The following is a 72,089-nucleotide window of genomic DNA, read 5'->3' as shown; positions in this document are numbered from 1 at the left end:
GTCTAACGCTGGCACTGCCGCCTTTGGGATGCCTGTTTGGCCATCTGCGGAGAGTGTCGAATGCCCTGACCCTGCCGACAGCAGCTTGCAGTATTCTTCTGAGACCTCTTTTATAGATTTTTGTTCGTGAAGGGAGAGTGCAGCGAAGGGGTGGAGTTGTTGAAGTGGCGTGCGCATACCTCTAACTATTCGCCAAATGATGAAAAAGACTGAAATTCATACCGACGAAAGCAGTGTAGGCCTAGGCGCCGTCCACCTTCAGAAAAGCGACGGACTGGAGAAAGTAATCGCGTACGCTAGTCATTACTTGTCTAAGGCCTTGGCTACAACTAGTCGAAGAGCAAGGAAAAGTGCTTGCCATCATCTGGGCTACGTCGAAATTCCGCCCCTACCTGCACAGAGGACCATTCAAGGTTGTCAGCAGTCACCACGACCTGCGCTGGCTTGCCAGTTTGAAGGACCCCTCCAGCCGCTTCGCTCGGTGAAGCCTCTGTCTCCAGGAGTTCGACATCACTGTCGCCTACAAATCTGGGTGCAAGTGCAGCGATGAGGTACTGCTTGTCTCGAGCCCCTGCCGATAAGCCATCAGTAGAGGACAATGAGGATACGTTTTTGGGAGCGGGATGCACCAGTGACTTCATGGAACACCAACGCTCGGACCTGACCTACAACATCTCGTCCAGTATCTGGAAGGGAAGGCTTCTTCACCCCCAGCAGCGTTCAAGCGGGATTTGTCCCCTCTTTTTGCAAAATGGCGCCCTCGTGAAGAAGTTCGCCCCCCAGAAGACCGCGTACCTGCTCGTCGTTTGGAACAACTTACGAGAAGAAATTCTGCAGGCTTTGCAAGACAAAACAACACCTGGGCACCTCGGTTTCATCTGCAACTTACAACGTACTCAAGACGAATACTACTGGCGACGGCTGCTTGCCGTTGTCGCAAAATACGCCAAAACATGCCCTGGGTGTCAATAACGAAAGACGCCACCAATCAGTCCAGTTGTACTACTGAAGGCCATACCACCACCAGGAAAGCTCTTTCAAGAGATTCGAATTGATCTCCTGGGCCCCTTTGCAGCGTCAGCATGGGGCGAGAATTAGATTATCGTGGCGACGTACTACTTGATCCACTCCTCTGAAGCAAAAGCCCTGCCGAGTGGCATCGCGGTTGAAGTCGCAAAGTTTTTTGTAGAGCAGATCCTTTTGCGTCACGGCGCCCCAGAAGTTCTCATTACGAATATAGGAACGACATTTACAGCCGAGCTTACCCAAGCCTTTATAAAACAAAGCCACGCAAGCCACCGGCGAACTGGGGTACTGCATACCATCTGCAGAACAACGGACCCCCCTAAGAACCCTCTGAACAAAGCCATCTCTGACAAACTAGCCATGTATGTGGACAGTGAACACAAAACCTGAGATGCTATTATTTCTTACGTTATCTTTGCGTACAACACTGCAGGGCAGGGGATTACCTAGACTATATCTTGTAAGCTCGTCCACAGCAGGGAGGCAACCACCACTCTCGACGCCATGGATGCTCCCCAACGCCATCGATAAATACAACATCGACGTCACCACCTGCCATCAGTGCGCAGAAGACACCCGATGGCTTGGTGGGCTACGGGTCAAGGACCAACAGCGCATCGACCGCCGGCGCTACAAACTATGCCGACGAAACGCGGGAAACAAACCCGGTAAGCGTGTGTGGAGGTGATCGCCCATTCGCCGCCGCAGACGGAGTAAAAACTATTGCGCCATTATTAGGCCGTACAGGCTCTTTTGACTAAGTAAACTGGACTATGAAGTCGTTCCTGATTGAATGACAGCATCCCAGCGACGCCGCGCACGACCAAAAGTTGTCAATGTCGTCCGTCTAATGCCGTATTATGAAAGGGAAAGGGCACTGCTTCAATTATCAGCGAGTATTTTGCAATTCTCATCTTTATTTTTTTCCTGATCACCTTAGTTGTTGTTTTAAAGCATCGGGTTGGTGTTTCTTTTACTGTTTTACAACAAACCGCTACCTATAGGGCCAGTCGTACTGCGTTTTGAAGAGATGTGCCGAAATCTTGGCGTACTTGATATATTACATAGAACTGCTCAAAGACGAGGTACACTGCCTCCATGGTTCAATTTTCCTGCAATCTGTGACCTCACTCAAACATTTCCGCGTAAAAAAAGAACACCACAATAACATGTAATACAAAAATTCCTTGCATTTGAAGAAAAATACAGTAATTCTACAGAACTTTAAACGGATGGATCAAAACATAGAGCTACGTAGGAAGCGCAGTGATGCGAGGGAATTCGGAGGAAATAGTACGACTACCACAGTGTTCATCCATCTTCACTGCTGAATGCTACGCAGTATGTGTGGCCATGGAAAAAATACTAAGCGAGAACCTCAAAAACGCCATTATTTACACTGAGTCATTAGGTGTAGGGACAGCTCTCCATTATAAAATTGCAAGCATCTCTCTGCTGGGTACGTCCCACAACATAGTAACTGCCACAGCTCAAGGACAAATTATAAAACTCTGCTGGGTCCCGAGTCATGTGGGAATAGAAGGCACTGAGAGAGCAGATTTTTGCGCTGCCCAAGCTCATGGCAAGGAAATAAAAAAATTAAATATGCCCTTTATGGATTGCATGAATTTAGTACAAAAGATGTTAGGGAAAAAATGGCAGACAGCTCGGAACAATGAAGTAAACAACAAACTGCACCTGCTAAAACGAGTCCTAGGTTACCGGAAGTCAAGTTTGCCGCAAGAGCATATCATTGAAGTTATGTCGACTCCGTATAAGCCGCACGCACATCACACACAATTTTTGAGGGCAAATGAAGACGAACCGGTTTGTGAAAAATGTGGAGGTGACATAACAATTAATCACATTTTATATTCATGCCCAAAACTTGATGGACTTCGGAAAGTATATTTTACTCAGTTTTATATTGAACACATCCCTTTACACCCAGTGTTGCTTTTGAGTGAATATGAAATTATCGACACAACTTGTGTTTTTTGATTTTGATAGAAGCAGGTTTTCTCAGCAAACTCTAAATCTTTACCTACTAATTCACTTCACTTTTTACATACCTCTGCCACCTTCTCATTCATGAGAGGAAGGCTGAGGTTTTCGTTTACTGTTTGGGAAGCTCAAAATCCTTGCCCAGCCAAGGATGCCTGCTGAGACTACCCGACCTTCTCTAAAGCTCTTATATTAACCATTCATACATTTTTTAATTCTTTATCATCAGGTAATGCCAAACAATTTTTTACGTGGCCTACACTATCCCTTACCTTGACTTTGGCGCATGATGGCCTGAGTTGCCTATGTGCCATAAAACCCAACATAACACAAGACCGAAGACAACTGTCTTAAGTGTCCAAAAATTGAATATCACTCGTAAATTGCAACGAGCAGCAAATGTCATCAATGACGGGAAGCATCATTGCTATTGACACTTCTACTGGTCACATCAGGCGTCGTACCAATATGAGTGATGTAAAGTAACAGCTAAACACAAGCTGGTTGGAAAAAATATAAAACGGGTAGCAGCCAGCCGTGAACCACATTAGAAACAATGTTCGTATTGCTGCCTGTTTAATAGTAGTTGAACACGCAACACCAAGAAATAAACTTAACAAGTGTGCGTAAATCTCAGTCAGGCTCAAGAGACTTAATCACTGGTTTTACTAACAGAATGGAAGCACATCAAGGTGAAAACACGTAACACTACACTTCCGCCTCAAGCATTTCTCATCTGTCTGAGCGCTAGTCATTCTGAATCATGATCTAATTACCTGTTATATCAGGGAATTGTTAAAGATACAAACTTATACACACGTTTCGCGCATACTAGCGCCTTTATGGCTGTATATGTGAAATGCCTATGTTCCACAAACAAAACATGGAAAAATGCAATGAATAATATGAAATGTGGCTACATTTTTTTCGCGGTGATTTTAAGAAGCAAATTGTAATAGACAATATGAATTTTTGCCCTGGAAACTGCTTCATAGTGCGACTTTTGAAAGGTTATGAAGGACAAGATTAGCATCTTGTTGATGAATACCGGGCAATCAGTGAGCGCACTTAAGTATCATTACGCAGAACTTAAAAAATAACGATCTAATTTTTCGTAGGCAGTACGGCTTTGAGCTAGACAAATACTATTTATCACGGCTTTTCCATCTCATCAGTGACATTCATGGTTCAGTTAACGCAGTTCTCACAAACTTCTCTAAAGTTCTTGCTCACATTTCTGATTGCAGCATCCTAACAAAAACTTCACCATTTATGGTTCATGGAAGAAAATTAATTTGGACCCAGAAATTTTTTATTTGATAGGTCGCGGTCCGTTCTAAAAGAGAAAATAATTTCATTGCCATTTGTTGTTCAGCCTCGAGTTGCGCAGGGGTATCTGCACTGCAGTGTGACCACTATTTCTTTGGTTCTTTGTGAATGATCTCCCCGACAACATGCGTTCACAGGTCCTTCTGTACGACAATGACTCCATACTTAATATCGAATGATGAGTCTTGTCATTATCTTGTGCAGGAGAACATTACTGCTTTAGTACCAGGGTAAATGAGCGTGATATGTTTGTACTTGGGGCCGAATTTTGCTTACGGCGCTTCTAAAACTTATGCTTTTGAAGTAACCTTTGAACCTGCAGGACGCTAGGCATGTATGGACTCGCAAGAATAATACTAGGTATGCTGAGACGACGCAGTCAGCCATGTAAAAGGAAATATTTAAAGAACAAAAACGAACAAAGATAGCCGAGCAAAATTTATTGATCCGGCCCACTGATTTCTGAGAAATTAAGGCAATTTTTATAAATAAGCATAGAATTTTTCAAGCATACCTTCTGGAACTCAACTAACGCTCATTGCTTAACATATTATCTTTATAATTTTTTCTAGCAATAAAAGCTCATAGGACAATGAAAACACAGATTATAAATCCAGGCGAAGCGGATAAAATTTTTTTCATGAACAATATTCAACCGTTTCAACGAGAAACCGTTCCAAAAGGTACAGCGGTTATTAGAGAACAAGTTGAACCTAAAAATCTCCTCGCAGAAATTAACCCGAAGAAGCATACACTGATGGAGTATTACGGAAACCAGAGAAGCGGTCATTTATCTATCATGACATAGTGAACTCTTTGGGAAGAAGAACATATGCGCAGGCAGCGTTAAATAACATGCGTAGATTCGTTTAGAAATACTGCTAGGAGAAACCACCTAGGTCTGTCTCTGCATAAGGCTATTTGGAAAGCAATATAAAACGCCTTTATTCTGCAAAACATGTTACCTTAATGAAGAAGACGTTAATGATCACAATCACCCACCGCGCAATAAGGACAATGAACCTTTTTAAGACACGCCGGACAAAGAATTCGACAGTTCACGCCCTGATAATCTTAAACCGTGCGATGTATATTGAACTGTAAAGCTCTAGAAAAAGTACCTTGGAAGGGAAGTCGAGCTGGTGTGTTTTGGTCGGAAGAATAGATATTGCGCGTTGCTATACACGAACACTGGATTTGCGTACATATAGAAGAAAGAGTATGGCACCATCTCGATGTATTCCGGTTTGGCTCGTAGCTCCGCTTGTACCTGTTTTGGGTCGTTGCTTTTAATTTACCTGATGCGCAGTTGCAGGATAGTTGAATAAATTTTTTACTGAAGTGAAGTCCGCCCAGTTTGAGTAAATCTTGAAATTAAACTGCGAAGTAATAACATTTTCAGGGGCATGAATTTTTCCGCCGATATATTTTGTGAATCTGACAGAAGTACCGGCATACTGTTTTCTAATACCATTCTTACACGTACGTTCTAATGGCACCTCAGTCCCATGTTATTCGAAACTTTGAATGCCCTCGGACTCGACGGGCTCCTGCGGTGCTACACGATAGTCTGCAATCACATTCGAATGCTTTAGCATTCACTGGCCGCAATGCAATCGCGCCTCTGCCATCGTGCTTCATTTATGCCCTCTCGCTCGTTTTCAGTGGGTCCAACGACACGACGACGAGGTCGGTTTGAACAGCGGTCGCACTAATCCGTCAACACCTCAGGGAAAGCCAAAAGCCGCAACCCAATGCAGTGTGACGTGTTTTGTAGCGAGAGCTACACTACGCTGCTCAGAGCCGCGTTTTGCGTGGCCAGCCGGAGCCAGAACTGGGCATGCGCCGTTACTACGGCAAACAGCTGTGCCGTTCTACAGGTGTTCGCCGCTTCCCCGCACCGGTCTCCACCACTGCGCCGATGTGCGACGTCACGCCTCACTACCGCGCATGCTCCATTACCGTGGCAACCAGCTGCGCCGTTCCGCCGGTGTTGCAGTTTTTCCTGGCTATGGAGCTTGACGTATAAAAGCCCTGAGGAAATGCGCATTGCTAGTGAGGTGCTCCATGGGTGAAGAAGCTGAAATTGAGCGAGTGTACAGCGAGCGGCATCTTCATCGGCTACGAGAAGCTGCTTCGGACGACCTCGAAATCGTTGCTTGGCGTCAAGAGGCCCGTCAAAGTAAGAATGAAGCTAGAAGGGCTAAGCGTGCGTACGTAGCTCTCGCTACGCATATCTGGCCTACCTAACTGAGCTAAGCCACGGCCGGTTTTTCAGGTCAACAGCGCCAACTAATCAGGTTGGCGGAGGGTTGCCTTTCATATGACCCAGGTATATCAGCGGCTGAGTTAAAACTTCACGGTAATGCGGTGACAGCGTGAATATATTTTCATTTCTCTCTACCTTATCCGCATTAAAAATTAGCGAAACTGGCAGTAACGCTTCACATGCACGAACTTCATCCCTCACCAGCGATAACGCTTGCCGATTGCTTAAATTTTAATCTACGACGACAATTTTCCGCGAAGAGTACGCCTAGTAAGTCTGCGATGTTCATGCGTGCAGTTTCGGCGATTGTGGAGGGCGAAATGAGAAGCGAATGCAACTGCACAATGAGTGTAGTTACGGCATAAGTGACCTGAAATCGACTTTCGGCCGGACGCGCTAACATTGAACGGGGAGCACCGGTGTGACCCAATCTGTCGAGCAATTTTTTAGGCGGCCAGCAGCAGTCGTTGCCGTCCCTATATTGTGGATTAAAAAGCAGGCCGTTTCAATTAACGCGAACAGTCATCGAACATATTTCTACATAACATGATTTAAAATAAACCAATGCTCTTATAAGTTGTACCCCATATGTATTTGTTCAGATTCTACTAGTCATCTGATCTGGCGCAGCTGTTGAATGTTTTACAGAATGTATTTGATTAGGAGGTCCTATTAGAGTCTTTGTCTTCGGGACCTCCTTGTGTATGATATACTCTTCGTATGAAATGTATTAACAAATAAAGACTGATTCTTATTCTGAATTAGAGAGAAGAGCCAGTTATATGCGATGCCAACTAACCTGTTATCGAGTGTTTAGAAGGCGGGACAACGCGTCGGCGCTTCCTAAGTAGTTATCGCACGTTGAGCATGATCGGTTTGGTCCATATTGTGCTTCCGCAACGCCATATATGCATGAGTTATTCACAGAGAATTTTGACGGAGCAATCTTGGCTCAGGTGTCACAGGAAACCTTCCTAAATACTTTTGACTTTTTGATGAAATTGACCTGGTAAGGTAGGAAATGTTTCCGTGCCCAATTTAAGTCATGCACATTTAGAGCGGAATGATAACACATCATGTTTTAATATTTAAAATAAAATAATGTTGATTCATCTACGAAGGTGGGAACATTTCGTGTTAGGTAGCGAGGTTTTGAAAGTGATGAGACAGTAAGAGAAGTAGTGACCAGGCATTTGGCGCATGAGAAGGAGAGAGCAGAATAATTAGTATGGGGGAGGACTGAATTAGCCTAGACTTACATGCGAAGAGGTGCAGCGATGGCGTAGAGGTAGAACATCCGCCTCGCGTGCAAGAGGACCGGGGTTCAAATCCTGGTGCCGCGCAATTCTCCACCGGGTTAAAAAAAAAAATCCGCGTGTCGATGGAATTGCATAACCAGGCCTGGAGTGCGGCCTTATCTCGGTGACCAGAACCGACAACGCACTCTCTCACCAGAGCAGGATTTGGCCACCCTGGTGTAGTACTTGGCCACAACCTTCTATGATCAAACCAATTAACCCTCGGCCCTCAGTCCCCAGCGGCTGCAGAGCAACTGACCACGGCGGCGGTCAGACCTGTGACGCAGCGGAGGGTGCTAAGAATCTCTGGCTCCGGACAGGCCGCCATTGGAATCTGAACCTGGCAACGTTTAACGCTAGAACTTTAGCTAGTGAGGCTAGCCTAGCAGTGCTGTTCGAGGAACTAGCGGGAATTAAATGGGATGTGATAGGGCTTAGCGAAGTTAGGAGGACAGGTGAGGCGTATACAGTACTAAAGGACGGACACATACTGTGCTATCGCGGGTTAGAGGGTAGACGAGAACTAGGTGTGGGTTTCCTCATTAATAAGGATATAGCTGGCAACGTAGAGGAGTTCTACAGTATTAACGAGAGGGTAGCAGCTATAGTAATTAGGCTGAATAGGAGGTACAAGCTGAAAGTGGTGCAGGCCTACGCACCCACATCCAGCCATGATGACCAGACCGTTGAAAGCTTCTATGAGGACGTAGAATCAGCAATGAATAGAGTAAAATCGCAGTACACTGTACTGATGGGTGACTTCAATGCGAAGGTGGGCAAGAAGCAGGCTGACGACCACGCGGTAGGTGACTATGGGATAGGCTCTAGAAATAGCAGGGGAGAGTTATTAGTCGAATTCGCGGATAGAAATAATTTACGGATCATGAATACCTTCTTCCGCAAACGAGAAAACAGGAAGTGGACCTGGAAGAGCCCCAATGGTGAGATTAAAAATGAAATAGACTTCATACTATGCGCTAAACCTGGCATCATTCAGGATGTGGCCGTCCTCGGAAGGGTCTGTTGCAGCGACCATAGAATGGTAAGGTCTAGAATTAGCCTAGACTTGAAGAGGGAACGGAAGAAGCTAGCGAAGAAGAAGACCATTAACGAGTTAGCCGTAAGAGGGAAAGCACAGGAGTTTAGGATAGCGCTGCAAAACAGATACTCGGCTTTAACTGAGGAAGATGATCTTGATGTTCATTCAATGCACGATAACCTGACATCAATAATTACGGAGTGCGCAGTAGAAGTAGGCGGTAGGACAGTTCGAAAAGATACCGGGAAGCTATCTCAGGTGACGAAAGATCTGATTAAGAAGCGCCAAAACATGAAGGCATCTAATACTACCGATAGAATAGAACTAACGGAGCTATCAAAGTTAATAAATAAGCGCAAGGTAGCCGACATAAGGAAGTTTAATATGGAGAGAATCGAGCATGCTCTAAAAAACGGAGGTAGCCTAAAAACAGTGAAGAGGAAACTAGGCATAGGTAAAAACCAGATGTATGCATTAAGAGACAAGCAGGGCAATGTCATTAGCAATATGGATAAGATAGTTAACGTAGCCGAAGAGTTCTACACAGACCTGTACAGTAGCCAATGTAATCAGAACGCTAATGAGAAAGACAGCAGTGCACAGCAATGCGTCATCCCGCCAGTAACGAAAGATGAAGTAAAGAAAGCCTTAGAAGCAATGAAAAGGGGAAAAGCAGCTGGGGAGGATCAGGTAACAGCAGATCTGTTGAAGGATGGAGGGGACATCGTGCTAGAAAAACTAGCCACCCTGTATACGCAATGCCTTATGACCTCGACTGTACCAGAAGCTTGGAAGAATGCAAACATTATCTTAATTCATAAGAAGGGAGACGCCAAGGACTTGAAAAATTACAGGCCGATCAGCTTACTATCCGTTGCCTACAAAGTATTTACTAAGGTAATCGCTAATAGAGTCAGGGCAACGTTAGACTTTAATCAACCAAATGATCAGGCAGGCTTTCGTAAAGGATATTCTACAATAGATCATATTCACACCATCAATCAGGTGATAGAGAAATGCGCAGAATATAACCAACCTCTATATATAGCTTTCATTGATTACGAGAAAGCATTCGACTCAGTGGAAACCTCAGCAGTCATACAGGCATTGCGTAATCAGGGGGTAGAAGAGCCTTATGTCAAAATACTGGAAGATATATATAGCAACTGCACAGCTGCTATAGTCCTCCATAAAGTCAGCCATAAAATTCCAATAAGGAAGGGCGTCAGGCAAGGAGACACGATCTCGCCAATGCTGTTCACCGCATGGTTGCAGGAGGTATTTCGAGGCCTGAATTGGGAACAGTTGGGAATAAGAATAAATGGAGAATACCTAAATAATCTGAGATTTGCTGATGACATTGCCTTGCTGAGTCACTCAGGAGGTGAACTGCAAATCATGATCAACGAGTTAGACAGGCAGAGCAGATCGATGGGTCTAAAAATTAACATGCAGAAAACCAAGGTAATGTTCAACAGCCTAGCAAGGGAACAACAGTTCACAATTGGCAGCGAGAGCCTAGAAATTGTGCCGGAATACGTCTACTTAGGGCAGGTAGTGACACCTGATCCGGATCATGAGAGGGAGATAACTAGAAGGATAAGAATGGGGTGGAGCGCATATGGCAAATTCTCGCAGATCATGAGTGGCAGTTTACCAATTTCCCTCAAGAGGAAAGTGTACAACAGCATAATCTTACCGGTACTCACCTATGGGGCAGAAACGTGGAGGCTAACGAAGAGAGTTCAGCTTAAGTTAAGGACAACGCAGCGAGCCATGGAAAGAAAAATGATAGGTGTAACGTTAAGAGATCGGAAGCGGGCAGAGTGGGTGAGGGAACAAACACGGGTTAATGACATCCTAGTCGAAATCAAGAGAAAGAAATGGGCTTGGGCAGGGCATGTAATGCGAAGGCAAGATAACCGCTGGTTCTTAATGGTAACGGAGTGGGTTCCAAGAGAAAGTAAGCGTAGCAGGGGGCGGCAGAAGGTTAGATGGGCGGATGAGATTAAGAAGTTTGCAGGCAAAGGGTGGATGCAGCTGGCAAAGGATAGGGTTAATTGGAGAGACATGGGAGAGGCCTTTGCCCTGCAGTGGGTGTAGTAGGGCTGATGATGATGATGATGATGATGACATGCGAAGAATCGCAGCTGACCTGTATACAGGAAATCAAAGCTCATGACATTAGATTTGGCCATTACGGCAAGGAACAATTCATCGGCAGTGGTCGGGGCATTAGTTTGAGATGTAGGTAAAAGGACGGAGAATAAATTTACGAAATTTGATGAACCGAGATACATGGAGGAAAATCAGAAAAAGTAGCATTAAAAATACAGGAGAAAAGCAGACTATGTAGAGAGCGGGGGTCAGTGAAAAGATATCCGAGCTGAAATCTCGAAATAGAAACGTGCTGGGCTTGTTAAAGCTCAAACCACGTTTTCTCTTCTCTTTGATGAATATCTTTTAACGGTTTTCAATGAAATTCATATTTGTTTGCAAGGATTAGGGTTGGGTATTGTAATTCACATGGTCTTTCGTATTTATTACGCGTACCATTGCATGTGCAAATCTATACAGCTTGCGTTTGTAAGCGTGCCCCAGCATTAAAACGGATGTGGAAAACAGTCATTTCATCTCGCCACTTTTAATTCGACATGTGCATTGTCCACATCTGGATATGCTCCGATCTAGCGACATTTCATTTGCTCTGTCCGTGTCTGTAGAAGCGCCGGCTTAGCACACGACTTAGTCTGCTGCAGTCTTGAAAAGCAAGCGGGCAGTCCTTAAAAAATGTCAACAGGAGGCAGAGCCCTTTTGAAAAAGACAACGTATACTCGAATGCATGCGAAGATGACCGCGACCTATGAAATCTTAAAAGAAAAATAGCTTACAGCGTTATCAGAGGGCATAAAATGTTTATACCTCCTAGCGGACAGCACTCAGAAACGTGTAATGTGAACGCGAATTTCTCAAGCTTAATTTTAACTGACCAAGCGTCAGATGCAAAGAAGGATATTAACGATTTTATGGGCACCAAATGCTGTCGGCAGGCACTGTCGTGAAATCAGAAGTTCTGCGTGGCTCTCAGCTTTCAAACTTGTCGCATTGAAATTGGGATACTGGTCATTATTTCCGCGTCTTGACGACAAGCATCGTTTAGAGGATGTCGAATAAGCTGTGTTGTTTTCGTGATAATCTTTTCCTTTTTCGTTAATATGTCCACTTCGAAAGCTTCGCTGAAATTCTTACCGGCTTGGAATCATTTGACGCCTCATTTGCACACGGTTCTTTGACATCAGCGCCAATGTAATGGTGACAGATATTTTAAGCACATTTCGGGTAACCGTTGTGCGCTCTCCTTATCACCAAAGGCGCTTCGATGATAAGCGAGCTCTTTGAAAAAAAAAACAAACTGCAGCATTCCTTGCTCTACTCTATTCCGGATGTGGATTAGGATAATTTTTTCCTTTATACACCTGCTACAGGGGTGTTTGGAACGCCTTCCAAGCGAATGTATTTCCGACTGCCGCACTTACTCTGTTGCGCGAAGTTTTTCAACGGCGTTTGGTTCATATGACGTTTAAGTAAACGGGGCACCGCGAAGAGATTCCAGATTTCGAAATGCCTTCCAAACGTGAGCACAGCCTCACGGACCAATAGCCGCCGCCGTCGCTTCGCGGTTCCGCTCGACCGCTTCGGCTCTGTGGCTCTTGATTCAAAGCAATGCGGCGTCTTCAGCATACCTAGTATTTTTCTTGCGAACCCATGCATGCCAAGGGTCTTGCAGGTTTGAAGCTTACTTCAAAAGCATAAGTTTTAGAAGCGCCGTAAGCAAAATTCGTCCCCAAATACAAACATATCGTGCTCACTTACCCTAGTACTAATGCAGTAATGTTCCCCTGGACAAGATAATGACAAGGCTCATAATTGGATTTTTAGTATGGAGTCATTGCCGTACAGAAGGACTTGTGAACGCGTGTTACCGGGGAGATCATTCACAAAGAACCAAATAAATATTGGTCACCCTGCAGATATCCCTTCGCAACTCGACGCTGAACAACGATAGGCCATGAAATTATTTTCTCTGATAGAACGGACCGCGATCAATCAAATAAAAAATTTCTGGGTCCAAATTTTTTTTATTCCATGAACCCTAAATGTTGAAGTTTTCTTCAGAAAGCTGCAATAAAAAATGTGAGCAAGAACTTTAGAAAAGTCTGTGAAAACTGCGTTAACTGAACCATAAATTTCATTGATGAGTGGGAAAAGCCGTGATAACTAGTATTTGTCTAGCTTAAAGCCGTACTGCCTACAAAAAATTAGATCGTTATTTCTTAAGTTCTGCGTAATGATACTTTAGTGCGCTCACTAATTGCACTCTATTCATACACGAGATGCCTTGTCCTTCATCCCTTTTAAACACCGCACTATGAAGCAGTTTCCAGGGAAAAAATTCATTTTTTCAAGTGCAATTTTTTTCTTAAAATCCCCGCGAAAGAAATGTAGCCACATTTCATATTATTCATTGCGTTTTTCCATGTTCTGTTTGTGGAACATAGGCATTTCACATATACAGCCATAAAGGCGCTAGTATGCGCGAAACGTGTGTATAAGTTTGTCTTTAACAAGGCTCTGATATAGCAGGTCAATAAATCATTCTTTAGAATGACTAGCGTGCAGACAGATGAGAAATACTTGAGGCAGAAGTGCTGTGTTACGTTTCTTCATCTTGAAGGACCTCCATTCTGTTGGTAAAACCCGTGATTAAATCTCTTCAGCCTGGCTGATATTTACGCTCACTTGTTTAGTTTATTTCTTGGTGTTGCTTGTTCCACTACTATTAAACAGGCAGCCATAGGAACTTTGTTTCTAATGTGGCTCGCGGCTGGCTGCTACCAGCTATATATCTTTTCCAACCAGCTTGGGTTTCGCTGCTCTTTTACATCACTTTATGCTGGTACGAGGCCTGATGTGAACCGTACAGATGTCGATAACAAAGAGGCTTCCCGTCATTGATGACATTTGCCGCTCGTTGTAAAATATGACTGATATTCAATTTCAGGCGTTTAAGTCAGCGGTCTTTGGGCTTGCATGGGAACGTAATGACTTGCCCGTATTTGAATTCCTTTCCCTTAGGTTTTTCATACCAAATAGTTGACTTTCCTTTCATATGTTGACTAATTTCATTGCTTAAGCTAAGCCTGACGAATCTCTGCGTGTTTTTTTAAATGAAACTCCTGTTTTTCTCGCCTAGAATTTGGCTAAAATTAAACCATCCAGGCAACAACAAGCAATGCGCACAGTTTGCTTTTTCCAGCGCTCCAACGTGATGGAGTATTGTTTGTTCCCACTCTTGACAGTTACATTGCCGATGTTCCTGGAAACAGCTTGCATAAGTGCGTTGACTGTTGCTTACACCACACTTCGGAAGACCTTTTGCTCTGCGTGCCAGTCGGAATAAATAAATCGGTCCACAAGATTCGAAAAACTTTGTATGCAAGCCGACTCTGCTTTTTCCTCACATGAACTTCTTCATGCGCTGTGCCTACGTTAGTATTTCAACGGTGGCCTCAGGAGTCAATGCATCATATGTCGTCAACGATGAGGCGATTCCTGCCCTTCTCATCAGAGCACTAAAAGGTTGCTTCTGGACATCCAACAAAAAACTTGTCAAAGCATTTATTGCTTCAGCATTCGAGGAGCGCAAAGGGTTGCAGAACCCGTCGACATATGCTACAGCAGGCGGGGACTTTTCGTTGCTGTTTCTGTATGCTTGAGTGACCTGGAGCCAACTTTTTAATTTTTCGACACGCGCCTGATCTCTACGACCTTTTTTAATCGACTGACAGCTGGAACAAATTTGTTCTGTTGTGGGGCCGAAATGCTGTAGCTTAAAGACGTACTACAAGCCGGAAAGCTGCCGGATTATCTGAACAAGCGTCCAAGAGCCTGTGCGGAACGGGCACTGGCTGCAGAATAAACGCAAGTAGTATTTAAGTAATAATAATAACGTCATTGGCAAAGACGAATGCTTTTGTTTGAAGAACGCTGGGTATTTCGTGCGCAATAATCTGTCGTGTTGTGTTGTGAATTTGTGCACTGCATTCACATGGTTCTCTTTGCTATGTACATAGTATTACCAGATTTTCCACTTGAATCTTTTGATTCGTTTTACGAGCACCTGCTCCTTGTTTCGCATACCTAGTTTCTTGCTATGCATATCTGGTGTCATTTTTTAATGATTCGCTGCTCTTGTTTGTTCGCGATTTCGGTTACTGTTTTCATTTTTTTTAGGAACTGAGCCGCAAATATTCGCTTTTCTGGCTGTTTTTGTTGAACTAGTATGGCTGTTCACTTTTGCTTTACGTCAGCTATGTTACAACAATAAGATGTTTGAACACGATAGGCTACCAATGCCTCAGAATGTTCAAGCGCCCTTCCCTTAGTTATTCATGGTTGCTTCTATGTTTTCAGGAGAGTTCCCCAAATTAAACAAAATATGATCCTCCGTCGTCATTAGGAATAAATTTCGTCAGCTTGTGTTTTAAGACTGAACAATGTTCTGTTCTTTTTCTGTGTATCTCTAGTAATACTCTTGTGAAACAAATATTAAAGTTAGGTTGGCGAGCACTAAACTTTTTCTAAGCTTGGGGAAGTGTTGTACATGAGTAGAAAACGAATTAAGCCCTCGTTTTTGTTGTTTTGCATTGCTGTGATCTTCGGTTTCAAGTGTACACAACCAGCTGCCATTATGCTGGTCTGGTAGTGGCATTATTTCATTTTGCTTCCTGGTCCTAAACCAATCCTGATGCCTTAAGGCCGTAACGTCTACAGTGCACCAACATTTCTTGGTGTTCGTAGCTGGAATAGTTTGGTTTTATAGATTCTGTCGAATATGTACATTCGCCTGTGCCCTAAAATCACATTTGTGCGTGTAGTTGCTAGCAAGGGTTTGGATATAATCACTTACTTTTAAAAACACTTGCCACTCGACTGGAGAGACATAATAAATGCTGTTATGCTTCGCACTTCGGGCACACGCTCGAGCCATGGATGGACGCCAGCAGCGGCAGAGTTCACTGCGGGAGGCACCGTCGGGATGTTTGACGTCAGTAGATTATAAACAAGAGGGCAGTCAGGCACTGATTTGTTGGCAATGACTTAATACACTACTGTACGAAAATCGCTACAGGTTTTTAGCTAATCGTGTAGGGCAATTATCATGGTCCTTGTTCGTGTCCATGCACTCCTGAGAGCGCTTCCCTGACGGCAAGCCTGAATGTGTTATAACCTTTGATTGAAAGCAAATTAAATTGAAGATATGCCAGAAATAGTAACCAAAAGACAAACGAAACGCACGAACGTGAATAGAGGGAGGGCTTCAGGTCGGTTTTATCTCTTTTTATTTAAAAAGCTAGTAACGTCGGCAGGTAGTACAACCAGATAACCGTCCATATAGCAGAAGTAAGTGTGAGACAACACTGAACTATTGCGGCTGCAGGTCGGTGCGGAGATAACACCAATAACTGAATATTTGTTGACAGCCAAACCTTCGGTATATGGTCACTAACCTGGCCATGATTTGCCGCCAAGCATCTAACTGCTGGGGCAAACGTGATGAAAATGTTCCTGAAAGATCGTTCATCCCAATGTCAATCTTAAGTTCTTTCGCCACTAGAACAACATATTTTTGGAACTCACGCGCGTATTCCTTATGGTTTATCGATATAAGGAAAATGAAATATAGTTTTTCGGCTCTAAGGCAATCACGTTCACTACCGAAAAGTTGCTCAAGCATCAGGGCACCATTCTTCACTCTTTTTATTGGGTTCCGTCGGATAGCTGGCTCACACGACGCAGTTAAAACCGTTTTGTGCGGCCAGAGGAATTGTAGTAAGCGCATCTTGCCTTGCCACGAATACCGTCATTTTTGTTTAGCCAGCAGGAGAGATCAAGGTGCACCAGCTCGTGCATGCCTTCAGTAGACAGAGCTTGCACATTATGTTCGCCAGCTCACCTTTTTAAAGCACCACCTAAAATAATTGTGTCTTTTGTAACCCTTATATTACATTTAGAGGAACACCCCTGTTTAGCTTTGTGGTGAATACGGAAACAATGCAGTTTTGCCGAGGATGAAGAAGCCCAATTGGCTACCTGTAGACGCAGAGTGTTTCGACATACTCCTGTTCAGCATTCGCAATATCAACAACGACACCGTAGAGAATAGAACTTTATTTGCCATTAATTCTTATGTAAGGTGCAGTTTATTCGGAGAAGCTTCATAACGGGAGCAGGGCCAACAGCAGTACGCGGATAGCTAGTACAGCCAGGAGCGCGCACCAGGCGATGGCCATGCGGCTCACGCGTATGCTCCTCGTCTTCCTTACAATGGCCCCCGGACAGAACAGGAGCGATCGTTGGCGACTTAAGGGGCGGACAAGACAGCGGGGTCGTAGTATGTCTTGAGGCGCTGGATATGGACAGTCTCACGGCTGCGGCGTCTGAGATCGGGTGACGGCCTGAGGGGCTGAACAATAGTGTTAACTGGAGATGTTTTCTTCAAATGCGATAGGGCCCTTGATACTTAGCGAGCAGTTTCCGGGAGAGGCCCGGAATACTGGGAGGTATCCTCAGCCAGACAAGGGAGCCGGGCGAGAAATGCTGGGGTGATTGATCTTCAGCGTGGCGGGTTTTTTGAAGGGACAGGGTAGCTGCCGTCATCGACCGGGCGATCTGGCGGCAGTCTTCGGCGTGCCTGGCGGCTTCGTAAACGGTGGTGCACTCAGATGCGCCAGGGGGGTAGGGGAGAACAGTATCAATGAGAACGGAGGGACGTCGGCCGTAAAGGAGGAAAAAAGGAGAAAATCCTGTTGTAGACTGCGTAGCATTATTGTACGCGGACGTAATATATGGGATAATAAGGTCCCAGGTCGTGTGGTTTGAACCAACGTGCATAGAGAGCATGTACCCCATAGTGCGGTTAAAGCCTTCCTTCCTTTCATCCTTCCAGCTTCAGACAGCACTGATAATTTCTGTAATAAAATAACTTTCGGGGTTTGGTGCGTTTCTTTTCTGCTTTTTAATATAGGTATCTCAACAACTGACACCAAGCATTATGCGTGATCGGTGGGAGGTCACATTTCTCCTTCTCTTTGTGTACCTGGGACGAGAAATCGTTGAAGGTGAGTCTTTTTAGCACTTATAGCGACAGCAGGGCTGTCATCTTTCACCACACAAAGGTTCGCCTGGTGCGAAATTGATTAGCTTTCAGATATTGACACTATAATTTGATTCTGAGGCTGACAGGCTTGAAATGGAGAGAAAAAAATCAGTGAGGTACTTTTTGGAGGGTGGCTTGATTGTCGAATTTGGTGCCTCTTCACAGGTAGCCAGGGTAGATAGAACGAACAATGATTTAGTGAAGATTACGATGGCCATCAAAACCAACGAGATATATCGATATGAGTAGCATGCAGTAAATTTCTGCGCATATCAATACACTGTATTGTCAAGCATAAGGATGTGCGGTAGTAGGTGGGCTGACACACACAATGCTTGTGACCAGAGGAAGAAGAAAGCCACTTGAGCAAGGTGCCAGACCGGTAAGGCCATTTTTAAACGTTCACAATGATCATTATCGCTTGTCTAGCACAACGTATGTTTGTGGAGACATCTAAGTTATTGGCTCTGACAAGACGGAGGTTTATGTTAGTTGTGGGCGAAACGAATGACACTTCTTCCTATAAGCTGCGTTTTATAAGGCATGTCCTGCAGACTGCGGAGTACTAGTGTTTAGCCAATAGTCTTAAGTGCACTGCTCGAATACATTTTTTCATCGCACTGACGTATATTAGTGTGTTCTCTTTGTGTAATGGGGACGGTTTAAATGGTTTCTTTGACGTGTACACGGCTAAAAAACAAAATATGACGAAAGGACACACTGCAGACATTTGTTACGACCACACATTCAAAGAACCTTATTACACCAAGGAACCTACATCAACGCTTAAAACTAATAAAAATTACAGGGCTGTACTTAAGTCTGCTTAAGAGCGAAAATGCGAAAGCGTTTGCTTTTCCTCTCTTTCTCTCTTCGTTTGTTTTTACCGCGGAATTACTGGCCATGGCGCAGGGCTGTTGGCGGCGAAAGCGTGACGAGAGTGCTGGTCCCAGTGATCCCCGATATGTCGACATGTACTCGGTGTTTTCGTACCACCCGAACTACGACTATCCCGATAATCGTCGCTCTCTTTCCCCGTTGCCTCCTGCAGACCAAGCCTCACACGTGCGTGCATCGTGCCGCCGCTCCCCGTCATTTTTCCGTCGCACCACGGCCTCATCATGCAAGTACTCCTCCGCTCCGTCTAATACGTTGTTCGTAGAAGTTGAAGGAACTCTTGTGGAAGCATTTACACCGGCGTCGCTCTCGTCATCATCCTGTCCGAGCTGTAATTACTTTTGGAAAAAGTCCGTACCCCCTACTTCGGTCAGCGTTTACGTGCTGCTAATGAGGCTCCGATACATCCTTCTGGACAGTGTGCCGCTCGAATTACTATCAACTGAATTTGCATATTACATCGAACTCGCTGTGCTTTCTTCCTGTGCTCATCAATTCATTCTGGGTTGAGATTTCCTTTCATCAGCGTCCGCTGTCATTAGGTGCGGCCAACCATTCTTCTAGGTTACTGAAATCACCATGTATGACCTATCTGACCGAACACCTCACCGCATGAATATAGTCGCTGACCATGTCCTGTATCTTGGCTGCAATGATGTTATTCCTGTTTTCTCTACCCACATTGGCGGTGGGAACGCATTAGTTGTACTGAGCCCGCGCTTTATCTCACGATGAATGTTTATTGTTACGCCGCTACTTCGTTTTACACTCGGTTTAACCTCTACTGGCCGCCTCGAACATTACGCCCGAGCCTCCTGTATTCCCTGGCAACACCTTAAACGGTTACCGGCTCCTTCTGCTGGCCTCCTACAACCCCTTTTTTACCCATTCACTCCGTTAGACGCCGTCGGCATTAACCTATACGGACCTCTACCGTTAACACCTGCGTGCAATCGCTGGATAGTCACCGCTGTGCACCATCTCACCAGATGCATAGAAACTGCTGCTATTCCTCCCGCCTCCATTGTAGAGATCGTCAATTTTTTTCCTGCAAGCCACTCTTATGCGCCACGGAGCTCCTCGTGTCCTTCACAGCGACTATGGCAAGGCTTTTCTCTCCACCGTCTTGGAGCAAGCTCTTCATGCCTGAATACCGTCCACAAAATAACCTCTGCTTATCACCCTCAAACCCATGGCCTCATAGAGCGCTTCTATCGGACCATTTCGGACATGCTCTCGACCTACATTCAACCTGGTCATACCAAGTGGGACTTTATGCTCCCATTTGTTACGTTGCCTACAATACTTCGCTGCAACGAACCACCCGTTACCCTCTATTTTTCCTTATTTATGGCCGACCCCCTACTTTTCTCCAGAACCCTCCCACGAACAATTTACTTCAGGAATCACCCACTGCCACGCACTTGCGCGACTGAACATGGACGCTTTCCAGGCCCACCGTTCCGTTTATTCCCCCGGCGATGAGGTTTTACAGTGGACACCCGTGCGCCTACCAGGGTTATGTAAAAAACGTGCCGCTATAATGGTCTCTATACAGTGCTTGAAAAAAATCTCCTGTTAACTATGTGTCGCATCAGCTTCACCTGTTGCTGATCGTCGCTGTCGTGGCATCGAGATCGTCCACGAATGGCGCCTCAAGCCCTTTGCTTGTCACCCGTCATCACTCTAACTCGCAACCAGGATGGTCGCTTTCGTCCAGGAGGACAATTATTGTAAGCATTGTGCGTGACCTTCACCTTCAATTGTCTATATTCATCATCATCTCTCATAGTCGGTTTCGTTGCGAATGCCATTGCTGCGGCTGGCAGAAAAGCCTGCTCCAGACATTCCCAAGCTCATAATATTATGTTTAGACCTACCGCTCTGCTCTCCCTGTGAAAGTTTTTGAAAATGTTTTGAATTCAACCCGTGAGTGACCTAGCTACACAGTGTCATCAGCGAATTGCATATAACTATGGTATTCTCTATTAACTCACATCCACAACTGTTCTTAATGCAGGCCTCTGAATAATTCCCATAAACAGGCGGTGAATAGCATTGGCGAGGTTGTGCCTGCCTGCCTCACACCCTTTCTAATTGGCATTTTATTACTCATTTTATGGAGGACTATGGTTGCTGTGCAGCCGTTATAGATATCTTCCAGGATTTTCACATAAGCCTTACCTACACCCTGATCACATATTTGCCTCATGACTGCTGATGCTTTTCTAACTGTAAAATGCTTTCTCGTAACCTGTGAAGGTTCTCTGTAGGGGTGGTTTATATTCTGCACATTTTTATACCACCTAATTGATAGCGTGAATTTGTTTTACCATCTAGTAACCTTCACGAAAGCCTGCCTGATCATTTAGTCGATTGAAGCGTAAAGTTCTCCTGACACAATTATCGATTGCCCCAGTTAATTCCTTGTAGGCAACAGACAGTAAGCTGATTGCTTTGCAATTTTTCAAGCCATGGATGTGTCCTTTCTTTTGTATAAAGACGATGTTACCGTGCTTCCAAGCTACTTGTACGCTGCAGGTCGTAAGGTATTGCATGTTCAGGGTGGCTAGTAGTTTTTCAAGCACAATCTGAGCATCGTCGTTGAAAAGATCTACTGCTACGCGATCCTCACGAGCTGCGTTCCCTCTTTGCATTGCCCCCAGAAGGCTTATTTACTTTCTTTTTCTATGCTGGTTGTATGTTTGATAAGGAATCCCACACGAAATTCTTGTCTTCTCGCTATTCTGTGGTGGTATAAAAGGTGCCCGTCCTTTAGTGCTGTATATGCCTCACCTGTCCTCCTAACCTCAATAAGCCCTATGACATCCGACTTATTCCCGCTAGTTCCTTGAACAGCACTGCTAGAATAGCCTCGCTGGTTAAAGTTCCAGCGTTAAGCGTTGCCAGGTTAAGTTTCGAATGGCAGCCTTTCCGGATCCAGAGATTTAAAAGCAGCCACTGCTGCGCCACAGGTCCGACCACCTCCTTTGTCACTAGCTTCGCAGCCACTGGAGACTAAGGGTCAAAGGTTAATTTGTGCACTCTCATAGGAGGTTGTGGTCAAGTACAACACCAGGGGTGCGAAATCCTGTTCTGTTTCGCTGTCAGTTCAGGTCACCGATTTCAGGCCGTACCCGAGGCCTGCTTATGCTATTCCATCGACACGCGGGTTTTTTTTTATCCGGAGACAATTACGCGGCATCGGGTATTAGAACCTCCGTCCTCTTGCGCTCGAGCGGGATTTTCTACCTCAACGCATAAGACGAGTTCAGGAACATAAGCTCAGATAATTTCTTTCAGTTATGTTTACGCACCGATTTATTAATGTCAATTTAACCACCATGATGGCTTAGCATTTTTTTCATTTCGCAGGTGATCCCGAGATCGAGAGCTTGATCAGAGCCACGACAGTCGTACTTAGAGACGGAACGCGAAACGCGCTCGTGTGCATCCCAGGTGGCCGAAATTAATACGGAGCTGTCCACTTCGGCGTCCCTCATAGCCCACAGGTCGCTTCAGGCCGCAAATCCCCACAATTTTCAATTTACTCAATAGTGCAACGGTCGCGTGCTACCAAGTTTTTCCGGCCTCACAAATTTGTAGACCACATTTCACCCTCGTCTTCACTGCTGTCGTCCTGGCGCTGCGGCTACCGCCCGCTAAGGCAGAATAGGTTAACCGCTGGCACAAGTAGGAAGAAGAACGTTCGCTTTTATTTGACACCTTCAAAGAACGGCGCATCACGACTCTCTTCGACGCGTGGTAGGTGCTTTCGTGCCCGACATGCTTCATAGCATTCCGATGAAAAGTTCTCGATACCTAAGGTTTATGTTACACTCTAAACATAAGTTAGCATAAAAAAAGCAAAATAGGAGCGAGCTGTCTTCTAGCGCACTCCCGTTTAGGGGCTGGGCATACTGTTCAATGCCTGAGGTAGATTTTCATTCCTAAAGATGAGGAACACTTACGGCCGGCAACTGAAATAAATTACTTCGTGAAAACATGAAAAAGTTAAGCATTTATGAAGATTTTACGCGATGATTCAGTCGCCTCTGTTTACTAAACTGAAGGTCTTCGGTACCACTTTTACAAGCCACTTTTCATTTATAACAGCATCAAGTCCCTATACTTTGCAGTCGGAATATGCCTCCGTTGCCAAGAGTTCCTTCCGTATATTTAATGATCTAAATCTGCTCCGGGACTTGAACACAAAAACTTGCCTCGATAAGGGTGTGCGCTAGTGGATATCTTCCTGCCATTTTACTCCGATAGGGGTTTTATCGTCGTTAGGAGTGTATGCATCCCGGTTCGAAAGAAGCTAGACTGAATCTTACGAGAACGCGAACTAAAATCACTTCATGCTGAATAAATAACGATGTGCCGTACTACTAATCGACGCTGAAACAGCGACTGAAGAGGAGCTATATACAGGTGCTGCGAACCTCCTCGGCTCTGTGGTGTTCCTTTGGAGAGCTAGACTCCTGGACGCCTTGTCCGACGAATTGTTTGTTTCGTAACGTCCAGGCTCAAGCTACGAAGGAAAATATATATTAAATTAAGTTTACCTCAATTTCCGGGTGATGTTGTGTTTTTCTTGCCAAAAATGGCCACTGAAATTTATTCTTGCTTGAAAGGCTTCGTGTAAATATTTGTCCATATATACCTCTAAACCTCTCCTGCCCGCCATAAATGCGAATACAGAACCAACTAGTCTTGGGTAGCGACAGATATGCATTTTTTCCACTCTTGGGCGGTGCTGATGAGATGCGATATTTTACACCGTGGCGAAAGCACTCGTGCAGTTTACAGTGATAATTCTATTAGCTGTATATGACCGGCAGGTGACTGCGGCGCATCCGCAGGAATATTGGCGTTGGTCTCCACGACGGCTGACGTATTTCCCTCAGGCTTCTTAGACTCTGTGCTTTTAGATACGGTGCAGCTTAGCGCACTCAGAGAGTTTTAGCAATGATAAATGGAGGCATTAACGTGGTTCCAGCTAAAGTCCCGAAGCCAGTCGAAAGTATCCGCATACAAAACTTTGCAGATACACTGCAAGAAACCGTTTAAACTCAAGAGCGTGGTAACTGTTTACAACTTGTATTGCATTAAAATGATTATCAGTTACGTGGTAGGACACAATTCAAGATGCCTGTGATATGCACAGATCACTTACGGCTGTATGAGTGAAAAGTGGAGTGATTCTACACTGACACACAAGGATAAAATTGAGGCCATTTGCTAATCCCCTTTAATACATGCGCTAATCAAAATACAAAGCTCGAAGAAAGACTGACGTACAATACAGACATGTTAGCTATTATCTTCTTGAAAGGAACTTTACAGATCTATGCTTCTTCTACTACTAGGATTGCAGGCAGTGGCCCTCACCAGAACACACTTTTTTATTGTTGCGCGCGGACCTATCCTAGCGAAAGTAGAGAAAACTATCCTCCTGTCAAACAGCTTTTCTTTGATCATGCGGGCAGTTGTCGGCGCCCAAGAACAGCAGTTTGTGTAGGTAAATCAATTTTGCCTCATTGTGTCAATTTCCCGGCATCTGAAGATGTTCCAACAAAACTGCACCGGTCAAATAATTTTCTAAAAATTATGCGGGTAGGTTCACCCTACGCTAGGAGCTCCTAGAAATACGCGTCCTGTGGTCCACAGGGCGATGAGAGCAGGACTCTATAAGCTGAGAGAAGGGTGATACGTCTGTTTTGGTCACTTTCTCTCCGTCGAAGAAGGCCAAATCTTTTTTTAACGTGTTCCATGCAAGCTCTAATTTCCCACCAAGCGTTCATCGTGGCAAGTCAGCGCTCGTTAGCTATCAAGTCGGCGTCAACAGGACCAAATTCTCAGACGTATTTATTCTGAATTCTCGGAAACATTCTGAAGAGCAATGCTAGCACAAATATGCGAGCCCTGCTTGAAAGCGCTTTATATGTAGCCGTCCGCGAAGATGGCAGCAGCAATAAGCATTTAATTTTAAAAGAAAGGTTTCAGTAAGTGTCCACGTTGTGTGATTCAAGGACGAGGGAACTTCGAGGCTCGCTGGCCGGTAAGTAGCATGGCGCCACCTCATGCGTGCCAGTTATCTGCTTAGACTGTCCGATAGATTCATACATTGAATGTCAAATGGAGAATTTTGAATAAATAATGTTAGAATCCAGCGAGGAATTCTCTCATAAAGCTGATGCCTTTACTTTTACATTGATTTTAAAGCATGCAGGCGTAATGAACACAAGGTCAAATGCTTCCATGATGTCGGAGTGCCAGGACGTATGTGCCCAGGAGTGAAGCGTTGGCCTTGCAGTGGAACGAAGAAGAGATGCGCATGCGTAGAAGGAACTGCTCAAGATTCGGATGGCTACTGCGTACACCCCCAAGAGTGCAGTAAGTTGCTAGTTTTCGACAATTACAATATGCTCAACATTTAGTGGGGTCTGCAGGCTCAAATAAATCGCTCGAACCTTCAGCAGCATGGAAAGAGATACAGCTTGTGAGCGGGAGGTTAAACTTTGGTCATGTGGTGAGAACTTGCCTATGGCATTTGCCTCTTAGTTTTATTTCGGGAGTTTCGAAATAAAAAAAAAACGCCATGCGACTGTGTAGATGTTGGCACAGTTACTCAGCATTTTCTCTTGCTCTAGTAAGGATTGTGGTTTATGAATTGAACGTGGTGCCAGAGAGGTTTGCAGCCGGGCTCTGTGGAGTTAGCGTTGTGGAGCCGAGGTAGCATTCAGGTCAGCATGTCACTTTTGGAGTTAATGAGTTGCAGGTAGGACCGCCTGTGGTGCTTCAAAATAAGGGTTTATCACTCCTTGTTGCTTTATAGCACTGGGCTTTCCGCCTTGAATTTAATATACAGAAGCGGTAGCTCTGTGGCTGAATTCAGAAGCCATGAGACCTCTCTAAGCGCCATTAGGCCTACATTTGTTGACGCAGTCGTAAACTTGCTATTAGCTGTTTGCGAACGTGTCTGTACGCAACTTTTGAAGTGAATATTATAGATTTCGGGTGTTTCAAGTTATTCAACACAGATTGTTTTTTTAAGAGCAGGGAAAGATTTGTCTGTGGGGTCTGAGCATGTTGATAATACAGCATGGCAGATGGACATTATCTACGTAATAGAATGCAACGAAACGACGAGTAATAAGCTAAATGAACTGATCAACTTTTATTTTTGGATTTGGGATGCAAGGTTATATTGAGAAATTCAAGGCCTTCGACGTAAAAGGTGAATCCAGTTTATAACGTGTCTGAATCAACATCGTACTTCGAGATATGGGGCGTAGGAAATATGGTTTTGTCATCTCGTTAAGTTGGCTTTCTAGTATTACATGCTGATAAAATGGCATCGCTGCACGTAGTACCTTCTCAGAAATCACGTCAACATCACCTATAATACATAAGACGTAAACTGCGTCTGCATTTGAACGAAAGACCACCCAATTTATCATAATCTAAAGCTGGAAAGCCAACTTGAAGAGATATCAAAGGCATTTTTTTTCATGTTCCACATCTCGAATCATGATGCCGATTCTGCAGTTGCAACAACTGTGCTCGACTTCGACTTTGAAGGCTTTGTATTGCGCAATATAAGCTTGTGACGTTACAGTAAAACTAAAAAAAGTTGATCAGTTAATTTAGTTAATTTTTATCTTTATTACATCATCATCATTCATCATCATTATCAGCCCTACTACACCCACTGCAGGGCAAAGGCCTCTCCCATGTCTCTCCAATTAACCCTATCCTTTGCCAGCTGCATCCACCCTTTGCCTGCAAACTGCTTAATCTCATCCGCCCATCTAACCTTCTGCCGCCCCCTGCTACGCTTACTTTCTCTTGGAACCCACTCCGTTACCCTTAAAGACCAGCGGTTATCTTGCCTTCGCATTACATGCCCTGCCCAAGCCCATTTCTTTCTCTTGATTTCGACTAGGATGTCATTAACCCGTGTTTGTTCCCTCACCCACTCTGCCCGCTTCCGATCTCTTAACGTTACACCTATCATTTTTCTTTCCATGGCTCGCTGCGTTGTCCTTAACTTAAGCTGAACTCTTTTCGTTAGCCTCCACGTTTCTGCCCCGTAGGTGAGTACCGGTAAGATTATGCTGTTGTACACTTTCCTCTTGAGGGAAATTGGTAAACTGCCACTCATGATCTGCGAGAATTTGCCATATGCGCTCCACCCCATTCTTATCCTTCTAGTTATCTCCCTCTCATGATCCGGATCAGCTGTCACTACCTGCCCTAAGTAGACGTATTCCGGAACAATTTCTAGGCTCTCGCTGCCAATTGTGAACTGTTGTTCCCTTGCTAGGCTGTTGAACATTACCTTGGTTTTCTGCATGTTAATTTTTAGACCCATCGATCTGCTCTGCCTGTCTAACTCGTTGATCATGATTTGCAGTTCACCTCCTGAGTGACTCAGCAAGGCAATGTCATCAGCAAATCTCAGATTATTTAGGTATTCTCCATTTATTCTTATTCCCAACTGTTCCCAATTCAGGCCTCGAAATACCTCCTGCAAACATGCGGTGAACAGCATTGGCGAGATCGTGTCTCCTTGCCTGACGCCCTTCCTTATTGGAATTTTATTGCTGACTTTATGGAGGACTATAGTAGCTGTGCAGTTGCTATATATATCTTCCAGTATTTTGACATAAGGCTCTTCTACCCCCTGATTACGCAATGCCTGTATGACTGCGGTGGTTTCCACTGAGTCGAATGCTTTCTCGTAATCAATGAAAGCTATATATAGAGGTTGGTTATATTCTGCGCATTTCTCTATCACCTGATTGATGGTGTGAATATGATCTATTGTAGAATATCCTTTACGAAAGCCTGCCTGATCATTTGGTTGATTAAAGTCTAACGTTGCCCTGACTCTATTAGCGATTACCTTAGTAAATACTTTGTAGGCAACGGATAGTAAGCTGATCGGCCTGTAATTTTTCAAGTCCTTGGCGTCTCCCTTCTTATGAATTAAGATAATGTTTGCATTCTTCCAAGTTTCTGGTACAGTCGAGGTCATAAGGCAATGCGTATACAGGGTGGCTAGTTTTTCTAGCACGATGTCCCCTCCATCCTTCAACAGATCTGCTGTTACCTGATCCTCCCCAGCTGCTTTTCCCCTTTTCATTGCTTCTAAGGCTTTCTTTACTTCATCTTTCGTTACTGGCGGGATGACGCATTGCTGTGAACTGCTGTCTTTCTCATTAGCGCTCTGATTACATTGGCTACTGTACAGGTCTGTGTAGAACTCTTCGGCTACGTTAAATATCTTATCCATATTGCTAATGACATTGCCCTGCTTGTCTCTTAATGCATACATCTGGTTTTTACCTATGCCTAGTTTCCTCTTCACTGTTTTTAGGCTACCTCCGTTCTTTATAGCATGCTCGATTCTCTCCATATTAAACTTCCTTATGTCGGCTACCTTGCGCTTATTTATTAACTTTGATAGCTCCGTTAGTTCTATTCTATCGGTAGTGTTAGATGCCTTCATGTTTTGGCGCTTCTTAATCAGATCTTTCGTCACCTGAGATAGCTTCCCGGTATCTTTTCGAATTGTCCTACCGCCTACTTCTACTGCGCACTCCGTAATTATTGATGTCAGGTTATCGTGCATTGAATGAACATCAAGATCATCTTCCTCAGTTAAAGCCGAGTATCTGTTTTGCAGCGCTATCCTAAACTCCTGTGCTTTCCCTCTTACGGCTAACTCGTTAATGGTCTTCTTCTTCGCTAGCTTCTTTCGTTCCCTCTTCAAGTCTAGGCTAATTCTAGACCTTACCATTCTATGGTCGCTGCAACGCACCCTTCCGAGGACGGCCACATCCTGAATGATGCCAGGTTTAGCGCATAGTATGAAGTCTATTTCATTTTTAATCTCACCATTGGGGCTCTTCCAGGTCCCCAGGTCCCCAGAGCCAGGTCCCCAGGCTCTTCCAGGTCTTCCAGGTTTATTACACAACACATAAATACTTTCGACCTTCGCGTAAAATCCAACTGCAGATGCTGCGCGAAATGCGTTTCATAGATTTTAAAGAAAAAATCAGCATCGAATACTTTGAAACTTCGTGCATAACGAAGTTCTTTCATGGGTCCGGAGTACACAGTCCGCTTCTGCAGTTTTTCTATATACAGACATTCAGTTTCCGTTTTACGTATGCACATCACTTTTCTTGAGCAAATGAGGAACGGGAAATGCATCTGACATTACGGTATCACATCTCAACATATTGGGCTGCAAAAAATATATAGAAAATTTTACTAGCCGAGTTCTTGTTTTACCGCAGCGAGCAAAGTCTTCGTGGAACTTAGAATTCATACTCTCCTCTCGTGTCAGTGCGAGTCATGAGGACATGAAAAATGTAATAACTCATGCATTTAAAAACCACCAATACATCCTGCTTGAAGGGCGGACTATGGTTGATTTTTACAGCTCGATATTTATGTTCTAACAGGTATTTTTAGTAATCTTATGCATGCTAAGTTTTTTGTTTTCTGTGGTGTGCAGAGGACTGTTGTTTTTATGTAATATGCACTTTGGTGCATTGAAACTCACTAAGGATGCAATATGAAATGGAAAAGCGGACCGGCATATTTCAGCTGTACTAGAATTTAACCTCCGCTTCCATAGCGAATTGCCTGGAAAATATTTTTGAGCGATTAATTGGTAGATAAATAGACGAGTAATAGACAGAGAGACAGAGGTACACAAACAGATGGACGGATAGACTGATATATTTATAGACTGACGAATTGATAGGTTGCTAGAATGATAGGTTGGTAGATCGATAAATTGACAGATAGGTGGATAGATAGATGGGTAGATGAATGAATTAATTGGTTGATTGATTGATCCATTCATTAGGGATGGTCAATGTTTCCATTTTTAATGCGAGCTTGGTGACGTGCACTGATTTATGGGTATAGGTGTGCTATAGTGCTTTTATAGAGCCATCGCTGACCGCCTTCTTGCTTTAGAATGCATTTTCTGACCAAGACATTACATTTATTTTTCTCGGAACACAAAATTTTGGACTGTGATGGACACAAAGTACATCGTACCCATGACGTGAAAACGGTAAGGTTCTGGCCACTTATTATTAACTATTCAGATTTCTCCAGCAAAGGGTTACTCTGATGTACTATATAAATGTGTGGGTAATATGAAAAGCAGCGCTTAATTGTAATGAAACGATTATCTGAAAATCAGGTACCTTGTAATTCGTGGACACAAATTATTGGGAGATGTGCAAAGGAGATAGAGACGTTATTCTTTCACGCAGTGCTCTTGTTATCTGCATTACTTGTTTTATTAGGTCTACGTTTTATATATCAGTGGGCATTCCGTAGATAAAAATTGATGAAGAGCCTCCTGCAATAATCTGATAGGTGTTTGTGTACGGAATCCATGCACTGTATCATGCAACGCATATAACAAACCTGCCATAGTGGCTTAGGGCCTCTGGCGTTCTGCTCCTGAGCCGAAGGACTCGAGATGAATACCAGCCAATGGAACCCAAGGCATGCTTCAATGGTGGCGAATAGCTCAAAGGCCAGGATGCTTTACAATATCGATGCGCGTTAAGGAACTTCATGTGTCCGAAACGTAACCTCACGTTATGTTGTCTCTAATAGCCTATGTGAAGCTTTGGGATGTTAGCACCGACATGGCCTGACACCATTCTAAACCATATGATATAATACAAGGCGCCGTGGGAGCTCAGTGGTCATGATGCGTGGCTGCTGACCCGGAAGACGTGGGTTTGATCCCGGCCCCGGCGGTCGTATTTTTATGGAAACGAAATGTTAAAGGCCCGCTAAATTGTGCGATGTCAATACACTCTAAAGAGACCCAGGTGGTCGAAATCTTCCATAGCCGTCCACTACGGCCTCCCTCATAGCCCGAATCACTTCGGGACGGTAAACCCCGAAAACCGAACAAACCAATACAAGGCTTATAAGGTTTAATTTATATTTGTCAGAAAGAAGGAAAGTAAAACACTTTCAGAAATATTGATAAAGAATTTATATATATATATATATATATATATATATATATATATATATATATAAATATATATATATATATATATATATATATATATATATATATATATATATATATATAGATAAAGAGAAGGGGGAAAGGCCAGGATGTTACCCAGAAAGGTTTACGGTTGGCTACCCTGCACTGGGGAAGGGAATGAGGGGATTAAAAGGAAAAAGAGAAGGAACGGGAAGCACAGTTTAGCACTTATTGTGCAAAGCGGGCCAAGAGGCTGCAGGAACGGATTTGATGTCTGGAGCACGTCATTGCGTAGGTCGAAAATAAGAGAAATAGGAAATATAGAAATAGAGGTGAGGTCAGTGTGTCCAAAAATAAAAATAACCACTTTATTTTCTTTCCATGCAGCTGCTTAAATCGACAGAGGCCCTTGTGTTGGTTGGCATGTCCCGCAATGCGATCGCTGAGGATAAATATAAGTGCATCGAGGCTAGGTACGCGACGGATAGGCGTCCACATGGATACGCGCGCACGGTGAACTACGCCGAAAAGATGAAGGTGAGCAGAGCATCATTAATTTTAGCCAATGCGTTAATAACAAATATCTTTCCGCGCGTTAAATGTTAAGATTTTAGGTCGACAATTTAAAAAGGCATTTGTTCCGTACCTAGGGCGTCGGGGATGGCGGAATTAGCATACAGTCGGGAGCAAAAATCTCTGGACCACGTGTTTCTTGACGCCGATGACGGAAGCCACACTTGTGAAAGTGAAAGTCAAAAATTGCTGGTGGTTTAGATCTGGTTAACTAAGGGCGAAAACGAAAAGTTGCATCCCCTTGCTACATTCCGTTCAGAGGAGAGTGGACTACTACGCGAGACTTAGACATTATGTTCATTATATATTCTATTTATGCTTCCTACTAATTTGTACCCTTGGTAGCCATGTCTTTTATGTCTCATTGCGCAAGCCGTTACTTTGGAGACTTTTCGATATAAATATATATTTAGCGCTTGAATTACCGATAAACTGTTTGCGTTAAGCAATAAGAAATGTTTTATTTTTCTTTTCAGGGCCGAAGATGGCTCGTAAAGTACGTATTGTGGAATCACCATAATTTCTTTCATTTTCTCTTTCCAATGCTGTATAATAATAAGCCATAACTTCAGGCTCCTGCAAATTCTTTCTCATTAAAAGCTTTATTTCATTCCTTCACAGCAAGTCTTAAAAATTTGTGATTATGGAAATATGTTTGACAGTGTTCTCTTTGCAGAAATTGTAGACGTAGCGTCTTTGCGAAGATTAAGCGAGCAATGGGGGTTCATATCTTAGCCGTGTAGCGGGACAGTTATGACAGCCCGTTAGCTCTCAATACGTGTAAGGTAAGAAAAAAATCGTGTCCTCATCTTACGAAAGTTTTTGGTCCGTAAGGGTGCCGAAACATCCGCATATTACGGCGCCGAAGCAAACCCCGTTGCTCGGTTACATTTGACAAAGACGGTACCCAACGAACAACTTGATCAGTTACACGTCTTTGTCTATCATTAAAGAACCAGTTGTTAGGTGACTGCAGTCTCCCAGGTTAAGCGTTACACAGATCCAGGTAGCCGTCTGACCCTCAACGTCTATTATCCTCTCCTACCAACTTGACTTTAACGTTACAACAAATACCCTAACCTGGGATTATATTTTCACCTCGACAAATATAATGCTGAAGGGTGTACAAAGTTGTTTTCCCTTCAGTTTGTGCATGAGAGCCGCGTAATAACCGATTCTGAGGAGTTCCCTATAGTTTCCTTCCATGACGCCCGATTAAAGATAAATGAGAGCTGGCTTTGTATCAATTCTTTTCCACCCGAAGATTATACCGTCGAGTCCATTTCTCATGTGGATACCTGGCTCTTATAGGCTTTCTTTCGTTAGTTATCATGCAGTTCGTCTCTTCCAGCCATTTTTTTTTGTGAGAGAATTGTCGGTGATTCCCAGTTCGAGGTGGGCTCGCAAGCAGAGCACCGTACTAAATGCCGCAGACTATGGAGTAAACTGAATTTAACAGTGCTGTAAAACGCCCACTGGCGAACTCTCAGTGGAGGTCCGAGTGCTTTCAACATGCAACGGTGCTATATCTAACCGGAGAGTTGCGCTGCTAAATAACAGGTGCAGCTACATGCACACATGGTTTCAAAAATGGTGGCAAACATATGCGTTTTTTTATGGAAAGCAACTAAAATAAAATCGTTTTTGCTAATACATTTCGTGCTCTCGAAGCAGCTACATTTGGTTCTGTTTTTAAATGCTTGTCAAAAAGGATGCCCCCAGGCTCACGCACGTGGATGCAGAGGGACGACTGAGAGTACAAAAATAGTTTAATATTTTACGCCTTTGATGAAATAACCGTGGAAAATTTACATGCTCAGTCTGCATTTAATTGTTTCTTGACAACGAGGGTAGCAGCTCTCGATCGCCCTTCAGGGACCGACTTGGGGTAGTGCAGAGGCACGCTCTATCACGATTGAATTGAAACTATGGCGATTGAAACGCCTGATCGACAGTGAGTTCGATCCTGATCGCCTCGATCACGATTGAAAGTGCGCGCCTGACCGCGGTATTCGATTTGAGATGTGATTGTACAGTGGGGGTGGGCAACAGCTACTTGTAGCGAGAAACTGCATGCGCATTTGAAGATTGGGTACAAGAAGATGTTGAACTTTGATTCGCGAATTTGTCTACCTTTTTCGCAATTGCCCTTTAAGGAATAGGCTACCGGGAAAACCACTTCGTACCGTTTGTAATTGCACCCAGAGACAAAGTTTTTACGCTGCATAAGCTGGTACAACGTCGGCGAGAATGGCTTTACCGGCTCTTCATACTTTCTTGTCAAGAAGATAAAGTATAGAACTCGCTCCTGCCGTCTAGCTTTGGCTTCTGCGAGGCGTGTGCAGTCGTCTTTCACCGCTTAAAGGGCTTCAGTATATTTCAAGCCCTATTCCTTCTTTAGGACCTCGGGAGGTCATCGCAAGAGTCCTTTCCGAGGCGCATGGTTCGAAGCTTGTTTCTGTTTTTGGCGTTCATACTGAAGTTGTTCAGACGATTGATATGCGGTGAGCTTCAGAGTTCCAGCGATTCTGCTCTCAAGCGTACTTGTAAAATCTATCCTACTGGTTGCATTGAATAAGACAGATTTTATATCACGCGTCAAGTGCGCATGAGACCTCGCTGGTGGCTGTTCAATTTGCTGTTACTGCACTTTCAGTAGCTGCACTGTCACAATATTCAGAAAATCCAGAAGGCTACGGGAACTGGCATCATGGAGCTAGGGACGTTAGTGTAGTGTTATAAAATCCTCGGCCGGTCGGCCACTTAAGTGTTCACATTCATGGTACATTTTTATTAGATAGGATTAAAAGCCCCCAAAAGCCCAAATGCGTAGTAGGTGACAAAATTCGCCCAACTGCTGAAAAGAAGTGACGTCACCAGACGGGAACATTCCCATTGGCTTGAAGGAAGTGTCGACACCAGAACGGAGGTGATGTCATTTCCGGTAAAGGAATGAACAGGTGGTAATACTGTCTCACTGCCAACACGTAATGAAGTTAGGTGTCCCTGTAATATTTTTCTATGACTCCGCCCATTGCAGCTTTCCTCCTTGGCGATGCTTGTTCTGAAAAACGTGCGTAGAGTTCTCCTTATTTACAGCACGAAGTTCTCACCGTACCCTTTACAGGCAGCGATCACCCGCTGGCCTCTTGCGGCGCGATAAAAAGAGTCATCTACATAATGCAGTTCTCGATGTCGGCTGCGCTTGACATAAAGATCCAAGGAAATCTCCTTTTGTCGGACTATTTTTTCTATGTTTTCTTCTCAACACCATTTTCATCTTAGCTTCGTTTCCCTATATCTCCCTGTATCTCCATTCGTCCGTATCGTCATCCTCGCTTTTCCCATACCATAATGCGCGGTCAATGTAATCTTCCCGCAACTGCTGAAGAACAGTTTCTCTCAATGCCCATATAGAAAACTGAAAACGGACGCATTGCAAATTTCCTCCCAAACCATCCTTGGCGGGACAAATATTTGAGGGAACTTAAGTCTGCTGACGTGGAGGAATGCGAAAGCATGCGTTTTGAGAAAAGGAAACGTTTTTGACGAAAAGAAAGGGCGCAGTAGCTCTCTGATCTCGGGCTCTCAGATCTGGATGTCTTTCACATCTTCCACATTTCGTGGACACAGTTTGCGGACACCCTTACACAAAAATTCTCTAATAATGCTTTCGCATTAAAAAGCACGCGAAAGGGTTATTAGAACCAAAGAGCTCATCGCATTTCAAAAAGCCTTACTAAGGTACAAATAAGAACTTTAACACTAACTCCAAAAATCCTTTTTGCAGGGTGGTCCGTACCTTCATAACAGTGCTAAATCATGGAGCTAGAATTAGAGTTAAGGACGGTAAGTCTTGGGAGTGATAAATTTATTGGTCACAAATTTGTTAAGCAGGCGTTTGAGAGAAGAGAATGCACGTAGAAGGATTCCTATTTTCGTTCGTATCGGAGAACTGGCATTACCAATTATCAGGATATTTTTTATACTAGTCCGCCTCTGTGCTAGAGCTTAATAAAACATACATTTAATTATGAAAATGCTTGCCGCTGTAAAGAAAGATGAGCTTCTAGTATCGTACTGGAGTTAGTGACATGGATTAGATTCTATCTCAGAGGGCTGCTGCGGGTTTGTTGGTGAGAGCGGAATTCCGGCACTCGAATTCAAACTAAGACTCGCTAGTCGGTGCATTGTTCAATCTCCGTATATATATAAGATGAGCAGTAATAGTGGAGGAAATGTGAATAGTTATATTGTCACGTGGCTCGAACAAGAGCACAAACGCAGACGTTGACAGAGGCAAAGCCGGGAGTGAAAATCAAACTTTCTATGGCGAGGAAGGCAAAATACATCTACAAAGGTTGACACCCGTAGCGCGAGCTTGAAAGAGAGGACACCGAGCAACTGTACCAAGGTCGGCTTTCCCTGAATTGCATAGTGAAGGCATCCGTTGCACCTTCGGCTTTTGTTGCCTCTAGTCCTTACTGCCCCCATTTGGCTTCAGTTGTCTCCTCATATACTGTATGTGCTACCCGCTGATTCCTTGGCTGTTCTGCTCTGGCAGCTTCACTCACTGCTTGATTACAGCGTCTATACCATTTTACCGCAATGTCGGCTCCATTCACATTTAGCTCTTGACTTCAGGGTTTTTTGCTTACGTTATGTAATATTATGCAACCTTAACGTAAGAGATGTACGGTATACATAAAGGCTGAAACTTATTTACAGAGAACGAAAAGCTAACACTGCTCTTCACAGACAGAGCGCTGAAATTACTTTATGGAAGGCTGGGAGGCAGAGAGACAAAATATCTCCAATACTATTCACCTGGTGCTTACAATTTGTCTTCTGAGAGTTGGATTGCAGTATGTTGAGTTTCAAAGTTATTAGTGAAGAGGTAAGTAGTCTCCATACAGTAAAAATAATTTCTACCAACTACTGATGTTCACCTCGCAATAGAAAAGAATCACAGGGTGCCATTGAATGCCTGAACGGGCAAAACAGAATCATGGACCTAAAATTAATATGAATATAAATAACGTAGCGTTGAACAATCCGGGAAGCTGAGAAGAGTAAAGAATATGCAATGAAACACTAGAAGTGCCAAAAGAATACACCTGCCTATCTGTTTAGCAATCACAGATCTGCGCCATTGCTGTTAAATGGCTACGAGAATAAGAACTATGTGAAGTGCATTTGACATGTACTCTTATTTGTTAAGCAGAAACTTTCCTATATCTCGCGAGTGGAGAGCTTATAGTAGTTGTACTCTGCCATTACGCACCCTCGCGGAAGAAATTTGGGTGCTAACAAAAAAAGGCAGAAGCAAAAATGTGGACCATGCAGCCTGCGACGGAATGGACAATGATGCGTGCAACTTAAAAGTGCAGCACGAGAGCAGACTGCGTAAGGAAACAAACCCTAGTTTGTACGACTCCTGAAATCAAGACAATGAAATGAAGATCAATAGGGCTTGTAATGAGAAGAGTACATAAAGGATCTCTTAGTATAAGAGAGTAGATTTAAAGAGATTGAAAACGAAGCTTGAGGCGATGAAAGTGCGTTTGTGGATGAGACTACGAAGTTAGCGGGCTTAAGCTGGCTGCAGCTTTAACATGACTTCTTTAATATGCAGTCATTGGGATGGAGTTTTCCTGTAGTATACACAGTTAGGCTTACGTGGGTAAGAAGAGGTGCTGCTGCGTGTAAACTCGGAAATAAAATAAATACTTTAGAGCTCGCAATACGACGCGGCACTTGTGCGTTAGGAATGTGATTTCAAACTTTGTTTATTCAAATCGGCTTTTCTTTATTCCATTTTTCGTTTTTCTCCCCTCGCTAGGAGTATTATCGCTGCCGCCCTTCTCCTCTCTCTTTCCCTCTCGTCCTTGTTCGCCCTCTCCGACGGCGGCGGCTGCGACGCAAGCTTCAGAATCTCCCGCATGCGACATTGCAGTAATTCACATCGCGAAAAGTGCTATTGCAGCTCACCTGCAGCTCACCTTTCAATATACTTTTTTCGAACACCTCCGCGAATACGCCACACAACCCCGCGTCCACAGCGCCCATATGAATAGTTGTTGCATCAGTGAGGGCCACACTGTTAATGCACTAAATGCGGACTTCTTGGAGTTTTCCGCCCTGAATAATGGCATATATGACACGAAGAGAGCACGAAACAGTAAACTAAATAAAATAAAGGCCTTGGTTGCATTTAGAAGCCTGAGGTAGTCTATCGTAATAAAATTATTAAAATGGCGTTAAAACTAAACGCTCACGAATGAAACCAGAATTAAAAAAACATAATAAAGTAACAGTAGTGATGCCGCAGAAAGGAAGGGGAAAGCAGGATAATTGAAAATACTCTTAAAAAGGGGGCCCTAAGATTCCACAGTTAACGCTAAATTAAGACAGAGTGCATGGAAAACAGAACGACTTCGTCGTGTCTCATGTATGAAAAAATGCTGGCGAAACTAGAACAAAGAGAGCTCAAGAACATCAATACGACAGAGAGCGCTATACCTCTGCTAATCCTGTGTTAGGAGAGAAAATTTATCTACGAACTTCCAAACAGCTCCCTCTGAAAGTTGCGATGCTAATTGGCTCTTTCAAAAAAGGAAACTGAGCAATCTAAGGTAATAAAAAAACAACTCAAAATACAAAAAAGTGCATAAAAAGGTGTCTTTTTTTCATAAATATAAAAGCAATAAAAGATCTTGCTGTATACAGCACTAGGTAACACACCATTAGATAGGATAAAATCGACCCTCTTGTGTCAGCGCAGATAATGCATTGAAAAGCATTATGTTCATGCTCCTTCTTTTCAGAAAGACATTTATTGTTGCCTATAATTCCTGAATATGCAAAGAGTCAGGTGCCTTACGGCACTGAATACTTCACCGTACTTCATGCTGATAAGCATTGCATCATTCTAGGAGATGCTGGAGCTTTGGGCAGTAAGTATCGCTAGCGTGCTATTATTAGCTTTACGCTAGAGTAGACTAGTGCTGTTCGGCGGTACAATTTCGCGTTGTATGTAGAGATATAAAGTCAAGTTCCCAAGACCAATTTAGCTGCCGTACGTCAAAGACAGTAGAAAGAACACCAGGGGCCGTATCCTGTCCATTTCGCATCCATTTGGTCCTATGTCAGTGGTCACTCAGGTGTACCCGCGACTTTCAAGCGCCTGTGATGAGCGACCCAGCAGTTGGGTGGTTGACGACCCGACCTTACCTTTGTTTGAAATTGAATGCAATATGCCAGCAATGGTGAAGTGCATCGCAGCTCTCTTTCAACAGCAGGGGACTCGGGTCTGGCCAATGGCTGTGACTGGCTGCGGTATGCAGCCAATAGGGATGTCCGGTGGACAACAATCCAATGACCGAGTCGCTTGCCACAGCAGCTTGAAAGCCGCGGGTTTATCTGGGGGACCATTGACAGACCACCAAATGAATGCGAAATGCAGATTGAAAAATGAACCGCTTATAGAATATGACCCCAGCTTCTTTCAGAAAACTTGGTGATTTTGACAGAGGCTTCTCTATGCCTTTAACAATTTATTTTATGGCAGGAATCATCCAGCCATCCTTCCTGCTTTTTGTATCTTGTGCTCGCGACAATTACCATGTGCAATTTTCAGCTACATCATTGAACCGTCCTTACAAATCTGCTGGTGCAGCTCTTGTACTTACGAATCTCACAACACCTGAAAGGTTTTTTGAGCAAAAAGCGGTCAAGGCCAGTGTAGTAGTATATTATTGCTGACTTGGCGAAAAACAACAACAAATAATGGCATATATATACCTTATAACTAGACATCTGGGTCATGGCCTTCCTCGCAACTGATATATATATATATATATATATATATATATATATATATATATATATATATATATATATATATTCCCCGAAAGTGACTCTGATGATAGTCCGAACGCCTAAACACGTTACAAATTTTTGACACCTAAAAATACTCAGTCCAAGTTGCTTTCTTTAATACTAAGGCTCTGCTGCAAAGCAACAGTTTTTGTACAAAAAATGCATATTTCCCGATATTAGTAGCGCATCAAATGAAAGCAGCGACAAGCATGAAGCACTCCTGCGCGGAAGAGAGTGGACCAAGTTGTCAGCGCTCAGCATGGTTATTATGATCATCAAGGTGTTTTTCATGGAGCAAAATCCAACAGGTTTAAGTGAAGCCAATACCCTTGTTTTCATGCACGTGTGTTTTCCTATGGAGGAGAACTTTTTTACAATAGTAGAGCTAACTTAAAGTGGCACAGTATTTACGGACAGTGCCTAGCACATCGCGCGTCTCTGGTACCACGAAAATGACGACATGATGGTCGCATGCCATTTTGTATCATATATACAGTACAAATGCAATGCATTTGACTATAGTGCCTGGGTCTGGTATTTATCCAACTAAAAGCAGCCTAAAAGCGTACAGCTCACCAGTTGTGTCCGCAAATGTTCCCCGAGTTCCCGGGTTCGAACCCGACCACGGCGGCCGTGTTTCGATGCAGGCGAAACGCAAAGGCGCCCGTGTGTGGTGCGATGTCAGAGCACGTAAAGATCCCCAGGCGGTCGAAATTATTCCCGAGCCCTCCACTATGGCACCTCTTTCTTCCTTTCTTCTCTCAGGCCCTCCTTTATCCATTCCCTTACGGCGCGGTTCTGGTGTCCGCTGATATGGGAGATTAGTACAGCGGCATTTCCTGTGCCGAAAAAGCCGTTTTTTTTAGCTGAAAGAATATTAACGAAAAATATTATATGCCCGGGTTGTGGCACTGCTTCTAATTATTTCGGACCATTATGAGCTCTTTGTGAGAGCAGTAAATATACACTCCAAATAGAGTTACAGCGATGAAATAGTCTTGTAAAATGGAAACTCACTACTATACTTAAACGCATCCAACGATTAGTAACATTTAAATTTGGATAGAAGAGACACCAGCAGTGTAGCCATGGTCAGAATCCGGTAAATGCACCCGCATGCACGCGGGTGCGGGTGCGAGGCGGGGAGGTTCTAGTCACCGGGACAAACACGGTAAGGCAGTGTTACAACAGTCAAAATTAAGGCAGGAGAAACTCGTTCTACGTACAATACGGAGAGGCGTGCGAGTCCTATGCATTCCTTCAGCATTTTTCTGCTTTGCATTACTTACATTTTGTCTCGAGCCTTCTTAATGGCGCCTTCGATGAGACTTAATACCGGTGCTCCACCCGCGGAATGTTAATCATGGCTCAAATCGATACGAATAATTTTGGGCTTTACAGAAGAAATACTGGATTGCACGTTCGGCGACTGGGGATCAGCTTGCTGGTTGTCGCACGCCTTCTTACGCGGATGCTTGATCGCAATCGAGGGGAAAAGTAAAACCTGGTTATTAAGAGTCAGATTGGGCTATGAACTTCTTCGCGGTAAGAACTGGGACAAAAAATAAAGATGTAATGTATAGAGACTGCCAAGGAGGCAGGCTTCGAGGGGTAGAGTATTGGAGGAAAGACCTACAGCAACTGTTGACTTGGGGCAATGCCGTCGCCAACGGAGCGCTACTTCGGCGACGGCAAGGCGATGCTTGCGCTATGAGAGCTTTGCAAAGGCGCATCGCAAATGCGAAAGCACAAAGACAACGGGTGGCTCTTAGCATCTGTATGACCACGGGCATAATCATCACTTACTGTATTTGCCGCATTGTAGATGTTCGAAAAGTAGATCTGTATATTTTTTTGTAACTTCCCTTGCAGGTAGAACAGAGTGTACCTACTGGGTTGGCAACCACAGCATTGATACACGATTCTGGCTGTGTGACTACATATTTGACGAATACTGCAATGCACCAAGGATTGTGATGAACAGTACTATCATGAGGACATGCCCGCGGGCAGTATAACACGAACAACAATAAAAATTCTTTGAATACATGCTTGAACGAACTCATTTCGAGAACTTGTTGACTTATTGCGATTGAATTTCGCATTATTTCATCGCAGCTGTTCTAATGATTGCGCGAAAATAATTAAATGGAAGGCTGAAAAGTCCTTTCACACAATACGGGCTTCACAAGAGCAAAAATAGGAAAGGAAATGAAGTGGTGCTTGTTGGGTGAGATCGTGATTCATGTTGGTAAGAACAGCGAATTACAAGACTGGACAAAGAAAAAGCACACGATGACACGAGCGCTGACTATCAACTGTTTATTTCTTGCCGTTGCCACGTATGAGTACATAGAGGAACCGCCATCATGAAATGAAAAAGAGTAACCAGATGAACTGATACGTACTGATGCAACTCAGCTCTTTATTGGTTGTCATCGATCTAAAGGCATGAGCTGTATTCCCTCTAGTGTCAGTGATGCCATGCTGACACAGTTGTTACACGTGTAATCTTGGTATCGTCGATAATCTCCCCAACATGCTCGTCTTTGTGGCGGTTAATAATCTGACTACATTCGAGAAGGTACGGAAATGCTATGCTTTCCAAAAAGGAAAGCATAGCCTTTCCATACCTTCTCGAATGCTTTCCGAAAAGGAAAGCATAGCGGTTAAGGCGAAGTTTTGCGAATGCCGAAGTGTGGACATTTTGCGGGACATGAAGAAAAATATAACCGGCATTATAACAACGTGATTGAAGAAATTCCGCCAGAAAATCGGCAATGGAAAAGAGGGGGAGTAAAGGTTTGTTATTTTTTTGTTGCTGTGAAGCGCAATTTTGTGACTTCGTTGTGGTGTTGTTTCGCTTAACGATTTTCGTCACTAAAAGTGTCAGCTATGTTGCAAGTTACAGATCGCCGATGTTTAAACTGCCTGTTCAGACTGGCAGCACTTGTTAAATCCAGATTGTCGTGCAGACAGTAACGGTGTTTATTGGCTGCAAACTGGGATATAATAAATGGAGTTACATCATTTAGTGTGCTCAATTGACAAGACTCATGTGCAGTATTTTGGATTATTCGCTGCACATTCTTGGACACTAAAATGGTAGTGCTTATAAAGGTAATGCTTTGTATTAAATATAGCGCTATAAGGAAGACCACAGGGTGAAAGGACGGCATGACAAAAGGGAAAAGTACACCAATAACTGCCTGACTATAATCGTTTTAGATAACGATGGTAACGCTATGCACAACAAGCCTCATAGCTGGATCTCTGACTGCTCGATCACACTCACAACACGTGCTCAGTTCAAGCAATTGGGCGATGCCCCCCATAGCGGAAATTCCTGTTTTCGCCATGGTTTTGCATGTTTCGAGCGCTCTCCGACGCCTTTCTTCTCCTGATTAGATGCGCCTCGGTACATATCGCACCTTCTGCACCACAGTGTCAGAAGTCGCATGTTTTGTCCACCAGAACAGAAGTACTTCTGACGATGACGTAGGCCAGGAAAGCTGAAAGGCGAGTGTTAAACCCTGCCAGACAACATCAAAGTTTGCCGAGTGCCTTCTTCATAACCTTCACAACCTACCCAGTAAGGCACCGTATTATTTAGGCGCTCTTGCTGGTAAGCGAGTACGTGAAGCTCTCGTCGCAGCATTTTGTTCAGTTTAGTATTTGTTTCATCTTAATGCCTGGAAGGCACCTCTCCTCACTAGTTCTTTGCGCCAGCTAACTACGAATATCCTGTTGCCAAACCTATCTTCGGTGCGTCAGTAAGCAAAGAAGTCGTGGCTGCGTGAGGCCAACAACGGCGGCTTTTCCCCGAGTAATGGTTAACTTTCCTTCCTTTTCGTATTGCTTTTAAAGACACCGCAAATGTGGAAAAACGGCCCTGTTTCTGAGCAACCAGGTCCTAGAGGTGACTTCTTTTGCCACTTTTGACGACAGCAGTGGGGATGAGAGCTTGTTCGTTGGGCTCACTAGTCCGCGTATTTCTGTGCGCTTTACCTCAAACGCGGTTTTCCAACCATCCCAGACCCATACATTAATGAGATATATTGCCCTGTCCGACGACTATCGTGTCAGGCAGCAAGCAGCGTCTGTTGTCAACTGCAGCAGACGGTTCCGACGAAGCAAGCAAGGCGGCCTGTGTTACTCCGACGGCTCTTCTTTAGTTTAGCCTGGCGGGGACAACGGGCCTCAAAATAAATATTTATAAGGGGTTGATTTTGTGAGGTCTCTTTGTGATTCAGTGGCTTTTAATAATTTTTCTTAATGCTTCAAAAGAGAAAAAAGGTTAGTAAAATTTGTCCAGGAATAAAGCTACTTCGCCAGTGCGAATTAGGAAGTCTTCATCGCATCGCATCATCAATATACGTGCAGTCAACATCATCCAGAGAGAAACACGGTCATATGCATAATTTTATTGCGGCACAAGCCACTAAGGGAAGCATTTCAGTAAATGTCACAATCTGGTTTCAGATGTGTGCCCACCTTTACACTCCAGAGTATAGAGGCGACAGACCGTTTGGAAGAAAAATTTACCACTACTACATAGTATTTTTCACTTATGGTGCAGTAACAAGACACATGAAATTAAAAAAGAATAAAAAGTGTGTGTTAACTATTCAAAAGTATTACATTTGGGCGGACATCCTGCGCGCTGCCTGCATACCCGGGAAACTTGGGGCCTTGTGAACAATCTTTACGTTCGAAACAACAGAAGCAGCATACTTCTATCTATTTCGGAGACCCTGATTTAGTCTGTGGTATCATTACGAAGGAAGACCAAAAAACCGCCGCCATTATTCAGTGCAGCCGGTGACAGGGAAACACCGCAGTTACTCATAACTTTTCCATTGCCGTGTAATTAGAGCGAGTGCAACATGCACAAAATACACTTAAAAGTGCCTGAACACTACTACCACAAGTGAAAAACTACTAGTGCCTATTTCCAGCTCAGTCGCATTACAGCAGTCGCCACGCAACCGCATACAAACCACGCCACACGCATAGCGCGCAGTACGCGACCGGCGCGTGGGACCCAATATGTCTCCGCGAAGGGACGCGGCGAGGGGTGGTACAAAGGTTGTCCCCACCCTGAAAGCGGAGGTGAGCAGCGTCCAGGCACCCTGTGGCCTGGCTCTCCCACGCCAGCAGATCCGCTTACCATACGGAAGTTTCGCGCGGGGCCCCTTCGTTTGCAGGCATTCATGGCGGCACCGAAGCGTCACGGGTCTTGTTTCCTGCCTTGGGCGTCGCCATCCGCTACTTCGTCGTCAACAGCGTCATGACAGTTGGCGCTAGCGCGATTAGTCGCGAAATTACGCGACTTGTCAATTGGCGAAAACGGCACGTCATGCTTCAAGAAGCGGCACGCAGCTACGACGGCGACAAGACAGACGCGAAGAAGCACGTGCAGAGTGGAAAAAGAGAACATCATGCGGAGAGGAGGAGGAGTCCCGCTTGGTTAGAGTACTCGGAATGTTTTCGTGGTGCGTTTATTTTTATTCTTGCATTGCCATGGGTTCGAGGTTGTGCCCAACCTTCAGGGGCTGTGGCTACTTTGCACTGAAACTAAATTGGTTAATCGAAGTCTAGGGCGGTTCTTGGAACATGATCACCCAAACTTCTTTAGTTGTGAAACGCATAAAAATGCAAGAAAAAGCACTGTACAGCAGCCTAGGTAGTGGCTCCGTGCTCATCACGTAACTTTGACAGCACCTGGGATGTAATTAATACGTTTAGTCGATAAGTAAGGTAGTGGAGAGTTGTTTCTCTGTGTCAGATCGTTTACCTTTAATTTGCAGCTTGATCAATTCGTCCAGGTGACTTTGCTTATTTAAATTGAAGCGTCCACTCTTAAAAGTTCTGTAAATATATTTCTTCGCTTCGTCCTCTACATCATCGGTCATCTCCTCTTTCATCACCTCCGAATCACTACGTTTAGAGAGGTCTGAACCACACTGAAGAAGAGGAACGAATCATTTTTAATATCTTACACAATGAGCTGCCTGTCCGCCATAATTTACGATGATGATGATAATATATTTGCTTGTCTTTATCGTAGAAAAAACTGCCAAGGTGTCTTGGAAAATTTGTAATGCACTATCACTCTCTAGACCGATGTTCTTCAGTAATTCCATCGTACATGTGCAATAAATTTGCGGTATTTAGCACGTTCCTGTGCATATATATTCAGTATATAAAATTGTATCTCCGGTCAACTCTTGAGAGCCAAAAGTGACAAGGTTGGACTTGCTACTGAGGTCATTGCGAGGTGAATACTTATGTCTGTCAGCAATATTATAAAGCCCAAAAATAACCCACGTAGCATCACAATGAGTTTTACTAATGTCATTAGCGGCCAGGCTGTTTACTTTAGTCAAGATAGGCCGATGCAGACTTCCAGAACACATATGGAATGTTTCCGTATCCAGATTATTGCATTTCAAACTGGTTTACAAATCATGACTGCTCAGTGCAACTAGCACTCAAGTCGCCATTATTTTCAACCAATGCAAATCATGTGGCCGAAAACCTATTTCGGCCAGCCTTTAGTTTTGTTTTTGTTGTCCTCTGTTGCAGCTTTATCTGTCTGTAGTTTTTAACTGGGCACGCGCAAAATTCTTCCAGTGAAGTAGCCGCAGTTCTTGTAGCTGCATTAAATAAACATATCAAACTACGTATATTAAAAAATAAATTAGTTTAGATGAAGTTATAAAAGAAAGTGGCTGGGTTCGATAGTCGGACTGTTGCGCAGGAAGCGACCGGGATTGTTTTGATTCTAGTTTTTTATTTAGGGCTTCTTGAGCAGCCGCCTTCATGGCGCCGTTTGCATGCGTATTTTTTGAAAGCAATGCGCCAAACTGCGGCAATGACGGTTGAACGGCAGGGAAAAGCCGAGGCCTTGCAAGGTCGCCTTCCGGCCGCAAAGCAATGTCTGCGAAGGACCAGTTGGTTCGAAACGACCTCGATGAGAATTTTGTTTACACATTAAAGCGAATTTTTTTAAATGTCGGAAGAACGTACGCGAAGAGACACATCGTTTGTAGCTAGATTGTGATAAAGGAAACCATGGCTTTCACTCGATTCACGCTTTGTCGTCGCTCGTCATACGCAACAATTGTGGACAGAAGCATTTTTCAGCGGAAATCCGTTGTTGAACGCAATTTCTTCATATAATTCAAGATTTCACTATGACAGTCATTATATCCGCAGTCAGACGATGGCAGTCTTGCTTTTTTATTAACGTTTTGGTTGTCAAAAGCGTTCTAGATTGGATTTCAATGGCAGTCTTCACTGTTCGATGTGGTCGATGGATAAACTTTAAAGGAATGATTTTGCTACTAATGAGAAGAACGGATCATTACCTTCTATATATTGATAAAGTATCTTAAATTTTTCCAGTTATCAAATATGTTGCCCGAGAATGTTGCACATGATCACGTGGGTATTTAGAAGTGACGTAAAGAAACGAGTGCATAAAGGTTTCTTTAGTGGCAACGCTCGTTTGCTGGTTCCTTGTGTATGCGTGACATCAAAGCATTGAACAGCGCGCATGCATTCATTCATGCAGTAGGGTAGTCTAGGCCTAGTACGGATGACACATAGATTTTCAACTCCCTGTCCGTGCGGGGTAGCCCGAAGCAGGAGGAATTTACCTTCAACTCCAAAGTTCCCGAGAAAGTCGTAAAGGTTTTCTTTCGAGCCGCATGACTGCGCTTGGATGGATGATAATGAGTAATTATTCTCTTATGGCAAATCTACTCAACCATGGGGATTCCACTAAACGCCGGACCAGTATGTACGTGTTCTAGGCTACTTGCATAGCGCCCATTCTAGGTTACTGGCACAACTTCCAGGGAGGCCATTGATGTCATTTCATCCTTGACACACGGAAACTAGCGTACATTGGGCATCAAACGCTGAGGACCGAACGCCATTTTGTGAGATCACTTTCTGGCAAGCAAAGGGAGAGCTGCCACCATCGGCAACGGAACAAAGAACAGAACAAAGCCGACCATCACTTCCGGCCTTTCCTCTTTGACGGGTCCGCATTGATTTCCGCCTGGCTACATTCTCATACATAATCTATTTGCGCACGCAATGGCTGCTTCCTTGTAGCGCCAAGGCACCGAAAGAGCTGTGAAGAATAAGGGCAAAGACCGGGCAATGCCATTTTTCTTCTGTTCCAGAGCAATGCTCCCTTTCTCTTCTGTCGCGACTCGCATTAGGAGCGACGAGTATAGTTCCCCAGGGCGAATGCATGACACAACGTGAAAGACGTGATGCTGCGTGGGGCGTCGCAACACAATGGCGTCCGGTGCAATTTCTCACGTTTCTTTCGTGGAGCTCTATGTTGCATGGGCATTCACGTAAATGCGCGTTCCGGTCCGAGATGTATCGATCGGACTGGAGGCTATACAAACACAGTGCCATGTTAACGAAGGGCCATTGAGGGTGCTGTTCGTATTTGTAAAAGACACTAAATAGAAGCAACAGGGCAGGGCTTTACACGGACTACAGGCATGCACGAACTGGACAGCTTGGCAGTTCCTGGTTCTGATGCTCTGGGTTGTCACTCTATTCGACAGGGCTTTCTGTTACAAATGAAGAAACATCTGCAAGCCTCTTCCAATACCTTCCATGGAAACTCGGTTCGATGTAATATGCATTAACTTGGATTTAGTACACAAGACTAGTATGCTCAGAGAACATGTACAGGATAAAATCTTAGGATGGCTCATGAGTATTCGATACGCAAGATGTGAACTTACTTTACAAAGCTCGCTGTTACCAAAACAATATGCTACAGAGAAAAATGAATAACGCATTCTGTTGCTGACATGACATTAGGGGCTCACAGGCTGCAAATATTTTCTCTCACAAACCTTCTGAAGAAAACTGTGCGCCTATCAGAAAATTCTGCGGCCCTGATAGCATAATTAGCCCGAAACCGAGCTCTTACACAAGAAAAATAACACATTCTACGATTTCAGAAATAAAAAGCCTAAAGTTGAGTGTAGTGCGTTAGTATGTTTAATTTATGTATGCCGTGTTCCTTTGATTATTGCTTCGAAACACCATACCTGTTTTTTGTACGCATTGTTGCATCAATCCACTCCTTTCAGAGCGTGGGCAATGGCTCACAGTATTGCGAAATAATATTAAATAATAACATCTAGTTTTTTTCGTTGTCTACCACCTCCTCGCCTTCGTTGCACCGATAATAGTGGACACATTCTCCGCTCATCATGGTGAACACAGAATATAGCGGTTTGCTTTGCCACAAAGCAGCAATTGCTTTGCTACATTATACACATCCCGCGGTTCCTACAAGCCACAGCGATGTTCTATAAATCAGCCTGTACGCATAACAAGATAGCCTGGCTGGCAAACATTTGCGCGTGCGCGACGTTATAGTTTGAGTTTTGCTTACCAAAGCTCACCGGCAGGTCAAGGTGCCAGTCGTAGAGTGAACCCTGCATTAGTTTAAGTAAGCGGCGTGCGGTTAGATTTCTGCCCACCAGAAAATACGACGGCTGACAAAGACCCAGCCAGCTGTGCCTTAAGAGGTTTCATTGACTTTAATTATCGATCGTCTGTTCCCCTAAGGGCTGTCGCCTCGGTTGGGCGTCGAACTTGTCCGCTCTCACTCAGCAGCAGAACGCCTACCCGCTAATGAACTAGGATGATTGTGCTCGACTATAATATATGTTTTTCTTCAGTCGACCTTTTTCATGTTTTCATTTGAGAAGTGTGATGCATCTTCCCTTGAGCTTTCCGTTATTGACAAGGAAATCAAAGACAACCTTTGCGTGTAGTGCTTTCGTCTCAGTGATGGAATATATTGAGATTTGCAGTCTACTACTGACCTGAAGTTTTCAGAATATAGTTTTCATTTGATGAACGATATTCGACTAGGCTCTGGCCAAGCAACCTGAGTTTTTGTAGGATGATCGGTGCTCGATGTTTAATATGTCTATTTATTTCTTCCTGGTAAGACAGTACGGGAACATCACAAGTTTATTTCTAGTTCTAGGGGCTCTTTGCCTGAGGAGAAAATGCTTGAAAGTGTAAATGCCTAGTTTTCTTCAATTAGACGCTATCGGGTTTACTACGATTGATGAGGAATGAAGATACTGTCTAATTGAAGAAAACTAGGCATTTTCGCTTTCAGGCATATTCTCCTTGTTAGGCAAGGAGCCCCTGCAACATAAACTGAACTTACGAAGTCTCCGTACTGTCTAATTATAAACGATATATATATATATATATATATATATATATATATATATATATATATATATATATATATATATATATATATATCACTGTGGTGGGAAGCCCGGTCATCTCTACCGAGCCTGTCCGTACCGCCAAGTGGGTCTTCGCGGTTTCCGTCCTGACGCACCTTGTCCTCAGAACGGTGAACGACCGCCTGAGATCTCGGAGCATCTCAGGGCGCGCCAGAACCGTGTTTACTCTGAAAGGCGCGAGTCCCGTTCGCGTTCGCCTCTCCGCTATCGTGCGTCCAGCCCCGGCCGCCAGAGTAGTTCCGCTGGCCGTCGCTTAACCCAGTCCGTGATGACTCTGACCCACACCAGCCATCGACGTGCTACGGCCTATCACCCACCGACAAACGGATTGGTAGAGCGACTCAACCGCACTCTAGCCGACATGCTTTCTATGTATGTTGACGTCGAGCATCGAACTTGGGATCCATTCTTCCGTACGTAACGTTTGCCTACAACACCGCCCTGCAAGAGACAACCCAACTGACAACCTTTCAGCTTGTCTTCGGTCGGCAAGTGACCACTCTGTTGGATGCTATGTTGCCCGTTGACCCCTACTGCGATTCTGACGCTGACCTCGACGCAGACACTTTCGTTCAGCGTTCTGAGGAAGCGCGGCAATTGGCACGCCTGCGAATTAACCGCCAAGAGGAGACTGACGCCGCTAGGTACAACCTCAGACGCCGCTTCGTCAGTTACGCGCCTGGAGACTTGGTGTGGGTGTGGACACCTGTTCGTCGCCGCGGCCTTTCTGAAAAGTTGCTGCGCAGATACTTCTGCCTTTACGAAGTAGTGCGACACATCAGTGATGTGACGTATGCAGTTACTCCCGTCCAAGCGGCTTGCTCATCGCGCCGGTCGCACCGTACTGAAGTCGTGCACATTGTTCGCATGAAGCCTTACCACGACAGACTCCCTGACTGAACAGCGGTTCACCGCAGCTGTATTTTGCTTATATTTCCCTCCTAGCCGCATCGTGGCGATGCTGCAGAAGAGGGGGCAGTGATACTTGCCACTGTGAAAGAAGAAGAAAATGCGCCTGCATCCGTGGAGAAAGAAGATGTTTCTGTCCCGCTCGCGCGCTCGCACTACTTAGAGACCACCATAGTTTTACGTCTCGTCTCCGGAGGTTCTCCTTCGAATTGGTCGTAACAATATATATATATATATATATATATATATATATATATATATATATATATATATATATATATATATATATATATATATATATATATATATATATATATATATATATATATATATATATATATATATATATATATATATATATATATATATATATAACATATTAAGGAAACCAACAGTCACCGAAAACCCAGGTGCATAGGGGAATTTTTGCTATTTTTTTTAATTTCTAGTGCCAATAAATTTTCCTTAAAGCAAATTACTTATAAAGCAGCAGAAAAAACAACCATGCCGCCGGTGGGATCCGAACCCACGACCTCCGAATATTGCGTCCGGTGCTCTACCAACTGAGCTACGGCGACGGCTGTACATTTTGCTGCTTTCGTGGGTATTTATGTTTTGCGTGTAAGCGAACCTTTAGAGTGTTCACCAGCGCCACCCTCGTCCATAGCGGTTGACGTAGCACGTCCTGTAATACCGCAAGTGTGACGTAGAACGTTATCTAATGGCGAGAGCAAAAACTGTGCGAGAGCCCTCTTATGCTACCTATGGCATCAATACTGCCAGAGCCGAGACTCCATTCAGCTATTAGCAGACAAACAAATGAAATGAGGGGCTCGTTTGACAAACATATTAAGGAAACCAACAGTCACCGGAAACCCAGGTGCATAGCGGAATTTTTGCTATTTTTTTTAATTTCTAGTGCCAATTGCCTTTAAAGAAAATTACTTATAAAGCAGCAGAAAAACAACCATGCCGCCGGTGGGATCAGAACCCACGACCTCCGAATATCGCGTCCGGTGCTCTTACCAACTGAGCTACGGCGACGGCTGTTCAATATGCTGCTTTCGTGGGTATTTATGTTTACTACGTGTATGCGAAAATTGAGAGTGTTCACCAGCGCCACCCTCGACCATAGCGGTGGAAGTAGCACGTCCTGTAATACCGCAAGTGTGACGTAGAACGTTATCTAATGGCGAGAGCAAAAACTGTGCGAGAGCCCTCTTATGCTACCTATGACATCAAGACTGCCAGAACCGAGACCCCCATTAAGCTATTAGCAGACAAACAAATGAAATGAGGGGCTCGTTTGACAAACATATTAAGGAAACCAACAGTCACCGGAAACCCAGGTGCAAAAGAGAATTTTTGCAATTTTTTTAATTTCTAGTGCCAATCAATTGCCTTTAAAGAAAATTACTTATAAAGCAGCAGAAAACAACCATGGCGCCGGTGGGATCCGAACCCACGACCTCCGAATATCGCGTCCGGTGCTCTTACCAACTGAGCTACGGCGACGGCTGTCCAATGTGTTGCTTTCGTGGGTATTTATGCTTTGCGTGTAAGCGAACCTTGGGAGTGCTCACCAGCGCCCCCCTCGTCCATAGCGGTGGACGTAGCACGTCCTGTAATACCGCAAGTGTGACGTAGAACGTCATCTAATGGCGAGAGCAAAAACTCTGCGAGAACCCTCTTATGCTACCTATGGCATCAAGACTGCCAGACTTTGAATGACGCGAGTTTTATATCCATGCCGCGCAAGCTGTTGCAGTAGTGAGCAGGATTTTCAAGGAAAAAATGGAGTAGTAGCGTAGAACAGGCTTTTTGAGAAGTCATTTCGAAAGAATTTTGTACATTACTTAGTTCCTGATTTTTGCGTCCTGCTGATATGACGTGCGTCCCTGTGTACTAAAATTAACAAAAAATCGGGCTCTCTAGACTAAGTGAAAAAAATGCCTAAACTTGAAAAGGCGCTTCAAGTCCACTCGGAAAACGTTATTTGTTTGAAAAGACGAACACGCGCGAAGTCAGTGGATTCGGCGTCCAACTGCCGCGTGCGAGATGACAGGTTCCAAACCCTGCCGCGGCGGCCATTTTCTCATAGAAGTCGAATATAATAAAAATAACGAAGTTGCTGCAATCACACGCGACTGTGAACAACAACTTATACACCAGTTCAATTTAGCGGAGTGTGTAGTCCGGAATGCCTCAAGAAGCGTAAGGTGGCAAGTCGATTGTCATGCCGTGATGTCGTTTACGAATGACAACCAATCGCGCGCAGCAACTACAATCAGATGGCTTGTCTCGGAATGCTTCGTGAAGCTCCTCTGTCATTCCTACGCGTTTTGCTTCACTCCGGCGCGTCCTGGTGCGGTCTTGACGCTTAAATTTCCTCGTCAACGCCTATTACATTGCATTGCGAGCTGTGAAGTTTCAATGGTCCGGTGCTATCTTCCTTGTTCTCGAGCAAGTCGTAACGCATGCGCTGAAAGAGTCTGTTATCGCCGGATGATTCATATATCTAAGAAAAGGAACGGCACATAGCAAATCCTTCGGCCTAAGATGTCTCTACCTGCCTCGCTGTGAAAGGTCACCTAATGGCAACCTACTGGGCATGCCTTGCTTTGCTACTAGACAAGAGGGCGTGAGTTTCTTTTTTTTCGCGGGTGTATTGTTTGAATATTTTTCTCCATGACTGGGAGTACTTACCCAACCTTCAGTAACATCGGAACAACCATGCCGGGATTTGAAGCACTAATAGCTTTCGTTGTAAAAACACCCGCGTGCTCTACAATGCCAATCGAAGGTAAAGAATGCATGATGGTTTAAATCTGTAGGCCTTAAGTGCGGCAATCATTGTAGAGTGATTTTAGTTTCCGTGTACAGTTTCTAACAGTCTATTGAAAATACCCCACTCGTATTGCGAAAGTTTGGAGAGCGTTTTCAAATTTCTTGAAGCACTGAGAATTCACAATGCACAATTTGTAAATGCTCTGTCAATATGATTCCTCACTGAAAGCGCCAAGATGTTTCTCTGCTGCAACCTTTTTTTTTAGCTTGGAGTATTAATTAGGACGTGGGACTTGCCTTCGGGCTCTTCGTTTTGAGTGCTCAATAAAAAGAGGACGAATATCTTAAAACATGCATATATGATAACAATTATAGAGTACTGATAACTCTAAACCAGTTTTCCTTGGAGAAAAAATTCATAATTCCGCAGATACCATTGCCCCGATGTGACTGCTAGCCGGATTGCTGACAGCTGAAAACAAAAAGGCTGCTAGGTTCTTTTCCTGTACATGAGTAATGAAAAAAGGAATCTCAGTTAGACGCATTCAACTTGAATCTACCAAATAAAAGAAAGCGTTACGTCGACGAGGAGTCTAGTGGCAGATGCTATACGTAAATAGTTCCTTAAAATCTACTAGATATATACCGACAATAATTTTTGCTTCTTTCATCGCTTCCTCTGTAAACCAAAGGGAGCTATACACCTTAGGCACGACGCATTTTGCTGGCGCTTACAATCAAAGACTACCAAGGAACAACACTGAGATCGTGCCGGCATTTAAACGCTGTGTGTTGTGTCTTGTGTTGTGTTGGGTTTAATGGCACACAGGCAGCTAAGGCCATCATGCGCCAAGCACAGGGTATACAAAGGTTTTCTGCAGACTTGTACAAAAATGTGAAAAGTGATCAGTGGTGTAGACGGTCTAAAATGCAGGTTTTACTACCTATTGATGCCGAAGACAAGACATTTTAACAATGGACCTTAGTGAAAGCTGTACAGAAAGTCGGGTAACTTCTACATCCGTCCTTGCCTGCGCAAGTATGTCGAGGTTTCCCAACCAATCGAATAAAAACCTTATCCGTATTCTAAGGAATAAGAAATTGGCTGAGGTGTAGTTAAAAAGCCTCTTGTTATAAAATGACTATATATATGACTTATACTTCTGAAATGTCAACAAGTGCATCTTCACCTAAGACTAATGTTGGGTGTAATGGTATGGGTTCATTGTAAAAACCTGCAAAATCCTTTTTCCGAAGTGCTTCGAGTTTTCTGCATGAAAATAAAACGTGGTTTATTGTTACCTCATCTACGCATAATTCGCATTGGGGATTCTCTTGTTTTGTCAGTGGGAAGTTATTTGTGAGTGTGTATGTGCTGTACGAAGACGGCAGATAATCACTTCCTTGAAAGGTTCTTGGTGGGTGCAAGACTTCCAATCCCCTAAAACTGGTTTTTTAAAGTGTAGTTTGTTGTTTGCTTCATTGTCTCAAGTGGACTGCTATTTTTCTTATTTCATAATGTACCAATTTCATGCAAACTTTAAATGAAATATTTTTTTTTATTGCCCTGAGCCTGCGCAGCGCAGAGGTCTGCTTTCTCGTTTCCCTTGATCCCGACATGACTCGGTACCCAGCAAAGTTTTATATTTTTTCTTTTGGCAACGACTTCTGGTATGTTGTGTATGATGTCACCGAGCATCGGAGTGATTGCATTTCCAGAGTGTAGAGCTGTAAGTAAACTGAGGGAGTCTTTGCAAATAACACTATTTCTGACGTTCTCATTTAATATTTTTTCTTACGGCTGGACATACAGCATAACATTCAGCTGTGAAAATTGATGCACATACTGGAATAGTGGAAGTCTGAATATTTTCATTTCATCTCCTCTTACTACTGAGCTTCCTACGTAGGCATCCGTTTTGAACCATCAGTATAAAAGTCCGTGAAATCAATTTATTTTGCCTCGAGTACTAGAAATTCTTGCAGTATATGTTGTTCCGGAGTACGTATTTTGTGAAACTCTGTAAGGGTGAAATTGCATATCACAGGAAAGTTGTACCATGGAGGCAGTAGATCCAATCCTTATAAGTGTAATGCTAGGTAATATATCTAAGACGCCGAGATTGTGGCACATCTCTTCAAAGCGCAAGAATAGCGGCCTGGTAGTTTGTGGTTTGTTGTTAAAAAGTGTTCTTGATGGGCACTTCGTAACTACTTCGTAACAGATATTTTTCGGTAGGGAACGAATTTTTAGAATGTATGAGCTTGTACGCATTATTCTTCTATGTGTAAGTGATGGTTCGTTAGCTTCAACATGAAGACTGTTTATGGACGACGTCCTGTATGCGCCAGTAGAAAGACGCAAACCCAAAATTATGCACTGGATCTAGTCGTGCACTGGACCAAGTAGGACGTCCTTGCTGAACCACACAATATGCAACCACAGCCAATGTAAGGTCGTACCACAGAGCGATAAATTTGTAGAAGGCATAACAAATCGAAACACCAGTGTTTGCGTGAAAGGCTTTGCAGTATGTTCAAAAACAGTGACGCTTTCTTTTTCAGTGCGTTTATGTGAGGCAGGAAAGTAAGTTTTTCATCGACAGTTACGCCTAGGAATTTGTTTCATTTTTTACAGGTATTTCTTTATTGTTTAGGTTTAATGTGGGATCTGTTTGTAGGTCCCGTTTTAGAGAGAAAAGCAAGGCCACTGAGTCTGCCCATGTTGCCAGTTTATCTATTGTAAGCTGTATTTGTCTTTCGCACGTAGATATATTGGAGGATGTGCATGCTATCTGAACATCATCAACATAGAAAGAATACATAATGGACCTTGGAATTACTTTCCATACAGAATTAGTTTTTACAACGAACAGTTTTGTACTTAAAATACATCCTTGCGGTACTCAATTCTCCTTAATAAAATTTTTTGAACCAGCTGAGCCTAGGCGCACCTGAAACGAGCTGTTAGACAGGAATTCTTTTATGCAATTCAACATCCTGCCACGTGTGCCAAGCTTGGCAAGGCCTTGAAGAATCCCGATCCACTATGTTGTGTCATAAGTATTTTCTAAATGGAAAAAGTCTGCAAGACAACGTTGTCTGTTTACAAAATCTTCTCTAATAGTATTTTCTAGACGAACTAAGTGATCTGTAGTGGAGAATTTGTTTTTAAAACCACACTGGTCGTTATCAAGAAGTTCACAAGATTGAAGGACAAAAGTTAATCTGATATTGAGGACGCATTCAAAAGATTTGGCGAGGCAACAGGTAAGAGCTATGGACCTATAACTGCTGGGGGAGGTTGGTTCTTTCACTGATTTAAGAAGCGGTACAATATGAGATGTTTTCTAGGCTTCAGGTATTTTCCCAGATATCCAAACTGCGTTGAAGAATCTTGAAAGCGCTTCTACGGCAGGCTTTGAAAGATGGGCAACCATTTCATAGTGTATTTGGTCGGATCCTGAAGCAGCTTTTTTTCCGGCAGACAGTACTCTATTTCTTGCAGAGTAACTAAATTGCTGTATTGTTCCTTTTTACCTCCACTTATTGGAAGCCTTTGTTTTTCGGTTATATTTTTATGTTTTATAAATTACTGTGTATATTGCGATGAGCTGGAAACTGCTGCGAAGTGCTCACCCAAAATGTCTGCCCGTTCTCTTATGCTTGTTTCTGTGCCAGGTGTTGTCAGAAGAGGAATTCTGAACGGCGAGAAGTTAACGTTGAATTTTCGAACTTGCTCCCACATTTTTTTAGATGTGATTTGACTGTTTATAGATTAAACATAACTCTGTTATGAGGCTTTCTCGGCACTGCGACGGACGTACCGAGCTTTAGCGCTTGCCTTTTTAAATTTTACGAGATTCTCATGTGTCGGATACCTACGAAATTTACCCCAAGCTCTATATTATTCTTTTTTTGCTGCCTTGTAGTGTTTTGTCCGCCACACTTTGTGATTTTGTCGCACCATTGCAGAAGACTGCGGAATAGCTAACTCTGCAGCAGTTACGATACAATTGGTGAAGTTTTCGTTTATCACATCGATGCTCAGGTTTCCTAAGTCTATATTTTGTAAAGTGGCTTTTGCTCTAAAAGGTTGCCAGTCTGCTAGATGTAGCTTTCAGCGTCACGGTTTTGTTGATAATATTACCGGTGGAGATGTCATACTGATTAGTATAGGGAGGTGATCGCTACCATATGGGTTGTCAATGACATCCCATTTAAAATCGATAAAAACAGAATGTGAAGTAAACGACAAATCTAAAGAGGTCATTTTCTCCGAGGTAGAGGAGCAGTATCTGGGCTTTTCCGTCTTCAAGAGACGTACATTATTTGTGAGAATAAAATCTTCGATTATTTGGCAGCTAGAGTCACAGCGCTCGCTTCCACAAGAAGGAGTGTGAACGTTAAAATCCTCAACTCCTAGATATGGTTCTGAAAGCTCAGGGATGAGTTCTTGTAGGAGATGAACTGTTAATGTAAGATGTGGAGGAGTATATACAGCGCAGATAGTAATTGTTTTATAGGTGATAATGCTGACGGATGATCTTGATTTCTGAAGCAGGGACGCTGCTTTGAATGACAATCGCGACACCTCCCTAGAATCGACTTGCCTGCTCGCGATCGCGTATATAAGTTTTGTAATGTTTCAGGATATTAATATATTTTGGACCTAGATTGGTTTCCTGGATACACAAGGCTACGGGCAACATTACCCTAAAACATCTGTTATGTCACTGTAAGTTATGAACAGGTCTCTACAATTCCACTGAACCAAAAAGCCATGTTTATGTTTTGGGGTAGGAATGATATGGGGTTTACTTATGTTCTGGACCCGTTATGAAGGGTCTGTCTTTTTCGCTCGAGAGAGCTGTTCCGCCGCTGTAAAGCACGCGGAGTGGGAGTGGTATCCATCACCTCACCAGAGGTGCTGGAGGACCGCGGAGAAGCCGCGGTTGTGTAAGTTTCAGGCCTCTCCTCCCGACGGGGGGAAGTCCTGCGGGATGCCGACCCATGGACCGGCGCTACCTGCTTTGAGGTTGGCAGAGCAGCCTTCGCTGTCCCTGCTTGGGGCGTGGATGTCCCTGCCATCGGCTCGGTGGAAACAGCCTCGGCAGATGCTGGAGTGCTGTGTGGTTCTACGCCCCTGCGCACCACATCAGCGAAGTTGGGCTTGGCTGTAAAGGAGAATGTATTTGTGTGGGCAAATCGCCTCATGGCTTCTTTAAATGAAATATTTTCTTTTGTCTTCATGCTGATTGTTTCCTTTTCCTTATTCCAGGACGTACACGCCCTGGAGTACGCAGCGTGGTCTCCTACGCAGTTTGCGCAACGCAGGGCTGTGTCACATTCCTCAGAATGGGGGTCCTTTGAAACGCAGTTCACACAAGTTTTTCGGTCGCGGCAACTTTGTGAGCCGTGGCCAAACTTTTGACAATTGAAACATCGGCGGGGATTTGGTATGTAATGTGTGACGTTGACCTTCAGATATCCAACTTCGATAGTTTCGGGCAACGTGCTGGTGTTAAATGTAAGGACCATGTGTTTCGTATCTATTTCTTTGTTGTCCTTGCGCATTTTGGTTCTGTGAATGTCAATTACATTTTGGTCAGATGGTCCTTGAAGCATTTCGGCTTCTGTCAGATGGATAATGTCAGTTTCACAGATTACGCCTCGTAATGTGTTGAGAGATTGGGGGGCGGGGGGGGGGGGGGCGTCACGGAGACAGAGATGTCCCCTATAGACGCAATGTTTGAGAGTTTGGAACAATGAATGCTGTCACGTAATTCAAGCAGTAAGTCACTGCTGGCCATTTTTGAGACCTTGTAGCCGAGGCCCAATGTATCGGTTAAGCATTTGGACACGAGAAATGGGGAAAATATACGAGGTTGCTTTCCTTCACATTGAATGTGTATGACATGGAACTTTGAGAATGTAGGTTTCTTTTTTGAGAAAAAATCTTGTGCTTCGTTCCGCCCACTCTTCAGAGAGCGATCATATTTAGAAACGAGTGGAGCAATAAAAAAAATTTAGTTTTTCGGTTATGCTGCCAGCAACAAACCATGAAATCCAACAAGGGGACGGGACAGGAACTTGCAATGAAGGCCTGCTCACGCCAGCTGCACACCTTAACTATAACGAATATGACGCAACTCAGGGTGGTTGGCCACACAAAGTTAACCCTCGCCGCCAGGAAAAAAAGGAAAATCTAAGAAGTGAGTAGGAGACAGGATAGTTGCGAGGAAGGGTGTAGGAAAGTGAAAGATAGAGGGGAGGATAGGAAAAGGCGACTGCCGATTTCCCCCGGTCGGGTCAGGCCGGAGGTGCCGTCTACGGGAAGCTGGGGCCAAAGTGGCGTGTTGCCTCCGCCGATGGGCCTTAAAGGTCCAAACGCTCGGGCATATAAATGCACATTTCTTGCTTCGAATACAGGTACGCACAGTATTGATGCAAGCGATCATACCAGGCTTTTCGCAAGATACTTCACATACCATTTTTTTGTCAAAGAAAGCTTCGTGGGCACGTTACTGTTTGCATTATAATCTCACAACCGATGGTCTTCTAAACATTTTCAGCTATTATATGAAGAGTTCAGTTCAATAAATGCCACTCTGTCAGAGGCAGTATATGTAACTGGGTAAAAGCACCCACGCTTTATCCTGTGACATAAAAAAATTCTTAAAACAGTCACTCCTGCTTGAATCATTGCAGAAGTAAAAGCACCGCACACTTGGAATTCCGTCAAATTCGAATTTATTCGGAAGATCGAAACAGGTCCTTGTACCACGCAACGAATCGCTCTGAAGCGAACACTGAAGTATGCCAAACCGTTTCGGATCATTTTGTTGGACACCCATTTTCAGCTTTTTTTGGGAGATAACAGCTGTTCTTGGTTGGGACCGGTAAAAACCGCGATTTCGCTTAGAAGTCATCAAAAATTTGTGGCCTTTAGTTCGAGGCGTGTGAAGTGCTCAAAATACCTCGAACAGTTTTCTTTTTTTCTTCGGAGGAGAGTTACAGTTTAATCGAGTTTGAAGTTTTAATTGTTACAGCATAGCAACTTTGAAGCCCAGCATATCTGTCCAACCTTCATTCAACATTAAAATGTAAAGAGTAGAGACTGTAACAAACTTGGTCCTCAGACGTACAAGGCCTTTTCAGCGCTGCTGCAAAGGTAACTGACCAGATTGGTGTCCAGACATATGCCAATTACAAAGCTCTCTAAAACGCGAGAAAGCTGTGGCGTTTCAAAGAATCGAAGTGCACGTGAAGCCGTCTTCTGAGGCAAAAAAAGTTTACATCGCACGTATACAAACTGCAGAAGTGCGCAGAAGAAGTTCCTCATACCATGTATAACTAGCAAAGGGGAGAAAAGAGAGAGACAAAGACAAAAGATGTTGTGAAACCAAGAACCGAGGTAGAGGGAACAATAAACTATTGGAGAATGAACACTGGAACGAAAAAAAAAGACAATATCATTTTGGTCCGCATACAAACTTTCTTTCACCATGAATGTCGCACAGTGCAGCAATGTATTTTTTGAAGTGCATAAATGAATATTGCAAACCCTTTGTATTCTTTCTTTTTTCTTGATAGTTGCGTTATTGGGCACCTTTCCTTAGTTTGTCTTCATTGGCCTTTTTATTTCACTTGCCTCACCTTCTTGTTTGTTTTTTATTCCGCTATAAAGGTTGCCTTCTTTTCTTACTCACGACATAAGAGCTGCATTTGTTCTGCCCAGAGATGAACAGCGCCTAGCCGCAATTCTTATAGCCTGAGTCTGCACCAGCAAGCCTAGGATTCCAGACAAGAAGCACTGCCATTATGTGACCGCCATTCTTCTGGTCTCTGTGGCGCGGTTTAAGAATCTTTTTTCAAAGCCATCTGAACTTCGCCGCTTCTGGTTGCACTAGATTATTTTTGGTTATTGGAAACTAGACTTGTTTTGCCGCTGAAAAAGCAGAACACTTATGCAGAGGAAATAAAAATACAAATTCGCGAACAACGCACGAATCGTCGCTTTAGAGCTGTTACCACAAATATAAGGAAGGAACGAAAAGTGCAAAGCTGTAACCCTCTAAAGGAATATACGACATTCTTTTACAGATGAGCGGCTTTTAAGGAGTGAACACTCATGCGTGTAATAAAGGAAGAGTACTTCTTTTTTATACTGGTATATCAAGTAGACTGCTTTCATCTTCTTCGCTTCACTGCTCCAGTTGGAGGTCACCGCTGGAGACATATATCAAGTACTCTATTCTATATATTTTTGCGGCAGTTCACACCATAATTCACAGGACTTGCGAAACCTGACTTGGTATGCACTGTGAGTTTTTTAAAGATGTACAAAGGATAACAAATGCGAAATTTAAGCTGGTTTTGTTGGAAGGGGAATAGCACAAAGTTAGTTGTAAGAAAATGAGTAAAAAAAGCATCTCTGGCTTTCTCGCGTTTCTGTTCAAAGTGAAGTTCACAAAAAATGCTTTGTCATATCTAATATTCTGAACGGACTCGAGGCAGTGGAAAAGCACGCTACGAGGCACATCACTTTGCTAAGTGTGATGGAGGGTTTTTCGCCAAGATACATCCATGCTCTCAAACCATTTGTTAAGACATACCCTTTTCTTACAACACGTGCCTTTAGGAAGCGGATACGAGACACCACTGCCACCGCATACTGGTCACACTTCATTTCATGATATAAAGGAGACGCAGCTTGAGCAGTTGTGCTGTCCCCTACAGAATTTAATAAAGCTAGTAGAGCAACCTGCATAATTGTTCGGCCAATTCCAAGAACACTGCTGTCCTGTACAGGCATCAATTGGTATCTGTGGACAAATGAACTCGTGTCAGCATGCCAGGAAGAGAAATTACAAAATGAGCACGCAAGGGGGTCTTCTTTCTGACTGCAAGGAATGGAGCACGCTTTTCAGGATAGCTTGGCTAATTTCTTCATGTATTGCCGACTTATTGCTGCTCGTTTTTGCTTCGTTCTGACATGCGCTAATAAGTGTATTTATTATGTTTTCTTTTGTGTTACAATTATAGTTATGAACTCATAAGTAGCTCGGATAGTATGTGCTCTTTAATTCTCTTTGTTTGTGCGTAGGTTACCTTTCGCAATTAACTGCAGTGAACGCCAGTGAATCAGCTCAGCCCTCTATTCTCGACCGCGTCCTTTAGCCAGCCTTCTAGCCGCTTTCTTTCCTGTAGTACGTGCAGAACAGTAGCATTAAATTGCCTCTATTAAGTCTGCTGGGAATTCTTTGAAGTTTTTCCCCTGATTGAATAACTAATCACGTGAGGAAATTTTGCTAGAAGAGGAAGGTGAGTGGAAGTGTGTCGACGGAGGCAGTTGGTGGGTGCGCAGCCCCTGGATAGATGGTGGGGACGTGGCTGATGGTTCGTGGTGAGGGACACAGTACCACTGCTTTCGCAGCAAAATTCTACTGCAGGTGCTCGGTTTTTATAGAGCAGCAGTAAAGTCCGTCAAAACTTTCAGTCAAGCACATTTCTCCTCGAGGGAACTTTTGCGTGCATATCAGCACGCGTATGCAACCACTGTATGGAAGAAACTCGCACGGCAAAAATACAAGCGCCGTCAAGACTGCCAGGTGAGGCACCCGCTGCTCAAGTGAGCACAACGCTGTAAAACAGAGGAAGCCAAGTCTATATGCCGATTCTCGCTGTCAAAATAGCATCGTGCGTTGTTACAACATGGTGCTGAATCAATATGTGCATATTTTTCGTGCTCCACAAAGTGACGCCCCGCTCCTACTTATAAGGAAAAAGAGAAGAAAAATGAGCCCTCAGTTGAGACGTTCTGTTTGTCGGACGCCCGAAAAAGACGATCTCTACACGTGGCGTCTCACTAGAATAATTTAGTCTCTGAAAAGTTGATGGATAATACATACGTTATGCATGATGTGTTTGTATGAGAAAGAAGAAAATTTGTTAAGATCTTTCTTCTTTTGAACACTCAATATTGATCGATTTTTCTTCGGTTCCTTTATTATGCAGTTACTTTTCCGGGTTTTTCTTTTCTGTCGTCAATTTTCTTCTCATTGCTTGCTTTTTCTGTTCTTGCTATGTTTATTTCTTTTATGAACCTCGTGCCAAGACACATTTAAAATGCGCTTTCAAAGAACCGGAAGGCATCCCCCGCCCTATGCAGCTTTCCTGTGGGTAGTTGTGTTTTATCTACTTCATCACTGCTCTTGCACGCCAAACACGATTCACTCAATTTGACAGGCGTTGGATGGAGTTGTTTGCTTTGAAGGGGCGTCTGAGACCATTATGCTCAGCATTGAACTGCTTGTTATACGTTTGGAAGTGTCTAGAATGTTTTTAGGGAGTCGCTTTATTGATGAAAATTCGCTTCAAGAGTACACATGTGTGCTGCAGCCACAAAAATGACCCGAAACGTTTATTCAGAAATTGTCTCTATTGCTTTACATTTTCTGAAGAAAAAACACGAGCAATTATGAACTGAATAACCAAGCAGCAGTCAAGGACAGTGCCACGCATTTTATAATTTCCATCCCTTTCGAAAGTCAGTGTTGTTTGCTTCATTCTGATGCAGAGGCCTCTTCTGGAGTGCCTTAAAAGAGTGGGAGCTCTGCGATTAATGCAGGGAAATTAAAAAGAAACTACAGCAGTGAGAATAATAGCAAAGTCTTCCCCTTCAGATAGACACACCTCCCCCCCCCCCTCCCAAAAAAAAAAGATAAATTGAAAGAAAACAGCGGAGGGGAGGAAACAGAGGCTAGAACGAACCAGTGGTATAGAGAACATTCGAACTTCGTTGTTTTGTCTCTTCTGCTACAGACACAATCTGGCAAAAAAAAAATACTTTCCTTTTTAGCTGTAGAGTTGGTCCGCCAGCCGTACCCTTGATGAATAGTGACTGCTCCCAGAAACTATGAAAGACAGCAACAATATTTTTTAGATAAGCAGCAGTCAGGAGTGTTCGCAGGAAGGAGGTTGCATCATAAAGCAACTAAAAAGGCGAAGGACCTTGCATAACAGCCTTTCTGGGAAAACCTACTGATCTAGACATAAATCTCTTTTCAACTCAAAGAAGTGTTGAGATGCACTAAAACAGGTTACGGGGTTCCGCTGCAGTGAAAATAGCAGTCAGCGATGTCGATGGCGAATAAAACTCGGATAACCATATTCATTCTTTATGTGCGTTGAGGATATCCACTGACGGACACGAAAAGGAAACAGGATTCATTTGTAATTCAGGAGATCGGTCCCCGCACTTCCGAGCTGGAATATATGAATGCCAGCACAGGAATCGGCATGAAACGAAATCTTGGGCTGCTTTCTTGAGTTCACTTCTTTTAATAATGAACATGCTCACTACAGGCAGGAAAGATAAAATGCGCAAGAGGTACAGGCACGATGGACTACAGCATGTTTTCAAAGTTCGCTCTGAGTTCCAGAATGTATTCAAAATATCAGTCTTTTTCAGTCACTATTACTACTGCAGGGAATGCCTTCCAAACAGGCAAGATTCTAAGAAATTTCCACATATTTGGTCCGCAGCATGTGATAATTAAAAAAATAAATATATGCCCAACTATTATTGTGAACGCAGAACGGAGGTTTACAAGATAAGTTCAGCAGGTATTTACAAATGTATTAAGAAAGATATTGCCGAAGGACAAATGTTTATCCTTTCGTGGAAATAAAAAGCAACTCGCTTGTGATTAAGCGCCGTGTATCGCTACTATTCGGCACATACAGGATCTATCAGGCGAGAAAAATAATTTGTGCTGCATATTCTTGTGTTAAAGGGCCCTTAACACCAGAATACAGCGCTGCTATGATGATATTTAATATTTTCCAGGGTGTCCAATAAAGCTTGAACTTGTTTTACTTTATTTTAGGATCAATGTAAAATCAGCAATTTTAAAATTCATCTTATTTTCACACCTATTTTAAATCTTGCCAATTGTGGATCATGCAGGACCAAGATTACACAAATCTACCCAAGTAGGGAGGATTGAGAAAACCGGGAAACACGATTTCGCCCTTAGAGCGTTCTTTTAATTCCTCGAATGGTTGAACTCATACCATGAACCATAGTTTTCTTCTCAGTAACTTGTTCTTTACGATCTTTATCGGCGTAAGCTCTTATATTAGGCTTCTTCGCGCCTCGTAAACGTTGTCCCGTTGGCACCGGATCTCTCACATGATCTGCTGCTGACAGTCCAAATAGCATTGGGAGACTGGCAATAAAGCATATTAGAAAAGAAAGAAAAAATATCCCGGTTGATATAGCTTTCATCCGCTTGAATCGAAAATATTAATGGGGCGTGAAAACGACTTTCTTATCCGTTGGACGCAACCTTGGTGTTGCGGTGCTTGTACGAGCTGCTTCTCACGGGCGCGGTACAATATAGGGGTACTGAACGGTATTCCACTTCGTTCAGCCAATCACGTATTGGTCGGCTCTTTCTTAGGCTTGCAGACCTGTAGTTTCGCTCCATTGGTTGAGCATCGCTTAGCTGACGTGGCCGGGCATGCGTCTTTTTCGGTTGGTTCGGCACGATCGCGAGGAAACATTAGACTTCGTCTTTCGTTATATTTGTCCTCTCGTTTGTTTGCTGCTTTTTCGGTTTTTTTCTTGCCCCTAACTGCAGTGCACACCTTTAGTGTGCAAAAGAAAAACTTGCTGGCCGTCGGGATCACGTAACCCATTTCCTGCTACGCGTCGTTCAATGCTGAGGGAATCCAATTAGTGAAAAGAAATGGTGCGCGTATTCGACGCGACAATGAAGTTTGTTTAGTTGTGTCCGAGGGTAAAAGCTTTTCTACATCCTCGCCTAGATTGTGTTTGTGTAAGAGCGACGCAACGGTACATCAAAAAGAAGAGAACAGCAGCCAAAGAAATGAGGAAAGTTCTAATGAAAAAAAAATAAGACCACCGTCACTAAAGGAAACAAAAAGTAGGAAAAAAATAATTAAACCAAGAATGAAATGACGTGAAGTTGTTGCTTGTGTGGTATTGTGCAGACCCATGTAGATGGCATATGGGAGGGGAGGGGGATTTCGCTTAATATGGAGGTCCGTGATTGTACCATTTAACGGGACTAAAAGAGACCAGCTACTTGAAAAGCATTATAAAATTTTCCTTTGACGCAGCTATAATCACATAACACTGCATGATGAGCTGACTGTATAAAGACTGCAGACTATATCTAGATACAAAGTTATGACGCAAGAGAATTAGGAAGTTGGCCATTGCCGACCAAAAAAAGATAAGTTCAACAAAGGTAATGGCGGTGATTTCATTTTCATTGACTCAAGGGCAGCACAGGCTCAGTAGCACACGGTATATATTTCTGCTTTTAGTGTGGTTGGAGATCAATTCTCCCTCCCAGGGATATCACACCAGAGAAGACGAGTACAAGGCCAGGGGAAAGCTTGCACTCTTGCTATCACCGGTGGGTACCTCCCGCGTACGATGAGGGTGCTAAAACGACTGGGATACCACCGCGTTCAATTAGAAGTCAGCTGTTTTCTATTATATGCTCTGTATTGCTTTCTCGTATTAAAGTAAATTCCGGTATGCTATTATTGAAACTATAAATATTGAAAAGTCGTAATCTTGTGCTGTCCGGAATATCTGTAGGCACCAATTATACCGCATTTTTTTGTCACCGCCGAATATGAAATGAAATTCACAAAGTTACTCGGTTGCGATGACTTGTGAAAGTTGCTCCGAGCTTGCACATAACGTTTTTACGCGATGGTTGCCCTGCTGTATCCTGCGGCCTACATTGTAGGTGCGGAAGATGTATTAACTTTTTTTTCTGCAAGAATGCAGCCTTGCAGATTAACCACTTGGCTTTGGAATATATGCGGAAAATTACCGCAGTTGATATTTCCTGCATGGTCTGGAAACTGCGGCACTCAGGAGGCCAGTTTTGTGAAAAAAAAAAATTGATGAGATTGAAGAATGCGAATCGTATAAAAATTTGTTTTGGAGTACTCCGTAAAGAGGAAAGTATTATTGTAAAGTGTGCTTATGCGCAACTCTGCGGGTCTCATTTAGCAATGAGCTCACACTGGCAACGGGCATTATTCCTACCGGGAAGTTCTTTTGTAGCCGCTTTCACGGCATATGGTCATCGTGTCAGCTTTGTCTCGGTTACATTGGATATTATGTACGGCTTGTTCAATTATAAAACAAAACAATGAGTAGCACATGGGCGCTTATTTTTGCGTGTCATGAACCTAGGCCGGCGAAGAGGAACCAGAAAACTCCCAAAGAATGAAGTGAGTTTGAAAAACTGTTTAGACTGTGGAGTTGATAACAGAAGAATAAAGACCTTCCTATGCTTGTTTTGTTGAATTTCATTAGCACCACCTTATCGAGAACTATCTGGCTTCAGATTACGCATGCGACACACTGGTTAGCGGTGCGTAACTCCTCTCTTGTTTGAGAAAGCTGTTGGATATAACATTTATGCGTTGTAGACAGTGCAGGGTGAAATGCGAAATGTTACTAGTTTTACCTGATATCCACATCCTGAAATGGTATCTATCTAGATTGGGATGGTAATATGCATGCGGACATTCGGAGCCCGTTCGTGATTCAAGAATTCCGTCATATAAAATAATATAAAGATACATCTGCCTCCTAATTTTAGCTAGGAAGGTTCCCGGCTTCTGCGTTCACTGAAAAGTTCATCAATTAGTTCAGTCGATCAGCAGATTGAGCGCAAATAATACTTATTTACTTTACGTCCCGGCATGCATCTAACCTGAATTTGTGAATGCCTAATTTTGAATGTCCGGAATATTAAGTGTTCGCGCAAAGTTATTCTTGTGATGGAGTTAAATATATATCCATGCGAAAGTCTGCAATCCTCAAGGACTTCAAAAGAAAGCTCACTCTTTTCAGAACACATATAACAGTTGCTCACAAACTAGTGTCCGTTGCCTGCCATATTTTTCCTCATTTTTGTCAGCACCTTACTGGGACATGTTTACATCGAACAATTTTCTTGTCATCTCCTGTTCATAAATAGGCGCACAAACCAGCGTCTTACAGCACACTTTTGACAAAAATGCAGAGTGTTCATTATAATGTACAGAGTCATTAATTAATTTGTCTCATCAGGACTTTTTCTTCATCTGAGTAAGATAATAAGGAATACTGCAATATTTAGCGAATTTCTCAAATCCTTGAAAATCTATTACAGACGATACAGGAACACGAAACTGCTGGATTGGCAAGGAACTCAAAGCTTACTCTACAAGAAAATTATCAGGTATATCGACAAAAGAAGAGCTTACAAACATGGCAATCATGGCTGACAATTATGAAAAAAGTAGCAGGTATTACGAAGAGACAGCGAAGCCTGGGTCCCATTTGAGGCTATGTAGCCTTACAAGTAAAAAGAAAGGGCTCCAGGGCTTTTGCTCCCGCTGTTCTCAGCGATTTTGGTTGCCAAAGAGCTCTCCTAAGCTTTATTCTCTGAGCCGCGGCGTTTTACTATTACTCAGGGTCCATGTTTGCCCCTCCGCTAATCCCCCGTCCAAGCTTCTTCGCTGCGTGCTCGGAGCGAGACCGTACGAGCTCAAACCCGAGAAGAAAATAAGGTACACAGAGACTGCCAAACAAAAGCTTTCGATGACTTTGCTAACAAGACACAGCATACCATTTGTTAGCTTTGGTCTCACTCGTGTGGATCCTGTCGTCTCTAAGCCGCGTCTGATTTTGGCAGGCGCAGTGTTTACGCAGCATTATGGGTGCGCTGTGTCCCAAGTAAAAGTGGGTGCGTACTGGGAGCACAAAAAGTAGATAAACAACTCCCCCATTCTTCGAGAAACTTGCGCTGTAATTCCTTAGTGCGCGGTCTATTCCGAAATGACATATTGACCTAAGTCCTTATCACGGACTAGATATTACAAAAAAAATATTCGCGCCACACCGCTTCGTGATGTGGGCCTTTTTTTCAATCCGAAAAAGTGAGAAAGTCAATAGTCAATAGCCAATAAGTTTATTTTCCACGTTCAACTCGAGAGTTTCCTGGCTAAATGCGGCCTGGGCAGCTCTACTGGGTCCAGGAAACCCCTACAAACAGTAGCACACGAGCGGTACAGAAAATTTTCAAAACCAGTCGCAAATACAGAAGTAGATTAAATAAAGAAAACACTCGACACAAATTACACACTTGCTCGAATAATGTTTAAAAAATAGTGGTGGTAGTTTAGCTTTGGTTAAAGCTGGAGTGACGCGATAGCTACAGGTGGCAGAGTAGAACTTGGTCACGTGACCAACCACGTGACGAACCACGTGATCAGCCACGGCGCCGCGCCGCCGGCAGCTGCTCCGCACATCACGTGACCAACCACGTGACAGCGTGGCGGCGCCGCCACCGCCACGTCGCCACCACGCCGAAGGCTCGGAATGCTACCGTAATGTAGATATCGCTACAAAAATGAGAACACTGAAATGGTCACACATATGCTAGCAAAAAAAATACATTAACACTCAAGCAAACGTTCAACGATCAGCAAGTGGAGACATATAATGATATTTGAACAAAATATTTCCTCACCTCAGCTCTTGTATATCCCGTTGTATGTTAAAACATGGGGCAGATTATAAGACAACATTTGTAATTTATAATCGGCGTGAAAACGTGGCATATTTCATGAGTTATTGCTTCTTGTATGTAGCGCCACGTATTACTGGAGCCAAAACACCATCTCTGATGTCAACTGCCTTAACTGCAAACAAGAATTATACCTAATATTTCTCCGCAAATTAGAACACTTTTCGAAAGAGTGAAATTTGTCCCGGAATAGTAATGTTTTACATGTGCTTGTAGGAAGAAAAAATGCAGAAATGCTTTTCATGCAGACTGATTTTTGATGCATTTTTGATGCGACCTTATTTTTGATGCATTTACTAATATGCGGCCCCCTGTCTATGCCAATTTTAGGGCCTCCTTCGGTAACGCTCTGTAAACTGTTATATATCAGCATTGAAAGAAATAAGGTGAAATGCGTGCGTATTTTCTGAACGTACACTTGCCATATGCATAACAATTATCCCTTGTAACAACACCAGACAATGTAATTGCTAATATTGAGAAAATAGCATGGGTAGGGGTAGGCTAGTAGCCTTCAATAGTGTACATCACTCCATCGAGCATAAGAACATGATTCTCGGAACAGGGTGATTTCGCGCACCCAGGTAGACATATATTGTAATTTATTTTTACTAATGATGATGTTTTTGGGGGTGCTAGGCGAAGATTTGTGGAAAATTTAAATTCGATTAGTATTAGTATACGCAGCCTTCATCCAAACCCAGAAACCTACGTCCGCGTTTGATTTGGTAGTTGATTCTTTCGAATTTTCTGTGCTCTGTGTTCTTGCCAGTGCTGGGCATTTCTCAAAGCTTAAATTTCTAGAAACAGAAAGCTTGAGGCACAGCCAAGGAAGCCATGCTCATGGCAGTCACATGACAAATATTAAAGGAGCCCTTTCCTTCGCACAGTTAAGAGAGAAATAAATGTGAATGACTAGAAGGTTGACTTCTTCCATTTCAGATGCGGCACTTGGTCCCTAAGGGTCTCACGTTATCGCGTATTACTTACATGAGTTGTTCACTCTGACACATCTCTTCCTAAACAATTTTTAAAAATTGGCGTCAGTGTAACTTCATGCAAGCTCAATTATTATTTGCGAGCTAAAACGGCTTTTACTATAGGTTTAATGAGGGCTGGAGATGCCTGAATATAGTGAACAATAAAGGTGAATAAGTTTGTTTTATAGGTTTCAAAAATTATATAAAGCGCACTTAGGACAACAGACAAGGGAGACCAAACAACACAAGCGCTTACTCGCAACTGGGCGTTTATTCGAGAAACACACAAACGGAAGAACAATCACAAACAAAACAAAAGCCATCGCGCAGGCGTAACAGGAAAAGTGCTCATGCAGGTGCGTCAAGATAAGAAAACTCTCTTTCATGCAATACCACCATAGGGTCGGCAACCCAGGTGTGCTGATTCTTACGGATGTGGTAGGCCTCTGAAATATCTCTGGTTAGCTGATTAGGGTGTCGGAACAAGATTTTTGTTTGGTCAAGCAAGGGCTTGCAGCCGCTGCATTTCGAACAGTGCTTAGCGAGATTAGATGAAGGCGACTTATTCAATGACAAAAAATGCTCTTGCAAGCGCACATTAAGGCAGCGGCCCGTTTGTCTAATATAGGTCCGGCCACAAGAAAAGGGAATGTGATACACCACTCCTTTTGAACATCTGACATAGCGGTTCCCGTGATTCACAGTGCAGCACCGCTTTCGTTTATCACATACACCGCTGCTAGAGCGCGCAGCAACCTTCGCACAAACACTACTAACTTTCTGAGGGGCAGAGAAGAGAACATTAACACCATATCTGTTACTCACGTTTTTTAGTTGATGAGTGAACCGATGAACATAAGGTATGA

The 72,089-nt window shown here is 43.7% G+C and overlaps 2 long non-coding RNA genes and 1 other non-coding gene across 3 annotated transcripts; 2 read left to right on the top strand and 1 right to left on the bottom strand.

The window, feature by feature from the left end:
• The first annotated feature begins 14,866 nt into the window (after positions 1-14,866).
• LOC144135192 (uncharacterized) lies at positions 14,867-25,475 on the top strand. The gene is made up of 3 exons (XR_013315405.1): positions 14,867-14,947; positions 18,054-18,147; positions 25,311-25,475. It is a non-coding gene; the product is annotated as an uncharacterized LOC144135192 (long non-coding RNA).
• A 4,691-nt stretch (positions 25,476-30,166) lies between these two features.
• LOC144135191 (uncharacterized) lies at positions 30,167-41,576 on the top strand. The gene is made up of 5 exons (XR_013315404.1): positions 30,167-30,186; positions 31,522-31,671; positions 32,184-32,203; positions 38,535-38,663; positions 41,461-41,576. It is a non-coding gene; the product is annotated as an uncharacterized LOC144135191 (long non-coding RNA).
• A 9,748-nt stretch (positions 41,577-51,324) lies between these two features.
• On the bottom strand, positions 51,325-51,397 carry TRNAL-CAA (transfer RNA leucine (anticodon CAA)). The gene has a single exon. It is a non-coding gene; the product is annotated as a tRNA-Leu (tRNA).
• Positions 51,398-72,089: the final 20,692 nt, after the last annotated feature.

This window comes from Amblyomma americanum, chromosome 5, assembly GCF_052857255.1.
Source record: "Amblyomma americanum isolate KBUSLIRL-KWMA chromosome 5, ASM5285725v1, whole genome shotgun sequence".
Lineage (NCBI taxonomy): Eukaryota > Metazoa > Arthropoda > Arachnida > Ixodida > Ixodidae > Amblyomma > Amblyomma americanum.
Note: the sequence above shows the minus strand (reverse complement) of the source record. Positions and strands in the feature narration are given on the sequence as shown.